Source organism: Grammomys surdaster, unplaced genomic scaffold (assembly GCF_004785775.1).
Source record: "Grammomys surdaster isolate TR1022 unplaced genomic scaffold, NIH_TR_1.0 980, whole genome shotgun sequence".
In the NCBI taxonomy this organism is placed as follows: domain Eukaryota; kingdom Metazoa; phylum Chordata; class Mammalia; order Rodentia; family Muridae; genus Grammomys; species Grammomys surdaster.
In genome coordinates, this window is record NW_021605399.1 from 276,084 (window position 1) to 348,172 (window position 72,089).

Here is a 72,089-nt window from a genome sequence, read left to right on the forward strand (position 1 = left end):
GTCAGTTCTTATGATCATATAAACTAGAATTTTCCCCTTTTTTATGAGAATGGGATGCAGCTTAGCATTCTTTGTGGGGGGGTACATAAATATTATACTTAAATGCAATTTTATGTTAATAATTTAGCATATTTTACTAATGGAATTTAATATTAAAAATCAAATGAGCAGTGTTTTTCAAAAAATCTAGACTTAAATATGTATGCTTACAAATAGGAGAATCAAAGTAGAGAATTTTGTAATTCTCTACTTACTGATATTCTAATATTGCTACAAATTTATCTGAATCTCATGTCATTAGCAGGCACCAAGACATACAATTACATGGCAGATGTCAACTTTACATTTGTTACTGAGTTTATCCTTTTGGGACTGACTGATCGTGATGAACTCAAGGTGTTTCTCTTTATGCTGTTTCTTTTGATCTATGTCATTTCCTTGGTGGGGAATCTGGGAATGTTTATGCTAATCCACATAACTCCCAAACTCCACACACCTATGTACCACTTCCTTCGCTCTCTGTCATTTGTTGATGCCTGTTATTCTTCAGTATTTGCACCCACATTGCTACTGAACTTCTTTGTTGAAAGACAGACAATCTCATTTTCTGCATGCATCCTGCAATATTTTTTGTTTGCATCACTACTTACCACAGAGGGCTTTCTGCTGGCTGCAATGGCTTTTGACCGTTATGTGGCCATTGTAAACCCTCTAACTTACACAGTGGCTATGACAAAATTGATATGTGCTCTGCTAGTGTTGGGATCATGCCTAGGAGGTACTGTCACATCATTAACACATACAATTGGCTTAATGAAGCTGTCCTTCTGTGGGCCTAATGTCATCAGTCATTTCTTCTGTGACCTTCCTCCCCTGCTGAAGCTATCCTGTTCTGACAGCTCCATGAATGAACTACTGCTTTTGGTCTTCTCTGGAGTCATTGCCATGACTACACTTTTGACTGTGGTTCTCTCTTATATATTCATTGTTGCTGCTATTCTGAAGATCCGTTCGGCAGCAGGCAGACAAAAAGCCTTCTCTACCTGTGCATCCCATCTGACAGCTGTTACTTTGTTTTATGGTTCTATCAGTTTCAGTTATATTCAACCAAGCTCTCAGTACTCATTAGAACAAGAGAAGGTGGTGTCCGTATTTTATACCCTGGTGATTCCCATGTTGAATCCACTGATTTACAGTTTAAGGAACAAGGAAGTAAAAGATGCTGTGAAAAGAGTTATAGAGATCAAACATTCCCTCCATTAAACATCTCGATGTGTTTCTAAGAATAGGACACAAGACACTGATTCATGTAATAATACTTTAGATGATCAAATAAAGTTTCAACCTATTGGAACTGTGGGTTTTGTTCAATTTGAGTACCAAGTTTTGTAATGATAAAATATGCATCTAATAACAATGTTTCAGGATTACCAATACTGTCTTATATTTTCAAATTAAGCCTATACTGAGAACTTTAAATAAATTACTGAAACATTAGCAACATTTTATTACCTTATGTGAAGTGAAATTGTATACAAACAAATAGAGACATCTATACATTTATATATATACCAATAAGATCAGAATAATTAATTTCATAAAATGAAAATACCTCACTTTTTTAATCAATATAAACAATTTCTCAAAACAAAAATATCTGGAACTGGCATATTTAGCCAATGGATAAACATGAGTTTCCTTCTTGGGGTGAAGACACCGAATAGAGTAGATTTATTTTAGGCCCATTTTCAGAAATTTCTGCACTGAATCAGAAAAAAAATTACAAATCATTTTTTTTTTTGGTTCAAGCTCAGAAATATTCTATTCAAATGATTTTGGGCGCTATATAATTTTGATATCTCTAACACATAAATCATGATTTTAAAAAATCTAATGAGTTTGTGATAGCTGTTTTTGGTTGTCAGCATGATTACATCTGGAATGAACTACAATCCAGAAATAGAGGGCACATCTGGAATCCAGATCTTGAGGCTGAAAGAAAGGTTTCTGACCTGGATTTTGACATGAAGATCTTGAGGCATAGTGGCCATGAAAATCTTAGGTGCATGCAAGGTACTCCATGCTTTCAGTTGCAGAAGACTAAGACAAGCAAATCTCTGAGTTCAAGGTCAGCTTGGAACAAAGCAGGTTTTAGATCTAGGAGTGTTGGTACACACCTTTAACCAGAGCCACACCTTCTGCTGGAGGCCTTTGTAAGGGCATTGGAAGACGAAGATTCACTCTTCTTCAACTGCTTGCACTTATTTCCAACATATCTGTTGGAACCTACTTTTACAGAAGGTTCCTATAAAATAAAAGACTATTTTAAACAACTAGCCTTGTGGGACTGAGCAACTTCTTGATTCTTGGATTTCCCATTCACAGCTACTCATGTTTGGGTTAGTTGGACTACAGACTATAAGTCAGTACAATAAATTCCCTAACATATAGAGACATTCCATAAGTTCGGTTACTCTAGAGAACCCTAAATCATGGGCTTGTGTGTGGTTGTGGTAAATGCAGCTGTGTATCCAGGGAGGTCAGCAAATGCCACTGGATACCAGAGAATGAGAATTACCTAATAAAGCCTACAAATAAATACTACTAGGAGGAACATAGCCAAGGAGGCACAGATGTCATGCTGGCATATGTGCCGCTGATACTTCCTCCCTGATCCAAGCTAGAATCTGCCAGCACAGCTAGAGACCTCTGATGATAGATCAGTTGATGGAACAAAAAACTGAAAAAAAATGATTGTGTCTTATCTGGCTATTGAGAGCCAGTGAGATGCTGGAAGCAGGGTATAAAAGTTTGGCTAGTTCTTGTAATAAATAAGTCTGCTTTTGCTGCTTGCTCAACGCATGGAAACTATGTTATTGTGTCTGTGTATTTTTACCCCCAGGCCCCAAAGGTCTTGGTTGGGGTTTTACATCACAAATATTTGCTTGAAGCCTTGGCAGAAATAATGAGGGAAATATGAAATATATCTGAAATTATAGGATATCTTGCAGTACATGCTAGAAATAGTCTAATGAACAAATTACTGTTTGTCTTTTTATGATAATGCACAAAATCAAACTTTAAGCTATTATCTCTTCTAAATAAAAAACAGAATCAATAAAAATAAAATTTAAAATATCTGATAAATGAGAATGGAAGAAGCTATAACAATTCAAATTGAAGAGATACAGTGCAGCTCTTAGGATATAGATATACCTGCATCATGTGATACACACACACACTGATAGATGATGTATATCATCTATTATGATTGTGGTACTGATCGCCAATGAGTATCAACCTACCTCTCTGATTTGGTTTTGTGAGAGATGGAACCGTAGTCTCACAAATGTTATATGACAATTAAACCACTGAATTTCATTCCAGGCACATGGAGGACATTATTCAATATGTAAACTATTCTATTGGCTACTACAATACAGTGCACAGAATAAGTTATGTTTCTATACAATTGATAGTTAACCATGCTAAAGTAAAGTTAACATATACCATTTAGTAACATTTTTAGATATATCAAATATGATGAATAATAAGACAGCTATATTAAAGAATGTATTGGGAGGAATGTTAACTGTACATGACTGCTGAGAGTAATTCCAATTACTTTAAACTAAAAAGTAAAGGTTCAGTGTCAATGAATTAAAAAAATGTATTTGTCATCATGTCTACAAAAGAATTACAGAATTGATTCCATGTTATCTTATGCTCTTATAATTGTTTTATTTCTTTTCCATAGGTCTATATAAAGTTTGTGCAAAATCTACACATTTTAACAGTAGATAGCAAGAAAAATAACAAATAACTTCCACTAGGATTAATAATGGATTATTCTCATCACCTTAATGGGTTGGAGGTTTCTATATCGAAAAAAAGCAGACATAGAACAGTTTTCCAGTATTTGATTTGTGCACCAGTAGATTTAGTCAAATTTCTATTAAGATAGTCTAAAAATTAAACGCTTTACTAAACACTGTTCATGCACACAATTCTTCCTGTCATCATTCCTTTAACTCTTAAACTACATATGTGTACTCACACTGCTTTAGGCATTATTAGTAATTCAGAAATAATCAATGAAAATAAAAAGATATACATGAGTTATGTTCTCTGATTTGTATATGGAAAAGAAACATCTATGATTTTTTTGTGAGAAGTTAGTAGCCAGTTCTCCACTGATAATCAAGAACATATAAAAAAATAAATTCTTGAAAACAAACCTTGTATAAAGGAGCATGAAATTGAAAGAAAATTCTATGAGGTTTAAGACTGGAAGTAGGAATTTCTGGAATAGAACCAAGTGGATTTGAGAATGTACAAAATTATTGTATGTTTTTGTAGTGGCAACAATTTTCTAAGGGTGAAAAAATCCACTATTTATAAAAGTATACAGATAAAACCATTAGAAATTAATTGAAACGTATGTTCATCACATTGATTTGGAGACTGAGTCTGATGATGAAGCCCAGGCAGTCCTTGAGCCAATGCTGCTCTTTTTCTTGTTCTGTATCTTTGGTGCTGAGATCATAGGCACATAGGCTCTTGTATTTTAAAAGACCAGATTTCTAATTATAACAAATATATGCCCTAAGCTTCTTTCCTATTAGTTAATGTAAGTCCTGAATAGTATTCTAAAATATTAACTTGAATACTAGCAATATCATTGTCTTCTGAAATATGAGTGCTCTAAATATCCATACTACTAAATGTAAAGTCAGTTTTACTATTGATGAACAAAAATATAGATCATTGCTTTTAACCCTATCTGAATAATCCAAGATTGGCAAAGGTCCTCTCACCATGTTAATATATTTATTTAAGCAAATAATTTCAAAGCACTAACAAAAAGTAGAAGGCCTGCTTTGTGTTTCTTTAATGTAATTACTTTGCTGTTAACTATAACAATGAAATGAAAACTGTTCTGAAGTCTTTGAGAAATTTTCTTAATATACTTCCTCCTAAGAGACGACCTATCAAAGATTTGATAAACATAATTAATTTATTATGTACACTTTAGAAAAAGTTGTATTTTATAATTAATGCACAGAATGTCTTGGATAGTAAAAGTCTTCTACGGCTTATAGCATAAAAGATCATCTTCTGCCTTAAATTTGAATATTACCAAATTTCCTTTACTATAAAAGAACCATTAGTTTAGTTTTACAGGTGTTTTGTTTTCTTTTGTTTCTTTGTTTTTAAGATGCTGCTCTATAGGACAGGTGAGCTTGGAACTAAATAGTAGCTGTACTGTCCAGTTTTGTGTGTCAACTTGACACAAGCTCGAGTTATCACAGAGACAAGGAGCCTTCCTTGAGGAAATGCCCCAATCAGATCCAACTGTAAGACATTTTCTCAATTAATGATCAAGGGTGAGAGAGCCCATTGTGGTTGGTGCCATCCCATGGCTGTTAGTCTTGGGTTCTATGAGAAAGCAAGCTGACCAAGCCAGGGGAGGCAAGTCAGTAAGTAACATCCCTCCATGGCCTCTGCATCAGCTCCTGTTTTCTGAGTTGCTTCAGTTCCAACCCTGCCTTTCCTTGGTGATCAACAGCAACGTGGAAGTGTAAGCTGACTAAACCCTTTCCTCCCCAACTTGCTTCTCAGTCACGATGTTTTATGCAGGAACAGAAACCCTGATTAAGACAATAGCCCAATGTATTTCAGAACCCATAGAGATCTTCCTGTCTCAACTTTCCTACTGCCTCTTTTGATAGTAAAATCATGAAAAATCACCCATGGCTTGTTTTTACTTAAGATAATTAAGACATACGCTTTAGAGGAAATTTGCTGTAGGTTTACAAAATAAGAATACTTCTTATTTAAATATGTATGTCAGAGAAAAGTTTGAAACATTACTATTTACAGTTTCCCTCAAGATATCATTTAAGGTAATGTCTATGACCAGAAAATCTTTACCAGTAGATACAAACTATATGATGAAATGATTAAGAAATTATAGGAGTGCTGTTAATTTTACTTAATCTTATTTTTGTCATCCAATGGTGTTAAGACATAAATGTTTATTGTTATGTTTCATTCTACTGGTATTTATATAGGATCCTCTGGTATTTCTGTTCACAAGTTTGTTTTCTGACTGAAGCCCAATGAATGTGTTACAACTCTAAGCAAAGATTCTTGTTGGTTCTAAGCAAAGGTTTTGTTTGTTTGTTAAGTATTTTTCACAATAATGTATTCTACTTTCTTTGGCTATACCTTTATTCATTACCAAACTCTGGAAATAAAATGCCTCTGGGATATCATTAAGTTCTTGAGAGTGTTTTAGTCCCCAAAGTATCAAAAAGAAACGTTTAGTATTGAGTACATTTCAGTCTTTGAAGCAAAAGTTTACTCCAGGTATGGTTCCATTTGCACCAAGGCAAATATATAACAGAAAAAATAATCTGAATTTGTCTCATGACACTATATCAATGATCTCACTCATGCTTTCATTTCAAGGGCTCTGTGATTTGATTCTCTTATATATGAGGATAGATTTCAATTTCAACCCTGCTACTTGAAAAAATTTAAAAAAATGTTTCTATGTTTATATAAGCAGGAATATCAGAGAGGACAATTCTGTATTTTAGAGAATGTTACTAGTTTCAAATTCCTAAGATATTAATATTCTATTGTTAGTGCCAATTTATCTGAATCTCTTATCAATAGCAGGTACCAAGATACACATTTACATGACAGATGTCAACATCACATTTGTTACTAAGTTTATCTTTTGGGGGCTGACAGATCATTATGGACACAAAATATTTTTATTTATGCTGTTTCTTTTGATCTGTGTCATTTCACTGTTGAGGAATATACAAATGTTCGTTCTGATCTACATAATACCTAAATTCTATACACTCATATATCACTTTCTTTGCTGTTTGTCATTTGTGGAAGCTTGGTATTCTTCAGTATTTGCACCCAAAATGCTACTGAACTTCTTTGTTAAAAGAGAGACCATCTCATATTCTGCATGCACCCTGCAGTATTTTTGTTTGTACCACTTCTTAAAAATCAGGGATTTTGCTTTTTGCAATGACTTCTAACCTGAATGAACCATCATTAACACATTTCTCTATAAACTGGCTATGACTAAAAAGAAATTGTGTTGGGATGGTATTAGGTCCATTTATAGGAGATTTAATCAATTCAGTTACACACATACACACAATTGGCATAATGAAACTGTCCTTCTGTAGACAAAATGTCGTCAGGAACTTCTGTGACCTACCTCTCCTGTTGAAGCTGTCCTGTTCACACCTCCATTAATGAATGGTTGCTGTTGGTCTTCACCACTATCATTGTGATGATTACATTCTTGACTCAATGATCTCTTGCATCTTCAAGTTGCTGCTATCCTGAGGTTCTGCTTAGTATCAGACAGAAACAAAGACTTCTCTACCTGTGTCCACACCCATCATACACCTGTGACTTTGTTTTGTCTCCATCAGCTTTAGTTACATTCAACTAAGCTCTCACTACTCCTTAGAGCAAGAGAAGGTGGTGTCTATATTTTATACCCTTGTGATTCCCTTGTTAAACTCACAGATTTATATAGCTTAAGGAACAAGGAAATAAAAGATACTATGAAAAGGCTTGTAGAGATAAAACACTTCTCTTGTTGATTTATAACAATGAGACATAAAATAGTGATTTAAGTAACAATGTTTACAAAAATCAATAAGGCCAAAAATAACTGTATTTTAGTGTTCCTTCAAGTATAATCCAGTATGCTAAAATATATTCAATAATGTACCATAAATGTATGGTGGTATTCTGTTGTCTCACCTAAGCCCTAAACTCGTAATAATTATACATGAATTGTAATTCATGTAAATACATATATTTCTGATATAAATATACATATGTAATTATATAAATATAACAGTAAGAATACTATAAAAACATAAAAATGAAAAAAATACATTTAAAATAATTTTAGCATATTTACTTTTTTCTTTTTCTCTTTTTAAAGATTAATTTTATTTATATGAGTACACTGTATCTGTCTTCAGACACACCAGAAGAGGGTATCAGATTCCATTACAGATGTTTGTGAACCAGCATGTATGTGGTTGCGAGGAACTGAACTCAGGACCTCTAGAGGAGCAGTCAGTGCCCTTAACTACTGAGCCATGTCTCCAGCCTGCATATTTACTTTTGAAAAATATAATTTTCACAAACCAAAGTGTTAGTATTTTCCTTATCTAGAATATAGTAAAGTATGTGTTTAAAATCTTTCCTTGCTTATTTATAGTCTAATATTTAAAGTAAATATACTGCCTTAAAAGTCAGTATTTCCTCCTTCAAGCCCGAAAGAACCTAACAAAAACCCAGTATCAGACGTGAAAGGCTCTCTTTTTAGTTGTTGGCTGGAGCTTTCTAAAGAATACCCAAAACATACGTTCTATTGTTGTTGCCTGTGGTAATGGCCCAGAAGGAAAAAGTAACTCACTATTGCTAAAAACTCAATAAAGTTAAGAAACAGTGACCAGAGAGCCCTGAAATATAACTGACCTGACTGCCTCCTGAGTAAGGAATGGCTTGATGATATCAAAGTCTCTATGCATGCATTCAAAAGGTACTAACAGTCTCACTCAACTAGGATACCTGTGAACCACATTAAAAACAAGCATGATATGGTATCTTTATGAGTCCAATAATGGCCCACAAAACTTGGCAGTAACCATCATCTCTGTAATTTAACTTAATATCTCTTCATTAAGAGAGATATCATGGATGGTACTGGAAACTTAAACATTCACTAGTGGTAAAATCATGATTATTGGAAGAGAACATATAACCACTACTTTACTAAGCCAACATAATTTTTAACAACAATCTATATAAAAGATAGTTGTAATTTTTAGCCTTCATCAAGGAAACTTCTTTTTGCAACAAAGGTAGACTGCTACAGAAAACCACAGCCAATCAATATGCAAAGCTGTGGACACAAGTCCCAGTGGATACACCTACAAAACACTTGTATACCTAAGGTTAAGGAAACATTGTGCAAGTGTGGACAGAAAGATGGTAAAACCCAGAGGATCAGAAAGTTTGCTGGGATATATTGTTTCCTGGGAATTTCAGATGCTGCACCCATAAAATCTCACCAACATGACATGACTGTCTGAACATGAAGTGAACAAGGGCAATAGTAATAAACATACTAAACTGGGCAGAGAAAATCCCATGAGCCTTCAACTCTAGACAAAGAATTATTACCAACTGAAAAAAGCTGGAGAGTGAGATGTGGTCTAACACTTTGGAGAGCATATTGATGAGCTTTCCAGTGTCAAATAGTCAGTCCTGAAAATATACATACAAATAACATCATATGGACTCAACAGGTGATATCTATATGTGTGTCTTCTACAACAACTAAAATTTCACTTTACAAGCAGATATTTGGATTTGAAGCAGCAGCATGACACTGACACTTTGTAGATGTAGTCTGACTTTTCCTATTTGTATCTATCTATTGATGATGATCCTACTCTCTTATTATAATACATATAACTAACTTCCAATTAGTAGACTCTGATAAAGCTTCAGAAGAGACTAATAAACTTATTTACCATTATATTAACAAACGGCCTATTATCCTTAATCTTAATTTTAGTAGCATTTTGACTGCCTCAAATAAACTTATATTCAGAAAAAACAAACAAATACGATTGTGGCTTTGATCCCACAAGTTCCAAACAATTCCCATTCTCAATTAAACTTTTCCTAGTAGCCATTACATTTTTATTATTTGACTTAGAGATTTCCCTATTACTACCTCTACCACAAACAATTCAAACAACCAGTACCATTACAATAGTATTTACAGCCTTCATTTTAGTTACAATTTTATCTCTTGGATTAGCCTATGAGTGAATACAAAAAGGATTATAATGAACAGAATAATTGGTAATTAGTTTAATTAAAATTAATGATTTTGACTCATTACATTATGATCATATTCATAATTACCAACATGACATCTGCCTTTTTTAATCTCACATTAGCTTTTACTTTATTGCTTCTAGGAACCTTTATATTTCACTCTTTGGAAATATGTATGTATGTATGTACATGTTATATTTTATGCAACAACAACTGGTAGAAAAGTAACAATAAATGTGAAGGAGACCAGGAAGAGGTATTTGTGAAGTTTTTGAAGTGAGAAAAGGAAAGGAGGGATGTTATTTAAGTATTAAAATAATAAAATGTGAAAATTAAATAATATGTATAAGTCCCATCCATGAGTACCCAGAATATTACAAGCAACTAGTAAATAAACACTTTTCTAAGGAAAATACTGCATAACATATTCCTTGGAAACAATAATTACTGTAGCAAAACTGACACTATTATGAAGCTTATGTTAGTATGTTTAAAAAATTGTAGATATTGAACTTATTATTCTAAGTTTACTGTCACTTTTGTATGGAATTGTCCATTTTTTTTCATTATTGTTGCGTTTCTAATGACTTATATAAGTGACTTAATCATGCATATTACTCTTCATTTAATACAATTTAGAATTCCATTTAAAGCTACATTGATTTTTTTTTCTGTTTTTTTAAATCCATTCAACTGTAGTACCTCTGAAGCATTCCAATGTGACAAAAAGAATGATTAGAGAAATATATACAAGCCTGCTTGCTGAGTCCTCTGGAGTAAGCCAAACTGCCCTAAGCAGCCTAGTATCCTCTCTGGACCTCCATTCTCCTACCACCTCTCTGCCCACCTTCATCAGACCTGCAGACCCTGAAATACACTGGTTAGCTTCTCTTTCCCAACCCATCTTGCCTGCTTGCTGAGGCCCCTGTGAGAAGCCAAGTTTCCCTAAGCAGCCTGCTATCCCAGGGAGACCTCCATTCTCTTGTCACCTCTCATCTACTTTCATAAGACTCCTGAACCATACAGTAAAGCTTCTCCTACCCAGCAACTTCACTGCGTTCTGAGTCTTCTGGGCCAAGTCAAGCTGCTCTGAGCAGGCTACTATCCCACAGAGACCTCCATTCTCCAACTACCTTTCTGTCCATCTTCATTGAACCTGTTGCTCCAGAACCATACAGACCTGCCATACCTGCTACAACCATCTAAGTACTGAAGTCTTCTAAATGGCCAATGGCCATTGAAGGAACACAAACAACAAAAGCAAGGGCAATATGACATCTTCAGAGCACAGGTATCAGAGTACAGCATGCCCTGGATATCCTGACACAGCTGAAGCACAAGGAAATGGCCTTGAATCCAATCTTAGAAACATGACAGATGACTTTAAAGAAGAAACAAATAAATGCCTTAAAGATATACAGGGAAAAATAATTAAGCATGTAAAGGAAATAAAACTGTGCAAGACCTGGAAGTAGAAATAGAAGAAATAAAGAATACACGAATTGAGGAAATCCTGGAGATGAAAACCCCAGAGAAGAGAACAGGAACAACAGATACAAACATCACCAAAAGAATACAGGAGGAGATGAAAGAGAGAATCTTAGGTGTAGAAGATATAATAGAATAAATTGATTCATCAGTAAAAGGAACTGACAAACCTAAAACATTCCTGAAATAAAGTATTCAGAAAATCTGGAACACCATGAAAGGAATTAACCTAAAAATAACATGAATTGAAGGCAGGAAAAGGTGCCAGGTCCATGGTCCAGAAAATATTTTCAACAGAAACGTAGAAGAAAAATTTTCCAACCTAAAGAAAGATATGCCTATGAACATACAAGAATTGTATAGAGTACCAATTAAACTGAACCAGAAAATTCTCCCACCACATAATAATCAACACATTGAACTTACATAACAAAGAATATTAAAATCAGCAAGGGAAAAAAGACAGATAACATACAAAGGTAGACCTATCAGAATTATATCTGACTTCTCAACAGAGACTCTAAAAGTTTGAAGGGCTGGACAGATATCTTCCAACCTCTAAAAACCCCACAGATGCCAACATAGACTACAGTGCTCATCAAAACTGTCTATCACCATATATGGAAAAAACAAGATATTGTAATACAAATCTAAATACAAACTATATCTATCCACAAAAGCAGCCCTATAGAAAATATTAGAAGGAAAATTCCAACCCATGTAGGATAACTATATCCAAAAAAACCACAGTAATTAGTTACATACCAGCAAAATAAGGGAAGCACACACAAATGTGCACAAGCATGCATGCACATGTGCACACACACACACAAACACACATACATGCTAACATTACCAACATCAAAATAAGAGAAACTAACAATCGCTAGGCATTAATACCTCTCAACACCAATAAGCTCAATTCCTTAATAAAAAGACATAGGTTAACAGAATGGATGAAAAAACAGGATCCATCATTCTGCTGCATATAGGAAATACACCTCAGCAAAATGATAGCTATTATCTCAAAGTAAAAGCTTGGACAAATGTTTTCCAAGCAAATGGACCCAAGGAGCAAGCTGGAGTTGCCATTCTAATATATAGTAAAACAGACTTTCAACCAAAATTAACCAAAAGAAACTGGGAAGGATACTTCATACTCATCAAAGAAAAAAATCTTCCAAGATGATATCTGAATTCTGAATATCTATGTCCTAAACACAGGGAGAATCACATTTGTAATAAAAACAGTACTTAGATCTACCACATCAAATCTTACACATTGGTAAACACCCACTATCATCAACTGACAGGTCATGTAGACAAAAACTCAACATTGAAACACCAAAACTAACACACATGAATCAAATGGTCTTAACAGACATCTATTACATATTTCAATGAAACACAAAGAGTATGCATTCTTCTTAGCACCTTGTGGATCCTTCTAAAAAATTGTCCATATACTTGTTCACAAAGCAAGCCTCCACAGATAACAATTAACTAGGTTAAATCAAAATGAAGTAATCTATTTGAACAGCCCTACATCTGTCAGAGGGCTAGTTTCCAAAATTTACAAAGAACACAAGAAGTAAGACACCAGCAACTCAAATAACACAATTAAAAAATGGTGTACAGAGCTAAACAGAGACTTCTCAACAGAGGAAACTCAAATGGCTGAGAAGCACTTAGAGAAATTCTCAAAGTCTTTAGTCATCAGAGAAATGCAAATTAAAAGAACTCTGAGGTTCCATCTTACACTCTTCAGAATGACAAAGATTAAACCTCAATAGATATCATATCCTGGTGGGAATACGGAGCAATGAAAATACTCCTTCAATGCTGGTGGAGTGCAAACTTGTACTACAACTTTGGAAATCAGTTTGGAGGTTTCTCAGAAAATTGAGACTAGATGTTTCTAGAGACCCAGCTATACCACTCCTGGGCATACAGGCAAAAGATATCTACTACACAACACTTACCCCACTAACTTCATGGCAGCTTTATTCATATTAGCCAGAAACTGGAAACAACTCAGATGTCCCTAAACCACAGAATGGATTAAAGAATCACTGGTTTATTTACACAACAAAATACTACTCATCTATTAAAAAACATCATGAAATTTGATGGCAAATAGATGTAACTTGAGAATATCACCCTTAGTTAGGTAACACAATCCCCAAAGGACAAGCATGTATGTACTCACTTATAAGTGGATATTAGCCATAAAACACAGGATATCCATGCTACACTCCACAGACCTAAAGAAGCTAAACAAAAAGGAAAGCACAGCAGGATGCTTGAATCTTGCTTAGGAATGGGAATCAAATAGTCATAAGCGGCAGATGGAGGGAGGGAACTGGGTGGGAGAGGGAATGGAGAGGAGGAAAGAGGGTTTTAGGAATACATACATACAGGGAGGGACAAAAGAGATGACACTATGGCTATGAGAATGAATGGAAATCTGCAACTGACTGGGTTGGGGAGGTGGGAGGGACAGCTCCAGGACCAGACAGAGACCTGGGATAAGGGAGGCACCCAAAACTCAATGAATTTAGCTGTGACTCTGGTATATGGTACTTGCAATATGGAACCTGAAGAGGCAACCTCCTAATGCCAGGCAGGTACCTCAATGGAACAATAAGAACAGCAACTCACAAAATTTTGACCCAAAATTTATCCTGTCTAAAAGATAAGTAGGGATGAAAGATGGAGCAGAAACTGAAGGGATAACCAATCAATAACTCTCCTAACTTGAGATCAATCCCATGGGCAAGTACCAATCCCTGACCATATTAGTGATACTCTGTTAATACTTGCAGTTAGAAGTCTAGTGTGGCTGTCTTCTGAGGGACTCTACCTAGCAGCTGACTCAGACAGATGCAGATACTCACAGTTAAATGATGGAGGGAACTTGGAAGAATAAGAGGAAGGATTTGAGGCCCCAGTGGGGGTAGGAACTCCACTGGAAGACCAACAGAGTCAACTAGCCTAGACTCTTGGGGCTTTCAGAGACTGAACCAAAGAACATACACAGACTGAGTCAAGGCCTTCTGATCATATGGAGCAGATGTACAGTTTTGTCTCCATGTAGGTTTAGAACAACTGGAATGATGGCTATCCTTAAAGATGCTGGCCATATATGGGATATGTACTTCTAGCTGAGCTTCCTTGTCTGGGCTCAGTGGGAGCAGATGTACCTAGCCTCAGAGACTCGAATTACCAGGATGGAGGGATGTGCCTAGCCTTGGAAAGACTTGAAGTACTAGGGTGGGGTAATACCCTTGGGCCTCCACTTGCTCAGAGGAAAAGGAGAGTGGGTAGTAGGAAGGATTGTGGGAGAGGGTGACTGAGAGGAGGGCAGTGAGTGGGATATAAAGCGTAAGTTTTTTAAAAAAAGAAATATATACAAGTGACCCAGTTGGCTACATTACTAATATCACAGAGTATGTAGTGTATGAGTATATGAAGATGAACATAACTGCGTATACATTTCAAATTAAACCATCTCCCTGTCTTTTGTGTTATATATATATATATATATATATATATATATATATATATATAATTATTCCAAATACCATTATAGTTGGAGATGTCAATGGAAGTGATATATATTAAAATTATGTATAGCACATGTAAAAGAGGTAAATAAATCATAATGTTAAAACAGAAAATAGTTTTTCTTGTTTAGAAAGAAAATAAATTTTACTTGATTATAGTACTTCATTTTGAAAATACACCAAGGACCTTAACTTCCTTAGGGCTACCTGTAGCATTTTTAATGAATCCCAGTGTTTAGAGTACCATGGGAAATTCCATCCCCCAAAGACAAAAAGCCAAATATAAATTCAACAGTAAGGAAATTTAGACACAGGCCAACTCTGATTCTTCACACCAGGTAGGTGTCCTACTTATATATTGCAATACAGCATTTATAAATACAATTGCCTTCCCAGGTTTTCAAACTGAGCAATGTCCCTAAACAGTAATATAATGTGATGCAAAGTCACGCAAGTCTAGTCATTCTCACCATAGAGTTCAGAAAACTGATTCAGATAAATACCACAGTCAGTGTTCACTTCTGTGGCATACTGTAAGCTTATTCTATATTTCCTTAGACAGCTATGTTTAGTGACATATATCTTTACTGTTTGTAGGTTGAAAAGAGAATTTAGTTAAAGATATCTTTTCAAATCAGGAAGGATTCCTATTAACTACCTTTTCTTAATTTGAATAAAGGAACCATAAACTATAATTTAACTTTATTATATCAGCTAAGTATTAGACTTGGATATTCATTTGTTGAAATATAACTTAGCTTAAGCAAAAGAAAAGGGATGTCACAGTCCAGACAAAATAGCAATTATGTAAATTAAATTATCGATTATGAAATCACTGAAATTGAAGAAAACCAGAAAATATCACAAATTCAGTTTCAATTAAAACTCAATAAAGACAAATGCTGAACACTGTTAAACCAAAAATTATTCTTAAATAAATTTATACAAAATGTGATTGTGAAGTTACTTATCACAAATTTAGTTTGGATTTATTTTCTGTGAGTTTTAGCCTTGTATCAGCAATGAATTTCTGGGCACTCTACGTTACATGTGATAGTTTTCAGGATGCTTCCAGGTAAAATCCACAACTTCTCCTTGTTTCTGTTTCCCCAGAAAGCTACTTGGTTATAAATGATAAAGAGTGTTTTGGTAGAAAATAATCCATCTTTTTAGACTTGTGTTTTCAGTAAGGAACAGAAAGTCAACACTAATTTGTAATATTTTACTAGTTATTTAGTAATTCCAGAGACATCTGAGCCTCTATTTTTATCATTATATACTTTAATATAAAGGTCATTGAAATGTCTTTCTCAAGATGATTTAGGTAAATTGATTGTGAAATGTCATATGGTTGTTCAGCTAAAATAAAGTTTTTTATCAAACTTTTGTGAAATATTCTCTGAATGTATCTTACTAAAACTCTTGTACTCCAGCATATAATATAGTTACACAATTACTTCTTTAAGAATATTTTGTAAACATTAATTTCTCACATACTTTTGCAAAATGTTATAAAACAAGTGACATAATATATTTGAGATTATATTTTAAAACAAAGTTGCCTAATATTCCATCTTTTGTGAATTAATCAAGAAAGGCATAAGAATACACATTCTTGTTTAAAGTGGATTTGTACCAATGATTTCACAGATCAAAGGACAAATGAAAAATCAAAACATTATAAAAAAGTCTGATGTTGACTAATCCCCACTTAAATTGTTAAACACTGCAGCAAATCAGAGCATTTATGGTAAGTGCTATTTACTGAATGAAAGACTAATTTTGTCATGCACTGGAGCAAGGCAATTTAAAGAGATAAACTTCACGAAAATTCCTTTCCATTTCATAGTGCAGATTCCCCAAGTCTCATTTTCTTTTATCATATGATATAAAATAAATCACATGTTTTCTATATGTCTGTTTATATTTGTAAAAATATTTACATGTGCTTACAATAAACTTAATGTGTTTATACTACATTTTTCTCTTTAACTTACCAAGATACAATACAGAACATTTTAGATGATTTTTATATGTAATGTGTTTTTAATTTTATAAATTAACAGGAAAGACATACAATTCCAGTCAAAACATTATCTTAGTTCTTTTTGTATTGCTGTGAGGAGACATCTGTCCAAGAGAACATTGTTTTTATCCTTTTTTATACATTACATCCAGATCGTGTCTCTCTTCCCTCTACTCCTCCCAAATTGGTCAACATCAACAGAACTATTGTTTTCTTGCTTGTTTTATTCTTCCCAGTAAGTGTTCACTACTGAAGGTAAAGTTCTTCTATTCGATTCTGGTAATTTAAAATATTCTGTTACCAAGATCTGCTGACTGAACTCTCTACCAGGAGAAAGATACTTGATTATTACTGTGTCTAACAGATTGTTGCAGTTTCTGCAAGAATTTTCCTTCATATAACACATAATCCTAATTTTAATTCCTTGATGAAAGCCATGGAAAAAAATTTTAAAAGCTAACTTTTCAAACTTGGTTAATTTAAATATAATTCAGATTTTTTAAATTTAATGATAAAAAGTTTACAGATTTAAAAGATGCTGATATAGTGATGTCATGTCTACACACTGTAATGTCTGGACATTTGTTTTTTTCCTCTGGTTCTTTGCAGATCTCTTATAAAGGAGTCACATCAATGGCCGACAGGAATTTGACTGTGATAACTGAGTTTATCCTCCTGGGTCTGACCGAGGACCCGGAACTGAATACTGTACTCTCTGTGCTGTTTCTCTTAATTTATGTCATTACTGTAGCAGGAAATTTGTGGATTATTGTGATAATTTTAGCTACTGCGCAGCTTCATTCCCCCAAGTACTTTTTCCTTAGTCACTTGGCTTTCTTGGATTTCTGTTATTCATCAGTCTTTCTTCCCAAAATGCTAATAAACTACTTGGTAGGACAAAACAGCATCTCATACCATGGCTGCCTTTTACAGTATTCCTTTGTCAACATGCTCCTGACTGCAGAATGCTTCCTCTTGGCTGCAATGGCCTATGATCGGTATCTTGCCATCTGCTGTCCACTTCACTACAGATGGCTTATGACTCCTACGTTTTGCATCTACCTTGTGTCAGCCTCTTACCTGCTGGGGTGTGCCAACTCACTTACCCACTTAAGGAGCCTTCTCAATTTGACTTTCTGTGGGCCCAATGTTATTGACCATTATTTCTGCGACATTCCATTGCTTTTTCAGCTCTCCTGCTCTGATACGCATGACAGCGAGGTTTTATTCGTTGTTCTTTCTGGTGCTACATCCATAACTACTTTTCTGATAGTAGTTAGTTCCTATCTGGGAATTCTTGTCACTGTCCTGAAAATACATTCTGTCAGGGGAAGTTATAAGGCTTTATCCACTTGTGCCTCCCACTTAACTGTAGTAACGCTCTTCTACGGAACAGTGATATCTACTTACCTGGGAACCAGTTCAAGCTTTCCACAGGATACAGAAAAAATCTTATCTGTGTTTTACACACTTTTGCTGCCAGTACTCAATCTTTTGATATACAGTGTGAGAAATAAAGAGGCAAAAGAAGCCATGAGAAGAATGATTAAGAGAAAAATATTTGCTCAGTAAAATGTTTAGATATTTTAGATACATTTAATTAATTCTTTTTAAAATTAATTAATTACATACCAGTTTTTATTCTGCTTCCGGTCCACATCCCATATCTCCTCCCCACCCTCAGTCTCCATCCCTCAACTCCCACCCCACCTGACCTCTAAACTCCCTGGGGCCTCCAGTCTCTGAGGCTTAGGTAAATCATCTCTGATTAAATACTGAGCCAGCAGCCTTCTGCTGTATATTTGTTGCAGGCCTCATATCAGCTGGTGTATGCTGTTTTTTGGTGGTCCAGTGCTTGAGAGATCTTGGGGGTCCAGATTTATTGAGACTACTGGTCCTCCTACAGGTTTGCCCTTCTCCTCAGCTTCTTTCAGCCTTTCCCTAATTAAACTACAGAAGTTAGCAGTTTTTTTTTCATTGGTTGGGTGCAAATATCTGCATCTGACTCTTTCAGCTACTTGTTGGGTCTTCTGGAGGGCAGTCATGATAGGTCCATTTTTGTCGGTACTCCATAGCCTCAGTGATAAACAGTTTCAGGCCTTGGGAACTCCCCTTGAGTAGGATCCTACTTTGGGTCTGTTGCTGGACATTCTTTTCCTCAGGCTCTTCTCCATTTCCATCCCTGTAGTTCTTTCAAACAGGAACAATTATGGGTCAACTTATAGAGTAAGAAGTGGTTATGTACCTACAGTGTTTCAAGTAGGGATAATTAAAATATTTTGAAAGATGTTTATTTCAAATATACATTAATGTTGGAATTTTGATTTTAATGTTATTAACAGCATTAATTATTCATAATTTTCATCCTCCCATATATATGTGACATATACACCCTAATGTATGTATATTATATATAATATAAAGTTGGTACATATAATAGATAATATTATACGATTATCAATTCCCAATACAACAAGACCCATTGTTTTCCTAGCTAGATCCCTCAGTTTGAAAGTTGTTTTGGGGGCAGATTCATGTAGCTCCAACAATTCCATTAATGTTACTGATGGGACATAGTGAGGGCTTAAATATGCCAAAAGAATATTGGTGGAATAGAAAGCAAAGTTTATTCATATCCATTGGGAATACATAAAAGATCTACTTGTTCAACAATTACAGACAGAATTACATACATCTGTATGTGTAGCTTAATAGTAAAAGGGGAGACACGATCAACTTGTACAAAAAGCAAGTGACATTTAGTGAAAAATTAAAAGTAGATAGGAAGCATATACAGTGTTTGATTCATGCTACAGCAAGAGAGTTTTCTGTCTTATTGTCTAACAATAAAACCCCACATGGGAAGAATCACGGTACTTTCTCTCCTTCCTGGTGAAGATGCCAAAGAGAATATATTATTGCCATCTCTGTTTTCACAGACTTTTGCCCTAGGTAAAGATAAGGGCACTCTGACAGAAGTTTTTTTGTGTTTTGATTTTGTTTTGTTTTGTGGTTGTTATTTGCCTTGAAGAATCTCATAAGTTCTTTCTTAAATAATTTCATGTCACTGATATTTACTAATTATTTTTGTAATCCTCAAATTATGATTCTGAAAAATATAATATCCCTTATAATAGATTGTTTCCACTTTCTGTCACTGGCTATTTTAAAATAGGATTGCCATAGTTCTTCGAGAACAGAAGGGAAAAGGAGAAGATAAATCATATACATTTTCATGATTAAAAAGGAGAACTGAATACAGAAAAAAAATACTGTATCTTCATTCTTATTTCATTATTGCTCCCAAGCCTAAACAAACTTATGGATGATACAACTCAGGTCAAAGAACCTGAGCATGGACCACAAGTCAGTCATGACTCAATTCTGAGAGACAGATACCAAAAACACAGTATTTTATGCTCATAGATAAGCCTTCAACCAATCTACATTAGTAAACAGCACTTATTACATTTCCCCTACCATCTAGAACTACAGAAATTGGAATATTTAGTCAACAATCGTAGTTTTTTTTTCTTATTTGTATGTTACATCTTTCAGTTGAACAGAATTACTGCAACACCAATACAACTGTAATTGATTAATTATTCCAGAGTATACTGAAACTCATCAAATACCAGAACTTATAAACTTCCTAAAATTGATTTAGTCTTCTAAAATGCCATTTTATTTAAAAATCAAAATGATACTCAGAACCATGTGTTGCTTATATTCATATGTGATTTTTTTAGCCTGTTGCAGAGTGCATACAATTCTTATCTCCTCATTGCTGCTTTGTCTAGAGAAGACATGTGTGTGCTTCACACACTAAACATGCTATCTGACATATTTGTAATATTAGTAATATGATTGCAAGCTTATAAAAGTTGTGTTCATGTGTCAATAATAATAAATAGCTCAAATAGTATATACATATAAATAAACATCAACCTTCAATTATGCCTATGAATTTTCATTTTCATAAACTGAAAAGTGTAGATTCTTTTGCAATATAACTTTACTTTATTGTTTCCACATACACGGTTTATTTCAGAATAATGACATAGAAAATTTTTGCATCACATCTCACCAAAATTTATGATTGTATGTTTGCACTGTAATAAACAAATTTTCAAAATCAAATTATAACAGTTCTCAGTTTATGCAATTAGCCTTCTAAATTACAGCTCATTACCACACATCTTGAGTTGACTCATACAGTTCATTTTAAATATTGAGTAGATAGGACTTTTCACCTTCATAATGATATTGAAAGTTTGTACATGTTTATATAGCTGTCCTGGTTAGTTTTCTGTTAACTCAACACAGCTAGAGACATCAGAGAGGGGCCTTAATTGAGAAAATGCCTCTATAAGACTGTGGTATGCACAAGATTGTGGGGTATTTTCTTAAGCAGAGATTGATTGGAAAAGCCCCAGCACATTATTGACTTGGAAATCCCTAGGCTGGTGTTCTAGGTTCTGTAGAAAGAGAATGAACATTCAATGGTGAGCAGGACAATAAGCAGCATCACTCTTGGCTTCTGCAGCAGCTCCTAACTCCAGGTTTTTCCCCATTTGTGTTCCGGTCATGACTTCCTTTGATGATGAATGTTGATACGGAAATGTAAGCGCAGTAAGCCCATTCTTTCCAGTATTGGATTGATCATAGTATTTTATTACCACAATAGTAGCCCAAACTAAGATAATACTCTATTTTTAAATATATTATTTTTGTCGATTTAGTTACTCATAGTGAACAAGAGGACATATAACAGAATAAAGTATTTTGAGAAGGAAATTATATTCTGTTTCAGAAGTACATTAGCTGAATTTTATAACAGATACCCATGCAAGGAAAGGTCAGTACAACTAGTTATCCATATATCTACTCCACGTCAACCAACCAGAGATTGAAGTCAAGTAAAATGAAGTAAAAACAATAAGAAATATACAAATATATTACAGGATAACAACAATTAATACACAATTAGATTAATTAAATTACATGAAATATTAAGGGCAACATGAAGTTTAGGGGGCATATACTACATACGTTTAATAAACCCACTTTATGTGAGGTTCCAAATACCATGTATTTTAGAATCTATGAAGTATCTTAGGATCCATCCCCTGTGAATAATAGACATTTTAGAGAAAATACTATGTTTTCATTAAGTTTAATTAGAAATTTCAAATTCTAGACCATTTTTAAGTTTATGTTTTAAACATATGGTGAAGTAATATTTTGTTCCTCAATATAACTAATACATCCAGAAATGCCTGAGTAGGGAAACATTGACATATTCACTGGACCTTTGGTTCTGTTACCCTGTCATTTTCCTCTAGAATGCCAAAGTACCTCTGTTCAATGCCTGTAGAAATCTCCAACCCTACCAGATTATGGTGGCACATAATTTTAATCTCAGCACTAGGGTGGCATAAGGAGGCAGGTCTCTGTTAGTTGAAGGTCAGCCTGGTCTACAAAATGAGTTCCAAGACAGCCAGAGCTATTATGTAGAGAAAACCAAAAAGCAATAATTGAAAACCACCCACCCCAAAAAACAATAGTTTCCACAGCTATTTCCTATTATTATGTATAAGTATTATGAAATAGTTCCATAAAAATTGTGTCATGAGCAGTCAGTATAAGTTCATCTCTGTCTCTGTACACTCACTAGTGAATCTCTCTTCCAGTTACTCTTCACATGAACTTCTTGTTTATTATTTATCTCCCTCCTTTCTGTTGAAATCTGCCTGCTCTGAAAGCCGTTAATCACTAAAAGACTTCTGCCTTTGTCCTTTAGGCTGCCTGACCCTTGATATTGTGCATCTATAGTTTTACCTCAGAGTCAAAGTCCTAAAATACATGCTGTACATTGCATCATCTTTAATAAAGATTTCTCTAATTACACTTTTCTTAAAATTTCTACCTTCTGTTATTGTTACTCTTCTATATTCAGTTATTGTGGATTGCAATGTATTTGATCACTTGATATTTTTTTCTCTCTTCTATAGTTGTTCTTAATGACAAACTTCAAAGATTTTACTTCTCTAATAACATTCTCTTTAATGTTCCGGAAAATATTGGAGTGCTTGTAGTATATCTTCAATCATATAAATTTCTGTTTTTTTTTAACAGTTTCATGCAAGTATATACAATTCATTGTAATATTATTCAATATTTCATTACCTTCTTTTGTTCTTTTACCACCATTATTTACTCTACGCTCAAAAAGTCTCTTATCTGTTCTCTAATACTCCCAAATTTCTCATCTTATTATTTTATGCAGGTTTTGAGCAGATGGTCTCTGCTACTGTGTGTGCATGTTTGTAGTATCATGTCATACCAGAACAGAGTAATGGATAGTACTCTTCATCATCTCCCCCTCTTGTAGTTTTCCATCCTAACTTATCTTCTGTCTCTTCAACCTTGGAGTAGATGCAAAATTTTGTTTTCAATTCTGTCACCAGCTTTAGATACTTACTCTTGTGTGAAAATGACTGGAGCTTGTTCAGTTCTATTATCCATGCACATATAAGAAAATCTCTATCATATCAAAGGAATTTAATACTTCTGTATTGATTATAGAATAGTTTTGAATCTTCTTTTAAATTATTTCTCTCAGAGAGGAATATTAGTTTCTTTTAATTTTTTATCCTAATATAATTACACTATTTTCCTTTTTTTTCCTTACTAAAACAGTCTCCCATATACTATTCGTTGCTCTTTTCAAATTCTTATTTGTTAAATTTTTGTCATATGTGTGTATGTATCCTAATGTATATGAGTACAGACTCCCAAATCATTCTTGGCTACTCCTATTACTCTTGGTTGCCCTCCAAAACTGAAAGGCCTGTTTGTATTGCTGAAGGCTCTATGTGCTTCAGAAGCAGAACTGAAGAATCTTGAGCTCATAGTGACTCTGAACTCTGTGATATTTGGGGCTGTATTTTGTAGAGGTGGTAAATGCAGTAATAGTTTTAAGGAAACTACTTGGAGCAATGTGGTTTAAGATAAAAAACTCCCCTACTTATTTATACTAACATAAATTAGAAAACCATAGCTTAGAGTCTTAGAATATTACTTTTGTTTATTTAGCTTAGAAGTAAATAAGTTTTAAATCTTTACAATGCATCATCTTATAGTTGACAGAAATTGCAATTTTTCCCTGATTAATGTAAATATTTCACTAGGGAAAACACATAAGCACAAAGCTAATATATACCAACGGACATTACCCCAGACTCATTTTTTATTAAAAAAATATTATCCAGAATAGCTTAATTTTTACATAATTTCATATTTTATTTCATAAAAGTCTTAAAATTAACAAAAATTTATGAATTTGTAAATACAAGTAAGATAATTTAAAGATAAAATACAAAGTCAATAATTGAAATATTGTAGTATTGCTTAATCCTGTCTTTCAAAGGCCACAGGCAGACCAGTAATGCCAAAATCTCATGGACTGAAAATGTCTCCATTGGAGATATTCCCTTGCAATTTAGGTACAGACCTTAGAGTATAATTAAACACAAACCCCAAGAGATCAAATGTGGCAACTTGCAAGCTGCTTTATTATGTGAGTTTAAGAGTTTGGAGAGGTCTCTGTATCAGAGTCTGCACAGCACAGATTGTTGGAGAAAATCCTTTGTTGTGGAGCCTTTTTATAAATATTCTGGCAATGAATCATTTTGAACAGGATTGAGGAAAAATAGGAGTTATAATTTGCAGAAAGAAATAAAAATACTGTCTTAGTTAATTTACCTTTTATTTCTAATTCATTACGGAAAGGCAAATTATCAAATATTGTCACAGGCACTAACAGTTATCAATATCATGATATGTACACTGGTCCACAGTAGAGGAAAATAACTGCTAAATAACACCATCAACAGCAAGACTGGTAACCATGGATCAAGTTCACTGTGTCAATGAGCCATGGAACTTAAATCTTCAAAAGAGGTAAAAGTAATTTATATAGAAGTAAATATATGGTTGGAGAAAGAGAAATAGACTTTCTATACAAGTCATGTAAGCATCATAATCTTTTCATAACTCATAAACAAGTGTCTCTAGATATGTCTATAAAAATTTTATCTATGCTTTTCACACTAGAAAGCTTTTTCCTCTTAAAATATGCATGTTCCAGTTGGTTCCTAAGAAAGTTAATTTATTACTTTATAGAATTGTTAATTGACTATATCAAAATAAAGCCAACTGTCAAGCATAACACTTGGATATTCTGAATAACTTCATAGAAGTTGAATGGTAGATAACTTAGCAGCCTCCTTTAATCAGGCTACATGAGTAGATATGGTACAGACTCTGAAATTAACTTTTGCTAAGAAGAAGAAATGTTAGGTCATGCTAATTTAACTGGCATGTAGGTTGCATAACAGTTGGGTGACAAGCTTATGTAGAGGCTTCCTGTTAACAACATCCTAAAGGTCAGTTTTGGAGACATTGAGGATAGAGTAAATTCTATTTGCCTCTCTTGTGTTTCAGGCATTTATAATATGAACATAGACTCTGAGATTATTCACTAGGCAAGGGAATCTATAGCCCTGTATTCTGAGACATGAGGAGTAACTCATTTTTAGATTAAAAAGGCTACACTTTTTGTGGGGAAGCAGGCCGATCTTACCATAACTTGTTGACCTGTACTGAAAGAAGTGATCAAGTCTATGGAGCCAGAGATGGTCAGGTCTCTGCAGCCGGAGGAAGAAGCAGCAGATTTCTGGCAGGTCTTATTTCTCAAGCTTCCTTGTCCTGCAACTGATTTTGGTGAAATGGTGCTCCATTTAAGGGAATGACTTAAGTCTGAGGCTCCTGCTATGTAAGTGTATTGTAAATTTAACATATTCTAATCAAGTTTTCCAAGTGATTTTTATATACTCTATTTAGATATTACTTTATATCAAATAGCTCTTAAGTTAACTTTGTTTTGCTTTACTTTAGGCTTAATTTTGACAACATATACAGAGTACTGTATGATGTTAGATTATAATTGCTCTATCCCTCAAGCTTTTTTCTGAAAAAATTACATCTATACTGATAATAATTACCTTGCATATCTTAATTACCTTTAACATGTTACAACAAGTTGGTATCTTTTGTTAAGGTTATGGCTTTGCAGTTTTATCACTGTTAAGTTTGATTCTTATAGAAAGTACATGAATTAAATATTCTTTAGTATCAAAATAAACTTTATACCATAAACACAGTGGACAGAGACTGGGAACCTAATTTTCTTGTCCTTTTATACTATACTTTTATAAAATATCAGGTTTTTTATATGACTCAATTTTATCAAATAGCTAAGTTATATCCTAAGCCCTCACACTATTCAGGAGAAATGAGTTAAATGAAGTAGCTTCTTTTTAACCTGGGATCACCTGTGGTGCTTTGATAATATAATTTAGTCTTTGACCAGATAGAGAACTTCAGGAACAGCACATATCCTCTTACCTTGAAGCTTACATAGAGTACACAAACTTTGGAGGTGATACTTTGGATATATTTTAAGAAATTCCAAAGCCAGTGTTTGTTATTAATTAATAACAAACTAACTTAATTTGGTTATTTTGCTTTTCAAATTTTTCTAAACAACATATCTATTTTTAAATAGAATGATATTAAGTAATGTGCTCACAGCTGTCAATATGTGATGACCTAGAGATCCTTCCATTGACAAAAGTACTAGAAGAGTCGGCTGCCGGGCAGTGGTGGTGCACACCTTTAATCCCAGCACTTGGGAGGCAGAGGCAGGCAGATTTCTGAGTTCGAGGCCAGCCTGGTCTACAGAGTGAGTCCCAGGACAGCCAGGACTACACACAGAAACCCTGTCTTGAAAAAACCAAAAAAAAAGAAAAAAAAAGGAAAGAAAAAGAAGAGTCGGCTGTACCCTTTGTTAATTCAGTCCACAATGAAACAATTGATATGTAAATTATCATAGATCTAGCATGCCTGACTTCTTTCATCTTTCATCTGTTGACTGAGTTTATGGAATGCGAATATAGATATTTTTAAAAGGTCTATTAATGGTGTAAATTTTAGAAACTCTTTCTCGTTGTTTAGTTTAAACTTTGTAAAATGAATTATTTACTTTTGACATGGTAGTCAGTGGCTGGGGTAATAATTTAGAGAGTCATAGAGTATTCCAGAAAATTTCCTGTTGAGAAGAAAGCAAGGCAGGCTCTGAGAGTAATTTTAAATTAAAAATAATTTCTTTTAGGAGAATATAGCTTAGAACTAAATTTTCTCTTTATACAGTGTGACAATATAAAATATACTTCTGTATATAAATATAATGACTTGATGTTAACAAAATGTGTATTAATAACATTGTTTCTAACAAAAAGTTAGTTCAGTGACAAACAAGTGAATACTCATTGATCAGCTTCTTTATAATAAATAAATAAATAAATAAATATTTGGACATTTAGGGGAATGAGGCACATCAAATGGTCATTTAGAATAAACATGATTCAAGTTTCGTTGGCATGATGTATTAAATATAAAAACAAATTTGCTTTATGTGCATGCTACTTTCATTTTTTCTTATGTGTTTGTCAGTGCGTTGATAAAGTAACTTCTCCCATTTGAATGTAGTCCCCTTCTAACTCTTTGATTTAAATATTTGTTTTCAGCATTTTCTTCATAGCATTGGGAACTAGGTTTGAACAATGAACTTACTTCCTGATGTTGTATGCTGTAATTGGATATACTCATGTCCTCTACCTTCATAGATGAAAGAAATGGAACTATGTTTTAAATTAAACTGTGCAGCAGGTCTTAAATCATCACTGGACAGAAAGTACAAGTGACAGAAAATAGAGAAGCATGATGAAATGTTTTTGTAAATACCACTTTAGCTAGATGTTTATAGTTTTCTAATATGAAAACTAACCGAAATGTACTGATTCTGAGACCATACTGGATGTTTTCATTTTGTCTACAACTTAAGATTGCAATATGACATTATACTTAAATGCATGACTTATATTTTCTTTCTTCAAGGCTTTATATATCCTATGGCAACAATACAATTGAGTCCAGTAAATAAATTGATGGGAGTAAAATTTTGTCCCAATGATAGAGTTGGGTAGAATATAGAGAAACTTAGCAGAAGTATCTTATAACTATTACAGGCATGATGTCTTGATGTTTTAAAGCATTAAAAATTCTACATAATCATTCATTTCATTATACAATAGCATCTGTCATTTTCTTTAAAATAAGTCAGATGCTGTAGATGTGGCTCAGAGGTTAAGTGCACCTAATGCTTCTTCAGAGGACCAGAGTTTGCTGAACTTCACCCACATCAGGCAGGCCCACACAACATGAAACTTCACCATCCAACAACCCCGTCTGGTATTTCCAGGGATCTTCAATCAGGTACACACACATACAGACACAAATAAAATATTGTTAAATGAAAATTAATAAAAACTATATAACATTATCTTTCAACATTTACTACCTAACCATTTTGCTCTCAGTGCTGGAGGACAGTCACTGATTGTTGGATCTTTTGTCTTTAGTGTTTCTTTACTTTCTCAATGTTTATTCAAGTTTAAGTCAGTGGTTATTTACATCAGTAACGATGACAGAGAATAATTTCACAAAAGTGACAGTCTTCATGCTCAGTGGATTTTCAGATCACCCAGAATTACAAGTCAGTCTGTTCTTAATATTTCTTTTCATCTATTTATTCACTGTGTGGGGCAACATTGGATTAATCATGTTAATTAGAATTGACTCTCAGCTTCACACACCTATGTACTTTTTCCTCAGCAATTTATCATTCATTGATATATTTTATTCCTCCACTGTAACGCCCAAGGCACTAGTCGATTTCCAGTCGACACAGAAATCAATATCCTTTGTAGGCTGCTTTGTTCAGATGTATTTCTTTGTTGGTTTGGTGTGTTTTCTTCTGGGATCAATGGCTTATGATCGCTTTGTAGCAATCTGCAACCCCTTACTATATTCTGTGATTATGTCCCAGAAAGTGTGCATGTGGTTGGCAGTAATACCATACATTATAGGCTTCACAAATTCTCTGATATCCATCTGTGTGATAAGCAGTTTGCCTCTCTGTGATCCCTACATCAATCATTTCTTTTGTGATACCACGGCTCTTTTAGCCCTATCCTGTGTAGATGCCTTCAACACGGAATTGGTGATCTTTGTTCTAGCTGGTTTCACACTTCTCAGTTCCCTTCTCATTATCATTTTCACTTATGTGACCATCATCTCAGCCATCCTTAGGATACAGTCAACAGCTGGCAGGTGGAAGGCTTTTTCTACATGTGCCTCTCACCTCACAGGTGTCACTGTCTTCTATGGCTCCTTGATTTTCACCTATTTGCAACCTGATAACACATCATCCCTCACTCAAGCACAGGTAGCATCTGTGTTCTACACCATTGTTATTCCCATGCTGAACCCACTGATCTACAGTCTGAGAAACAAAGATGTGAAAAATGTTCTTCTGAGAGTCATCCAAAGAAAACATTTTATGTAACAATCGTGTCCACTGCAATTTAAAAAGACCTAGATAATTTAAAATAGTTGCTTTAATGGTTAGGAAGTAGAGTAACTTTAAAAACCATAATGCAAAACGTATTGATAATGTAGTATCTTATAACTTGAAATGTGCATCATTATTTGTTCATGGGATATACTAAATTCATTAAGAGGTTATTTAAGTTCATAAATTGTTCACCTAATAAAAATATATAAGGCGATTGAAATACATCTGTGCACATTTCGATGAACATATCATGACACTAAGTCATAAGCATTCTTTTGTACAGATTATTTTCTATGTGATTGTTTTGGATAATTGTATATATGTACAACACCCATGTGTGCCTGGTGCACATGGAGACGAGAAAAGGACATCCCATCTTCTGACACTGGAGTCACAAATGGTTGTTCGCTACCACTTCAGTGCTAGATCCAACTTGGGTCATGCAGGAGCAGACTATTGACCAACTTAACCATAACAAGTTCCGGTTTTGTACTACTTACATGTAATACATGGGTTGTGGGTTAGATTTGCAGACTTATGCTCAGATCACTTATAAAATTTCTACTTTTGTGTGATACACAATCAGTAAATTTTACCTATAGTTATTTTTAAATTTATTTAGTGTTACAAACATCATAATTATAAAGTTCTACATTGTTTAAGTGTGTTAAAATTTTGTTTCTGTATTGTTAAAGTATTTTATTCACTGTTTGAATTTGGCATAACTGTGTAGAAATGTGTTACTTCTACTATTTTTTCTTTGTGAATGTTTAGGATGAGGAAATGAGCGCTCAAAGATGTATAGACTCTGTTTATGACCTCACCTAATTAAATTCACCTGGTTTGGAGTCATCATGTCTTTACATTTTAAATAAATATCTCATAAAGAGAATCAATCTTCATTCTTTTTGGTTTGTTTGTTTTATTCATTATTTTATTTATTTACATTTCAAATGTTATCTCCCTTCCCGGTTGCCCAGCCACAAACACCCTATCCCATCCCTCCTCCCCCCTACTTCTATGAGGAGCCCCAACCCACCCACTCACTCCTGTCTCACCTCTTTAGCATTCTTCACAGGGCAAAGGACCCCCCCTTCCACTGATGCCAGAAAAGACACTCCTCTGCAAAACATACAGCTGGAGCCATGAGTCCCTCCAAGTGTACTCTTTGGTTAGTGGTTTAGTCCTTGGGAGCTTTGAGAGGTCTGATATTGTCCTTCTTCCTATGGGATTACAGACCCATTCAGTTCGATCAATACTCCCCTAAACTCCTCCATTGGGTTTCATGTGCTCAGCCCAATGGTTGACTGCAAGCATCTGCATCTGTATTTGGTCAGACTCTGGCAGAGCTTTTCAGGATACAGCTACATCAAGCTCTGTCAGCAAGCACTTCTTGGTATCTGCAATAGTGTGTGTGTTGGTGTCTGTGTATGGGATGGATTCCCAGTTGGGGCAGTCTCTGGATGGCCTTTCCTTCAGTTTCTGCTCCACACTTTGTCCCTGTATTTCCTTTAGACAGGAGCCATTTTGAGTTAAAAATTTGGAGATGAGTAGGTGGCCCCATCTTCCAACCTTGCCTAACTTCTGGATATGGTCTCTACAGGTTCTCCCTCATCTTTGTTAGGTATTTCAGCTAATGTCATCCCTGATGGGTCCTGGGAGGCTTTTGCTTTCCTGGCAACTGGGACTTTCCCCATCCCCCACTTCTCCACACCTCTGTTCAACTTCCTGACACCTTCCCCATTCCAGAGTTCTGAGCTCAATTCCCAGAAATCACATCGTGGCTCACAGTTATCTATAATGGGATGTGATGCCCTCTTCTAGCATGCAGGTGTACATGTGGCAAAGATGGTATTCGATTTTCATTCTTATGAAAGAAGATGCAGGTATTCTTGTGTGAAATCTTGCCTTATTCCTTATGCCTTATTGCCTTATTAGTATTAATAAAATTTCACATCTAATTATCTTGCTTCTTGTGTTTGATATATTACCTGTACGTATCTAGCAGTGAGGATAACAGTGCTTTTATTCCTGTTCATGAGAGTGATAGATTCTATTTGCCAAAATAATATGTAAACATCTATATATGATACTTTAAGATATTTACCTTCTTTATCCACTTTCTACCCATTTGTCTTGCATTTTTCTTTTACCTCTCTACCCAGTAGTTTTTCTGTTTCTACTCTTTAGTAATTTCTTTTTCATTACTACTCCAGATTTTATGTTCATTTTCATACTAGATGAGTAAGGACACAATCTTTATATTGTATGTTCCACCAGTAGAATGTTGTATATATTCCAGTTGTTGAAAAGTAAAAAAAAAGGCACTGGATTAAAATGCATTGCATCACCCTTTAAAATACTGTGACTGTTCCACTCAGTGTTCTAGATGTAGAGTAGCTTCATGATATCTTTTCAGTTTCCTTGGAGTTTGCATTCTTTTTCACCATCTTTAAAGTATATTTTTATATTAAAAGAGTAATAAGTTTTAAATCTACCTTAATTCAAGAAAATATTTCAGACGTTGCAGAAGAAACAGATATCAATGAAATGAAAAGATATTGAGAGAAAATTCTTCTGAATATATGCATGTATATGTATATATATTAACCTTTGTACTTTACAGATCTATACAATAACTTAACATATTTGCAAAAGTTTAAATGTAACTTGAAGACATATTGAACTAATAAATTTATAAGATCTTTCTAGTGATCCTAAGTTAATTACTCTCTAATATATAAATAAATTTATATTTCACAGTAGAGATTATCTATATAGATAAATTCTTCATACTACTCAAAACTCATTACATTTGCTAACTTTCTTTTACAACATTAAATATAGATTAAGGATATAATATTGACTACAGTTAATAAAATTAGAGAAATATATGTGCTCAAGTAAGTGTTATTTACACACAAAGAGAAGAGATTTGAGGAAAAATAAAATACTGTTAGCAAAATATCAAGAATGAGTTTCAATTCGTTTTATTTACTTTTTGAAATCTGTTACACTTTAACCTTTTCTTTGGTTAGCATATCTTGCTCTATGAGATAAATGCTTTCAAATGTTGACACTAATGAAATTATTTTTCATCTTAATGATATGAGACATTTTAAGTATTTTAAACCTAAATATTTCTCTGAACATTACTTTTTACCCTAAAAAAATTACCTGATGTGATCACTATGCAATATAATATACTAACTAGGTCAATTTAAAAGCAAATAGTTACTTCTTATTATGAAGCATCAGTAACAAAGACCTAGTGCATGTGTGGTTCAGGATAGAGATTCTGAGAAAACAAGTCATTGCTCATTTGCCCTTGAACATTTTACCTTGAACATGTGCCAAGCATACTCCCCTGGAATTCGTTCCCTAAAGATGAGATCATCAGTGTTGGTTATATTAAATACCTGCTTCAGCAGGATGAGAGGCAATGTATTACACTATGAGAATTTTTAAATATTTGAGATATTGGAGATAAAATTTCTTATTAAAATTTTCATTTAGTCTAAAAACAAACAAAATTTTGTGGTTGACTGCTTTCATTGAGAATTAAAATAAAATGAATGTACAAAAATCTAAAAATAACCACTCCAAGGAAAACAATGTTATAGAACCATACAAGTTATTTAAAAGCTTTCATACTTTATACACTAGAAAAATTTAATGTTAGAACATTAATAAACTATAGTTCTGAAAGAACTCTCCTCATAATCCTTGCCTCACAGTAAGTATCCTCAACTTTATTTGGATTGTTTTAAACCATTTTGCTCATGTCTTAACATGAACAGTGTTAATATTTGCAGAAGTAGAAATGAAATGTTGCAAAAGTCAGGGTCTACATTCAATGTAACTCTTTTGAAGTCCTTTTAAGGTGTAGTTTGGTCAATTATTATAATATATATAATTCTAATTTACCACAATAAAGTGATTAATGATTTAAATTATCTTAAGATTAAAGAGGAACTAAATAGTATATTGCAGATATTTTATAATATTTTTGATTAATTATATATCTTGACTTTGATTTTTTTAAAACACTATAAATTCTGGGATTGAGAATATGGGAGGAATCATAGTGCTTTAATTGTTCTTCCTTCAGATAAGTTTTCTTAACTTTAATTAGCTTCTTTTATTTTTTATTAAATACATAGTTCACTGCAACTACTGTAGTATTATGTACTCATAAATATTAAAGGTGTTCAAGAAGCCAAGAAATGTGAACAAAAACTTTCTTAATCTAATACTTAAATATAAGTGACTTTATATTTGCATTCAAAAATGCTTAAATCAAACCCTTAGCTTTAGCTCCATATAAGTGCTTATTAAGGTTTTAAATAAAATGGTAAAGACATAGAGGTTAAGGGAACTGACTCTTTTAGAGGATAGGTGTTCAATTCAGAGTACATATCTGGCAGCTAACAAGTGACTATTACTAAATGCCCAGAAATCTGACTCCCACTTCTATCTAGCTTAAATGCACTCTTCAAGTACATGATGCACAGACATACATGCAATTAAAACATTCATACACATAAAGCAAAAACAAATACTTCAGCTAATTTACTACATTGACAAAAAAATAATATGGCCTATGTTAAATGACTATAGACTGACATAGACTTTTGGAATTGATTTTATTTAAAACTTTAGGTTTCTGAGCTTTATAATATGAAAATTAAAATGATTAAAATTAAAATTAAAATTAAAATTAATATGATTATGACGATGATGATGATGATAATAATAATAGCATCTATGAGTTATAAATTCAGTAGATAGACATTATATGCTACAATATTTTCAATTTCTTCCCAACATTAAAACTACTTGTAATTGAAAGGGAACCAAACAAGGATAAGGAAGTGAAATGTCATATTTTTAATGATGCCATGCCTGAAATGAATATTAAATCTTAATTTTGAAACATTATAAAATATAATTACTATTAATTACAAAAAATGCAAATATTTTCTCTCACATTGTAAAGTGTAAGACTATAGTGCAAATGTTCTACACCCTCATCTGAACACACACATTGTAAATTCTTTGTGTACACAAAGGCCCTGATACTCTCTAGGAATTTTAAGTAGCTGTGCCCTCTTTGCCTTCCTTCATTTCCTTGGCAGGGATCATTTTAAGCTAGACAGTATTGAAAGACTTTGAGGTTAGATCTTTACCAATGGGGAAAAAGATCAGAAGCCCTCTGCCTGAGTGCACTTTCTGCTTTGAGATAGTTTGTTTTTCCAAGCACAGGTTCTTGGTTAAGAGAAAAGTTCTGGCATGTTCAGAAATCTTATTTGAAGTAAAGTCTCTTTCTTTGTGACCCTGAATGATTTTTTTTAAGATTCAAAAATATTAATTCATATATGCAACAATATCTGACAATTTATCTTTTATTTTCTATAAATTATGCATTTCTTGGGAATACAAATCTAAATTCATGCTCCTTTGAGCAAAACTCTACAGAAAAGACCAGATAGTTGAACACAGTTCTGAAGAGTTATTTGACCTTTTCAGACTCTTTATTTAAAATGTATGCTTGCCAATAGTACCTAAGGACAAATATTTGATAATAATTAAGTTGTTATTAAAGGAAATCATTTAGAATACCACCACTGTAATTAAAAACATGAATTATGTCACCTCTTCCAGTGTCTTAGCCAAATATGAGTTTTTACCTCAATCTATCCTCAATATTTTTTCATTCGTATACTAAAAATTATATCAATATTGAGCCAACCAAAACAACAAACATACCAGCATGTACATTTAAAGAAAACTTTTTTTAAAAAGTTAATCAAGATGTGTATTGCATTTGATTTCTTTTCAGTTTTAGGGTTGTTCACTATGACCACTTGGAATTATACAAAAGAGTCTGACTTCATCCTTATGGGACTGACAGATTCCAAAGAGATACAGCTAGTCCTTGCTGTTCTGTTTCTCCTGATATACCTGGTCACTGTGTTGGGGAACACAAGCATGATGCTGATCATTCGTATAGAAGCTCAGCTTCACACCCCAATGTATTTTTTTCTAACACATCTGTCATTCCTTGACCTCAGTTACTCAACTGTCATCACACCTAAAACCTTCGAGAACCTCTTTACCTCCATCAAAAATATTTCTTTCATAGGTTGTTTCACCCAACTGTACTTTTTTGTTTTGTTTGGTGGTGCTGAATGTTTTCTTCTCTCATCCATGGCATATGACCGCTACGTAGCTATATGCAATCCTCTGCACTATCCAGTTGTTATGTCCAAAAGACGATATCATGCCCTCCTCACTGGTTCCTACCTGATGGGAGCTATAGATTCTTCTATCAATATGCTTTGTCTAAGCAAGATGGATTTCTGTGACTCTCATGTCATCAATCACTTTTTCTGTGACACACCTGCAATTTTAGCTCTGTCTTGTAATGATACATATGTCATTGAAATGATAATAATCATTGTCTCTGGTTCAACTCTAATGGTGTCCCTTCTTACCATATCAATGTCTTATGCATCCATTCTCTCTACCATCTTGAAAATCAGTTCTACTTCAGGAAAGCTAAAAGCCTTTTCCACTTGTGCCTCTCATCTACTGGCAGTCACCATATTTTATAGTACTATGATCTTCACTTATTTAAAACCAAAGAGATCCTATTCTTTAGGAAAGGATCAAGTGGCTTCTGTCTTCTACACAATTGTGATCCCCATGCTGAATCCACTCATTTATAGTCTCAGAAACAAAGAAGTAAAAAATGCTGTCAGCAGAATTATGAAGAAAAGGGAGGACTCCAGATAATAAAGATAGGAGTGGTACTCAGCACTTGGACTTTTCTCTTTTTATTTTCCAGTTAGTTCTTTCCTTGTTCTCTATCAAAAATGTATGGTATGCATAATTTAAATCTGTGTGGAGCTGTTCTTTGTATAATATAACTTGATCTTAGATATTACTGAGGAAACATTTTAGAAATCTACATAATAATGTGAAATAATATTATATGTATTAAATCAGTGGTCTAAATATTTTGATTTAAGGACAAATGTATGGAAAACTAGAAACAATGATCTTCAGTCTTAAAATTATATTGTATACATGTTGTAACTTTAGAGAATTATAAAGCAATAATGTTTGCATAATGAGAATAAGGGCATTCAATTTTTAATATCTAGAAGGAATCCATTGAATGGTTTTGTGGTCTTGTTTTTGAAACAGAGATTATGAGTTTTGGACTCTAGATTTAGTATGCTTTAGTTTTAGGGTATTAGGATCTTAATGGTTAAGGCTATTTCCTCTGGGATCGAAGGCTCAGCAATTAGGAACACACATTTCTATGGTAAAGGACTCAAGTATCCAGAACCAACATCAGGTAGCTCACAACCTAATTTCTTTTAACTCCAGCTCGAGAGAAGCCAAGACCCTATTAGGGGCTCCTGATCTCATATGGACTTAGCTACACACATACACACGCACACACACACACACACATAAATTAAGTTTTAAAGAGACTATTTCCTCAGTTCTGCAGCATACAAAAAAATAACCTTAAATTCATCTGATTAGGTGATAGATGTTGGGATGTAAGATATAATCATGAAACATAGCATAGTCATACAAGGTTTATAATCCTGCAATATTTTCAATGTGTATTGCATTTGTTAAGGAATTTCTTTTTGTATCTTACAAATTTATTTTAAATATGATAATAGAAAATGCATAAAAAACAAAAAACCCACATTTTCAGCTTACATTTTGTCAAAAATAAATTGTAAGAAATTGTATATTAATGTTGGAACCAAAGTGGAATATATTATACACTATTAAAGTAAAATTGTTTTATAATTTTTGGCAATTTTGTGTATGTTTTACTATGTCATCCATATTAATATACACCATTTTTTAAAAAAATGTTTTATTTACTCTAAGCTGTTATACAGCTTTCTTATTTATTTGATTATTGCTTATCTTCAATCTTTTTTTTTACAGGTAAGTTTCTATCCCCCTCTAGGTCTGCTATCCCACAGTTCCTCATCCCATTCCTTCTCTCCTTTCTCCCAGAGTAGGTACCCACCTCCTACCCACCTCTCTTCACCCCAACTCACCCTACCCTACCCTACCCCTCCAGGAGTCCCCAATCACTGGGGTCTCAAGTCTCTCAAGGGTTAGATGTGTCTTCTATCATTGAGGTCAGACCAGGCAGTCTTCTGCTGTATATGTGTCTGGGGCCTGAGAGCAGTGGTATGCTGCCTGGTTGGTGGCTCAGTGTCTGAGAGATCTTAGTGATTCAGGTTAGTTGAGACTGCTGATCTTCCTATGGGGTCACCTCTCTGTATCAGCTTCTTCTAGCCTTTCCCTAATTCAAATACAGGGATCCCACACTTCAGTCCATTATTTGAGTGTAATTTGGATCTCTTGGAGGACAGCAACAGCTTTCTTTTTTCATTGAAAGATTTAGTGTTTGAGATTTACTTTGTCAATGAATCACACACACACACACACACACACACACACCACAGACTTACACAAAATAAAACCTTATTGTAACAAAACTCCAGTATTTGTATTTGCAAAATATTTGAGAAATGTGTTTTTCTGTGACTTATGAAGAAGCCATAGTGAACTGCCTTTATTTGCATTTCAAGTGTAATCCCTTTTCCTTGTTTCTTCCTCCCGCAAAACTCCCAATCCCATCCCCTTGCCCTGTTTTTATGAGGGTGTTCCCCCAGACACCCACTCACTCCTGCCACCCCGCCCTGGAATTCCCCTACACTGGGGCATCAAGCCTTCATAAGACCAAGAACGTCTCCTCCCATTGATGCCTGGCAAGGCCATCCTCTTCTACATATGTGGCTGAACCCATAGGTCCCTCCATGTATACTCTTTGTTAGGTGGTTTAGTTTCTCAGAGCTCTGGGGGTGGTCTGGTTGGTTGATATTGTTCTTTCTGTGGGGTTGCAAAACCCTTCAGCTCTTTCAATTCTTTCTCTAACTCTTCCATTGGTGACCTTGTGCTCAGTCCAATGATTGGCTGTGGACATCTACCTCTGCATTTGTCAGGACCTAGCAAAGCCTCTCAGGAGACAGCTATATCAGGCTCCTGTCAACGTGCACTTCTCAGCATCCACAATAGAGTCTGGGTATGGTGACTGTGATGGCAGTCTCTAAATGGCCTTTTCTTCAGTCTCTGCTCCACATTTTGTTTCCAACCGTCCTCCCATGAGTATTTTGTTCCCCCTTCTAAGAGGGACTGAAGCACCAATACTCAGGTCTTCTTTGTTCTTGAACTTCATGTGGTCTGTGAATTGTATCTTGGGGTATACTGAGCTTTTGGACTAATATCCTCTTATCAATGAGTGCATACCATGTGTGTTCTTTTGTGATTGGGTTACCTAACTCAGAATGATATTTTCTAATTCCATCCATTTGCCTAAGAATTTTATGATGTAATTGTATTTAAAAGCTGAATAGTACTCCATTGTGTAAATGTACCACACTCAGGATAGCAAAGGCTATTTTCAACAATAAAAGAACTTCTGGGGAAATCACTATCCCTGACTTCAAGCTGTATTACAGAGCTTTAGTGAAAGAGATAGTCAGGTAGATCAATGGAATAGAATTGAAGACCCAGAAATGAACCCATACTCTTATGGTCACTTGATCTTTGACAAAAGAGCTAAAACCATCCAGTGTGTGTGTGTGTGGGGGGGGAAGACAGCATTTTCAACAAATGGTGCTGGATCAACTGGCAGTCAGCATGTAGAAGACTGCAAATCAATCCATTCTTATCTCCTTGTACAAATCTGAAGTCCAAGTGGATCAAGGATCTCCACATAAAACCAGATACACTGAAACTAATATAAAAGAAAGTGGGGAAGAGCCTTGAACACATGGGCACAGGGGAAAATTTCCTGAACAGAACACCAATGGCTTATGCTCTAAGATCAAGAATTGATAAATGGGACCTCATAAAATTGTAAAGCTTCTGGAAGGCAAAGGACACTGTCAATATGACAAAGTAGCAACCAACAGATTGAGAAAAGGTTGTTTCCAATCCTACATCCCATAGAGGGCTAATATTCAATATATACAAAGAACTCAAGAAGCTAGACTCCAGAGAATCAAATAACTCTATTAAAAATGGGGTACAAAGCTAAACAAAGAATTCTCAACTGAGGAATATTTAATGGCTGAGAAGCACCTAAAGAAATTTTCAACATCCTTAGACATTAGGGAAATACAAATCAAAACAACCCTGAGATTCTACCTCACATCAGTAAGAATGGCTAAGATCAAAAACTCAGATGATAGCAGATGCTGGCGAGGATGTGGAGAAAGAGAGACACTCTTCCATTGTTGGTGGGATTGTAAGCTGGTACAACCACTTTGGAAATCAGTCCAGCTGTTCCTCAGAAAATTAGGCACAGTATTACTTGAGGACCCAGCTATAAACTCCTAGGAATATATACAAAAGACACTCCAACATATAACAAGGACAAACGCTCTACTTTGTTCACAGCAGCCTATTTATAATAGCAAGAAGCTGGAACAATCCACATGTCCTCCCTCATTCTTTATTTACTTCTCTTGACTCTTCCTAAGAAGCCCACTTTTTCCCATTTCTCCATTAAAACATTTGCATTCAACTACTACTACTGTTTACCCACCTTCTGTATTTACCTTCCTGTTTTTCTAAATTTAAAGTTATTAAATTATTAACTTCTAAATTAAAGAGTCACATTTTTACTGCAATGGTGAAAATCAATTTGTAAAATAAAATATACATTTACAGCTTGTTTTCAATTGGGTTGACAATGTTCACACAGAAATTCTAAACTACATAATAAAAGATTCAATAGCAGATACGATAAGCCCTTTTTGGTCAAGGTTTTCAAAGGGACTCTCAAGCACACAACCTATTGCTATTATCCTTGGTTTCTCCTCAGAAGTCTAAACTAAGTCCTTCTTGCAGAAAGCACCACGAACTTCTGAAACAAGACCCATAGTTCTCTAAGATTGAAGTGAATTGAATGCCTCATGTCTGAAGATTTGCTTTCATGGTACTGAAAATTGTCACATAGTCTTAAAAAGGTGAGCAGCAACTAAGATTTCTACCCAGCTAGGATGCCTATGAGCCATATTAATGACCTAAGAGAAATCTAAGGATATAGAAATGGCATACAACGTTTGGTGATAATGCACAGTTTTCTAATTGGATTTAAGACCCACTCAAAAAGTGGGAAATCATGCCTGGTACTTGACACCTTCCTAAGTACTCAGTACCAGTGATTACTGGAGAAGAATCTAGAACCACTATTTTAGTGAGGCAAAATAATCCCTAACAACAATCTATAAACCTTTGCTCTTATATCCATAGGTAAGTACAATCTTCAAACCTCATCAAGAAAACATCTCTTTGCATCAGACAAAGACCAGCACAGCAAACTACAACAAATGAACATACAGAATTGTGAAAGTCCAGCCCTAATGAATACCTTCAAAGCCTTCCGAAACCCAAGGCTCAGGGAACACTGTAGATGAAGAGGCAGAAAATAGTAAGAGACAGAAGATCAAAGAGGTTGTTGTGAGAGTGGGTCTCATAGTTAGATTGTTTACCCCAATAGTGACACTAACAAAACTCACTAAACATGAACAAACAAGGAAGGTGCCAATTGACATACTATAAAAAGAGGAAGAAAATATTTTAGTGGGAGAATAACACCTATTTTCTATCCAATACCAAATGATCATTCCCTAAAATATACATGTAAGTAATATTAAATAAACTGACCAGTTTATTTTAATGAATATATATGTAAATACATATGCATTTATTCATGTAATGAAAATAAATTTTAAAAAGGTCATAAATTTGAAAAAGTGGGGAGAGCCATATGAAAGGGTTTACAGAGACAAAAGGAAATTGAGAAATATTATTATAATATCAAAATTTTGTATGCAGTTAAAATACACTAAACTAAAACTATCTCAAAGGAAATATGTTCTTCAGTCTTTAGTGTCATTCTTTATGCTTCAAGTAAAGATTTAAGCATTATGTTAGAATATTCTTAAACTCTAATGATTACACATCCAAACATTAGCAAAGTGTGATTGAAAATAGGAACTGCATGTAGAATCTACCCTATATTTCCTCTTTTACTGTATTAGAAAGTGGACCTACATTTCCTTTTGGAAAACAATTGATGAAGCATCCTATTTCATTTTTTTAGAACAGAATTTTATATGCAGATTTCTACTGACTAGCACAACTATACCATTAAATTGTAAATTTTATTTTCTTTCACAAACTCATTGAAACTTTCATTATATAAATAGTAAAAGAGAAAAACTTTCCAAGTGTCTCCTGGTAGTAAACAACATTGACTGTAATCCTTTTAAATGCTAACTCATCCTGCTTTCCCCTGAAGACTGTCCTTGTATTGTTATGAATATTTCTATTTTTTCTTATTTCTGCATTTTTCTACTTGAAGACAACTGCAATTCTTTGACATGATTGCTTGTTTTTAAGGTTCTTCCTCACTATTCCATTTAAAATTGTATTTTCTTTCCTCATTTTTATATTTAATTTGCATTCTATGGCATTCATTACCATCCTAAATTCTTGACATTTCTCTGCCTATTGTTTGTGTTTTTCTCTGACCACTTGATTTGTCATAGCCACAGATAGCAGGGCCTCAATGTACTCAAGATGATGAGAGGTGAAGCTGGAGTAAAAAGAGTTTACATATCTTATTCAAGGTCACTATATCAGTTATAGAAGTATGTCTTCTTCACATTCAAGAATGTCCATTGTTTGAGTCTATAGCATTATCACTGTCTACCATTATTCAAATAATATCATTTTTATACAAAATATGCTACTATAATAAGTCTCCTCATTCTCATGTTAAAAATGTTAAAGTGATCGTTTTCTTGATTCAATTCTGAGCAAATTTGTCATTACAATATAATATAAAACCGTTATCATAACAATTGTTACTGATTCTGCTACTGATTTTGTACACTACTATTTATCCTTATCAGAAAAGCATTTTTCTACAGACTCAAACTTTATTTGGTTAAATATGTTGCCAATTTCCATATAAACACAGTAAAATGATCTTTTTGAGAACAAGCTTCATCTCATAAAATGAATTTAAAATATATATCATTAATACTTCTTAATGTAAACTAATTTTAGAATAGAAATAAATACAGAAAAGTGAATATGACATATGTATTCTTGAATTAAGGTGAATATTTTATCCATCTTATTGGGCATTTATTGGATATGAGTACGCTTTATGGAATTATAACAAATGCAAAATATTTCTTATATACCTAGTGGAAGATAGGTTTGGGAACTAAGTAAGGACTTTGAGCATTAAAAGAATTATTATTTCATTACATCAGGCCAGCTGTAGAGATAAACAAATGGGCACTTATAAAAGCCAATTTAAGATGGTACATTTAATCTACACTCTCATTTGCATAGCTAATATATGGAAATTTCTCAATAATATCACTAAATAATCTTTGCATTAGTTTTGGAGTTTCTCTTCCATATCTATAATTTCACAGTTGAAAGGAAAGACTTTAATAGAAACAAACCCAAGATTTAAAGTCAATAATACCAAATAATGTACAAAGGAAGAGTTAGATATATATATAGGAAAATGTGGTGTTTCATCAAAATTTTACAAGAAAAGGAATTATGTGCATATTGTGTTTTCAAAACACAATCCATAAGAGAAATAACAAGCTAAATATCACTAGTGTAAATAATTCCTGACGTATCCAACAAAAATGGAATAATTTAAAGAATAAGATCATATATATATCAATAATTGACTGATATATTTCTTTTAAATATAATGTAGATATGTAAATCATATGTTCACATTCCTACATACCATAGTCAAGATCAATTAATATTTTGGGAAATGTTGATACATAATGTACATGATATTTATGTATGATGTACATATGAGGTAACCTGAATTTTAGGCTTACTCAAATCAATTTTAAAACATGTTTCATTCATGAACCTATTTTCTCTTAAGTAACTTTCTCATTGCCTCTTTTACATCTTTGTTTCTCAAACTGTAGATGATAGGATTCAGCATGGGTATCACAATGGTATAGAAGGTTGACATTACCATGTCATTTTCAAGTGTGTAGTTAGAACTTGGTCTCACATACATGAAAAGGATTGTCCCATGAAAAATGGACACTCCTGTTAGGTGAGCTCCACATGTCGAAAATATTTTCCTCCTCCCTTCAGTTGAATTAATCTTCAGAATGGCCAGCAGGATAAATCCATAAGAGATTAGGACAATGTGGATGGTGATTAGTTCAATAGAGCCTGCACAGTAGAAGAGCAGAAGCTGATTTAAGTGCGTGTCAGAACAAGAAATTGCAAGCAATGGAGGAATATCACAAAAGACATGCCTAATTTCATTGGATTCACAGAAAGAAAGGCTAAAAGTAGCCACTGTGTGTATAGTAGCATGTACAATTCCACCAGTATATGAAGCAATAATGAGTGGAACATAGACCCTTGGTGACATTCTTACTGAATACAGAAGTGGGCTGTAGATTGCTAAGTAACGGTCATAAGCCATTGCTGCCAAAAGGAAGCATTCTGTGGTTCCAAATGTCACAAAGAGAAGCATCTGTGTTGCACATCCAACAAATGAAATAGATTTATTCTTTGATAGGAAATTGACCAACATTTTGGGAGTCAGTACTGTAGAAAAGCAGGCATCCAATGATGACAAGACAGTCAGAAAATAGTACATGGGGTTGTGGAGCCGTAAATCCTCAATGACCAATACAACCAAACCCAGATTTCCAATCAGAGTTACAATGTATATTGCAAGAAATAAGATAAATAAAAGTATATTTATGTCAACATCATCTGTGAATCCCAGTAGTATAAAGACAGTGATTTCACTCACATTGTGCACCTGGGTAGTTTCTTCATTCATATCTGACGGAGTCATTGGTATTTCTTGTTTTACTTACAGATTCTAAAGGCAACAGTCTGTGGACTTAAAATCAATGAATTACATCCTAGTTATATTTTGAAAAGTCATTGTATTTGTGAGATTGTCCGTAACTTGAGTCTGAGTAGATGCATTAATTGTTTAAATAAATTGAAGAAAGATTATTCTTTAGTTGTTGAATAAATTTCTTAGGATAAAATAGCCAATGAAGTTATGTTAACTCCAGTTCTCTCCACAATTCAAACATAACTGTTCTCAATTAACTAGATGTGAGGTACTGTTTGTTCATATTTTCATAAGTAATTTGTGCCATGCTTTTTAATGAAAGTATCTTCATATAGTTTTCACTTTCCCTTCCCACAACCATGGAACTCTCAGTAATGGACAGAGTTACATTTCTGCAGACGTTGAATACTCTTTGAAATCTGTAAAAGAAAAAAGGTTTTTCTTTGCTATGGTTTATTTCTGTTCTTGTTGTCTATTATTACCTTATTTTAAATGCAACCATCATCAATTGTTAATTTGTAGACTCTTGAATTTTCACTTTCTTGTATTTTTCCGACTTTCAAGTTAATACTAGTATTCAATTTTTTGGTTAATATGCTAATTATTAATGAAAGTCATTAAAAGAATTTGGGTGAATATTAATTCACAGCAACATTACAAAAACTTATATGGCTTTAATGAAGCATCTGAAAATATTGTGAATAATCTGTTACTCAATAAATACCAAGACAATTACTTACACATAGTGATTTGTTCCTTAAGTAAGACAAACACAATATATGGCACAAACTTTTTACAACCAAAATTTCAATAATCATTATTCTATGAAAGAGTATTTCTGTTGTTGAAATGAAAATAGTAGATGCCATGTTTTTCCAACAAGATTTCCAAATGAAGAATGATAATATATGTCAATATTGTGATCAGTCAGTATTCAAGAGGCCCAAATGCAGTTACTCATACAACTAGACTGGCAGAAAGAAGATATTATAAAGAGATGTTTGTGTTTCTCAATCTATTATCAGTCTACTGAAAAGATGAACCTTAGAGAAATGTGAATGTCCCATGAGGCTGTTGATGGGAGAAGGAAACTTTACCAACCAGAGGGAAAAAATGTGTCACCATTGTCACAATTTCCCACAATTCTAATAACTTTCCAGTCCATTGTATAGTATAATCTTGGAGCCCTGGCAATGATGCAACCACACTCTACTGGGACCACTTACATTTGAATGCTCTCTGGTTCTCTTTTTAACTTATGTCAGTACACTGAAGATGGACAAAAGGGTGTCACCGAGGTTGCAGGATCATTTTGCTCTTTTTCCCAACGTGGTCACATTGAAAGCATCATTTTTTACTCTTTACTATTAATTGGACCATTTAGAATTGGTGCCTGAACTTTTCTTCTTCACTTACACACTGTGATAACAAATTTGATAATACTAGTTCTGAAAAAGAAAAACAGCCAAGAATGTTTGTGAAGTGTACAGCACTGAGAGACTGATTTTTGTTTGTTAGTTTTTTCAGCAGGACTTGTACCAACTGACATTTATCATAGGGAAATATCTGGTCTTTCATGGGCTCAACTAATTGATTTTCATTCAATACTGAACATAGTATATTTTGTCACATGACGCTTCAATTGGAAAAGGAGACAGTTAAAAAGGACATTGAAAATTATGCTTGTTTCTAAAGAAGGTTCCTCCTCTAGTGGGAGATTTTCCTAATACACAGAATCAATAGATTTGTAATGGTGGAATTATAAATGAAGAAATAAAACATTGTTTCTCCTAAACTTCTAGGATTCTTAACTTCAAAATGTAAGCTAATTTCCACTGTCATGGTAAATTAACATAATTCATGTGTTATACACAGGCATATAGAGCAATATAGTAATTTATGTTTATATATAATTTTATTTATAATATATATATATATATATATATATATATATATATAATGTAGGTGTGTGTGTGTATTTATTTTATTTTTACTGTATCTCTGTGAGTATGCACCACATTTGGCAAATAACTAGAGTGGCCAAAATTGTATATCTTGGAGCTGGAGTTATATGTAGTTCTGAGATAACTGATGTTGGTGCTATAAATTGAATTTGAATCTTCTCAGTAAGCTATCATAAAGATGGAGTCATCTCTCTAGCCCATGAATGACTGAATCAAAAATTTATTTATATGATTACAGATAAATATGCATGTATATTAAAAATGATAAAGACTGTACTTATTAAAAATTATACTTGCTAACACTATGTCTTTAAAAATTACAAAATATATAATATTTTTTGGAAAACCCAGAATGCAATATGAATTAGTTGAATCAATTCCAAGGAAATAGAAACTATGCATGTAATTTTTAAGTGTACTTCAGTTGATCAGTGTCTAAATGGGTGGGGATCTTTATAAAATATTCTTAGACATGTTGCTTGAGATTCAGAGCAATATTTTCTAATATAGTAACAGTCTTTATTTTTTTCACCTCTCAGAGAACTAATTATTTTGGAAAGTGTTTCACTGTAGATCTGTGCAATTTGCTGTGAGACACAGGAGGGAGGCATGAATGATATTAACTGGAGAATTCAGACACTTTCTCCAAGGATCTCCAAACACAAACGTAAAAGATTCCATTAAATATTTTAGGAAGCTAGAACTAATTGTATGTGTGCATGTGCCTGCTCGTGTGCGTGTGCATGGGCTTGTGAGTGTGTTTAAACTATTTGACATGTAGTAGGATGATGAAGATATTAGAGTTCTTTTTTCCCTTTTTTTTTTTTTTACAAAATGTAATAAATTACAAAACACAAACACTGAACATAAATAAAAGCTGTATTCCTAAGGCAGAGACAACAAGGGGAAAGTCATGATGACAACTATTATACAATTAGCTGTTGCTAGGTAATAGACATGTAAAGTTTATTTTCTAATGTATATTTTAAATGTATATAAAAAGGTACTAAAGGAATGATTCATTATGGTTTAATTGATGAGAAAAGTTTTACTGTTCTAGCATAAGAACCTGATGTGGTCAAACAGTTCATAACAAAGTTTGGATTCATGTTCAGTTTTTCTGTAAACCCACTTAGACATATCATAACATGGGACTATTATTTCTCTAGAAACAACATAAAAATTTCCAACTTTTCAAATTATTTCACAAATCAATCTTTGATTAGATTAACTTCCATGTAGGACAATAAATCTATACTATTTAAAACCTCAATAAAGAAAATTATAGTAAATACTTAAATGGTAAGTAATCAAAGACTGGTTTGTAGTTTTTCTCAATGCAGCCTTCTATCAATATTTCAATAATAGTACACAGGCATTTCAATTTTAATTGAAAAGTTATATCTTCTAAATATTTCATATGCAGTAGGAAGCTTTTTTCTTACCTTTAGAAAAAAAGTTTCAGTCAAGGGAGGCAAGGTCTAAATATTACATATTCCCTCCCTCCTTATACTAGGCTCTTGAGCACCCCAGGAGTCCTCAAGGACTCCCCAAAGTAGAACACACTGAAACTCATTAGGGAAAGAACAGTACCAATGTGCCATTGTTTCCCCCACAGGAAGCAAGTAAATAAATTACAAAAACATAATTTCATTATAAAATAATACAAATGGCTGTAAGAATAAAAATTAGACATTGCAACCAATTAACCCTAATTGAAAAAGCATATATTTGTGCCTAAAAAACAAAGTTAGTAATTAAAAACATTATTCTAGCTCTAATTCTGTGTCACAGTCCTAATTGATCAAAAAATTCAGCTTCCTATCTTAAAATATATATTACTACTTTTCTTATAAACATATATAAGATACTATATGAACATAGTTTATTAGAGTCTATATAATCTTTTGATAAAAATTACTAACTAAATGTATAATAACATACTTTCAATTCATATGAGAAATAAATTTAAATGTATATAAAAATATACTGATTAGATAATATACAAGTGTACATAATTAAGCTATATTCCTCTGAAAAAGAAACATTATGGTGAGAATTATGAAAATATATTAATAACTCTAAAATTATTTGACTAGAACATCATAATATTATATTAGAGTATTGGTAGCTCAAGGGTACCTTTTAAGGCTTAAGAGACCTATTTATATTTTGGATGTTCCAAATGTTAATCTCTCCATCTATGGATCTCAATGTACAACGGGTATTTTTAAAAATATTATTAGGAATTTTGGGCTACTTCTTTCTTGATAACTCCTGGAAATAAAGAATCAAGGAAGTCTAAAGGCAATATTATTAAAGCTTCATAGAGACTCAATATTAACAGACAAGTTATCAATTCTGGGAGCTATCTGAAGGAAGGTGACAAAGAAGAGAGACAGACACATTTGTAAGCAATGCATAATGGGTGGTAAAGGATAGAATCAGAGAAAGGGTGAAAAAGTCAAAACTAACAGAAAAGGGATATCAAGCTTTAAAACCAACAAGAAATAAAATGACAAAAAAGTGTGGGGTGGTTAGACTTTTCTTATTAACTCAGAAAGTAGCAAGCCAGATTTATCAGTTATATGATAGTTGCTCTAAAAGCAGCTACACAGAGGGAAATGTTTCTAGAAATACAAACACAGCATCCATTTATGAGAATATTTGTTTTCCTCACCCCCTTAGCATAGTGCTTTGTAAATCAGACATCCTGATCATGTCTCTTGGCCAGATGATTGACAGGGCAAGTTGGATTAAGTCTTAGAGTGTACAATAACAGACACTATTCTAACCTTTGGACCAGCTCAAAATTTCATGTCTCCACCTATGGCGATAACTACTTTCTATTCTTTTACCAGGAGGAAATAGCATTTCCTTAAAGTATCTCAATGTAGAGCTCATAACCGTTCTGAAAGCCATGCAAAACTCCTGTAACAAAATAAATTTTATATGAATCACCTAAAAGCAAGACATCGACAGAGGAAAATTATTATTAGCAAAAGACATATCAATTAAAGACTGATTTCCCATACATAGAGTTAACATTTAAAACTCACCAGTAGCAAAACAAGCTTCATAAGTGAAATACGAATGGAACCACCTAACCTGGAACATTAAGAGAGAAGGTGTACATACAATCAATCAAGAGTCACATGAAGCTAGACACGAGACTCCATCATTAACTCAGCAACTGAGAAAATAAAAACATGAGAACAAAGAGTTCAGGGCCATAATGCCCTTATAGAGAGGAACACTGTAACAAGCAAAGTAACACACACACACACACAAATAGAAATGTATAAAAATATTTTTCAGACCTCATTGATCAGTCAATGGAAATTAAAATAACAGAAACACCCCAGCATAATTGATTGAACAAGGCCAGGCTACCTGCAATGTGTTGATGTTGTAAAACAGTAAAACTTTTATGTTAGCTTGTGAAAATTCAAAATTATGTAAAGATTTGAAAAAGATAAGTTTCTTGCCAAGTTGACCACAGTTTTACTTGTTCTTCCATAATAGCACTACTTAACATTTACAAAATTTGTGCACTAGTTGTTTCTATTGTAAAACACCATGACCAAAAGCAACTTGAAGAAGACAGGGTTTATTTGGTTTAAATATCCTGAAAGAGGGCTGGAACCTGGTGGGAGGAGCTGATGCTGAGGCCAAAGAGCAGTGCTGCTTGTTTGCTTGCTCCTCACAATTTACTTAGCCTGCTTTCTTATAGAAACCAGTACCATGAGCACAAGCACAGTTGTGGCACTAATCACAGTGGACTCGGTCCAACCAGATCTAGGACTAAAATAAGATGCTTTACACTTCTTTTAGACAGAAATAATTCTGAGTCCAAAATTTTGAAAGTAGATGGGTGGTCCTATCCCTCCACTGGTGGCCCTATCTATTGGCAGTGGTCTCTTCAGGTGCCATCTCCCCAAAGTTGAGCATTTTGGCTAAGATCATCCCCATTGAGTCCTGGAAGCATCTCATTTCCCAGGTCTCTGAGACTTTTTAGAGGTTCATCCTTCCCCCTGTAGCTGCATGTAAAGTGGAACAGAGACTGAAGGAAAAGCCATCCAGTGACTGGCCCAACTTAGAATCCAACCCACAGGCAGGCACCAAACCCTGACACTATTATTGATGCCTTGTGCTGACAGGAGCCTAGTATGCCTGTCCTCTGAGAGGTTCTACCCTTAGCTAATTGAGAAAGATGCATATACTTACAACCAACCATTGGACTTAGGTTGGGGAACCCTATAGAAGTATTCGAGGAAGGATTGAAGGAGCTGAAGGGAATTGCAACCCTAAAGGAATAACTATAGTATCAACTAACCCGGACCACTCAGAACTCCCAGAGACTAAGCCACCAACCAAAGAGAATCAGTAGTCTGGTCCATGGCCACTGGAACATACAAAGCAGAGGACTACCTTGTCTGGCTTCTGTGAGAGTGGATGATCCTAATTCTATAGAAATATGATGCCCCAGGGAAGGGGGATGTTTGAGGAGTGTGTGAGGTGGGAGTGGGCAGGTAGGTAGGTGAGGGAGTCCCCATTTAAGACATAAGAGGGAATTGGGTGAAAATCAGAACTCTGGAAGAGAGGACTGGGAAGGGGACAACATTTGGACTGTAAGTAAATAAAATAGTTTAATAAAAATTAAATATCAGGGGAAAATGCTGACCTTAGGGAAATAAAGAAAACAAACCAACAAAAATTATATAAACTTTCATCATATCTAAAAAAAAAAGCCTTACTAGATTGTCTTCTTACAGCCTGATCTTCTGGAGGCATCTTCTCAGTTTAGGTTTTCTCCTCTCAGATGATTTTAGCATGTGTCGAGTAAACATAAACAAAGCACAACACCACAAATGAAACAAAACAAAATAAAAAACACAAAAATAAAACTAGCCAACACAGTTTATATCCAATAAATCATGGACACAGTTACTGCAGTATCTTTATTTACATTTACGTTTAATGGGGACCTGGCTTAGTGGCTAAACACTTGCTAAGGTACATACAGTACGCTCTCATGGGAGCACATACATGTATGTGTATGAGGAAGCGTAGTATAGGTACGTCTGCAAGCATGCACAGTGCTTCAGATGAGTAGACTAAATGTTAGGATCGCAATCCTTTACATACTAAACTTTAAAAAGTCTTAACGGGTATTAAATTGTTTTTGTCTACTCAATATTTCTAGCATTATTATTTGTTTGCTTTTGTTTGACAAGACAGGGTTCATCTGTGTAGACTTTGGTTTTCATAGAACTTTCTCTAAAAACCAGGCTGGCCTTGAACTCAACAGAGATCTGCCTGCCTCTGTCTCTTAAGTGCTGTGACTAAAAGATTGTGTTATCACAGTCTAGGAACTAGCAGTTTTATTATCCTTTTATTTGGAAGAAATAATTCCCTGATACTCTCAAATTTTAGTTTTTTTGTTTTTTCATTTTAAAATAGCAGTTTACATTGGGCAGAACGTATAGGCTATGAATGACTCTAGTCATCTCTGCTGGCCTTTGCAAGGAATATTGTGATAACATGTTAATATAGTTCACCATAATAACTGACCTATGGCAATATAAACAGCATAGTCCATGACAACTCACCAGGAAACAAATTATGACTCACTATCAAAGCTATATTGTAAAATTGTAGTCTTACATTGTTTAAGATTTCTTTTTCTTTTTTTGTTTTGTTTTTTGTTTTGTTTGTTTGTTTGTTTTTGAGACAGGTTTCTCTGTGTATGTTTAAGATTTCTTATTTCATACTAAAAAATATATTTTCTTAATTCACCATTTTTAACAACTGTTTTCTTTTTTGATCTATAATTTATCTGCATGTATTATATTGTTTTCCAACCACTTCTCTTTTTCTATTGCTAAATTATCACATTGCTTACTTAAGTAGAGTATAATTAGAACTATTTCTTCCCAGGAGAATTTCCTGTAGGTTTCATGGCAAAGTCAGCAAATATAAACAATCTCAGAGAACCATATTTGTCCTGTAATTAAACCTGAATTTGATCTTCCACAGGTATGATACATTTTTAGGCCTAGACGTAGAATATTTTAGTAAACCTATGATTCAATATAAAATATGCTATTGTGTACTTAACAGTTTTATTATTAAATATCAAGGATAAATGTGAATTAGCTTTTATTGAAATGGTGACTATGATGTATTTACTAAAATCTTGTTTATGCAGAACTCTGCCTAATTGAATGTGAATACATGTGGAAAATCAACAAGAAATTTTTAAATATATAATTTATGCTTATAGTGATAAATAGGATATGGACTTTATTTTTATGATGAAACAAGATGTCATGTTGAATCATAATCAGTGAGGAACTTTCCACAAGAAGAGAAAACAGATTCACCTGAGATATTTTTAGGAGACAGCATTTCATATAATGCAAAAACTAGAAGGTTTTTCCAGTTAGATACACAATTTTGAAGTCACTCCTATTATTACTGATTCCGTGCTGTTTTAGTTTTTTTTTTCTCCACAATAGGTGGTGTTGTAAATGTTCCATGTAGAACAACAATTTTGGTCTTAGTTCAGACAATGTATAATTGTCAAAAGATCATGTAATACAGTGAGACATGAGCTCGAAGCTCAGGCCTTGCATTATGTGCAAAATCAATATAGAAGCCCATTCCTATCCAAAGTGCTTAGATGTTCTTCTAATTTCTCCTCCCCTTTGCAAACTGTGTAAGTTAACATCAGACATAAAATCTTGACATTCTGGACAGATCTGCTCAAACAAACTGTAGCAACACTAATCAAAATAATAGTAAGAAAAATATTTGGAGACTTCCCTCTTAATTCAAATTATGTTTAGTGGGATTTCATGTTTATTTAGCAAGCTTATTCTGTCTTATTATTTTCTTTGTGAATTATTGTCATTTTCTATTTTCTACCATGACATTTTACTATACAAAAATGTGTGTATTAGTAACACACAGCATATATCTTCCTTTGGGATCATCTCATGGTATGAACTGGTAAAAAAAAATTGATCTTAAATTATAACAGTTATCATTAGAGTTCTTGGAGAAAATAAAATGTTGGGTGATAGGAGGCTGAATTTCATTGACATGCACTGTATGTTTATACAGTGGGATAGCCCAGAAACCAGTATAAGAAGATTCGCATGTGAAATGAAGATCTTAATGTCATAGGACTCTTCAAAATATTTTGTTTCTGAAAGGATGAAAACCAATAATATATAGCAAATATAACTATAATACATTATATATTTTTCATTATTGCCATATTATGAATATTCAAAACTGTTATATATTTTTTAGATTGTGGGAGAACAAAGATGAAAAGAGAATATAGGAACATAATCAAGGGTTAGAGGTGTCTTCGTGGATAAAGGTGTTTTCCATGACCCATGTCAAACTGGATTCAACCCTAGGATCCAGGTGTTGTACAGCCTACCCACTGACTTCTCTCTACATGTACCACAACATATACACACAAAAATAAATGTAATTAGGATGATATAATAATATTATTACAGACCCAACTAAATTATATTATGAAAGGTTAAGTTCTGAATCTATAATACAAATATTTCCCATGTGGATAAATATGAAAAGACAGGTTGCCTTCAATAACAGCTAAATTGTAGATCACTTACTTAGTATATACAAAGCTATCCAATATGATAAGGGTAGAAAACTTAGAAGAACATGTGATAAAAATGTTCTGGTAATCTGTATATCAAATTGTTCTGATATACTACAAACCTGCGACCCAATATTTTAAAATAAAAATTATGAAAAAATATTAACTAGGTATTAATCCTGCAGTACAAACTTAAATTTTAAAAGAAACCATATTATATATATTTATCTTCAAATATTTAACTATTCTGCCTGGATATATTCAGTCTTATTTTAATGAGGAAAACTCTTTGGGGGGGGGTGAAATTCTAATAGCACACAGGTTTTTAAATGATAAAGTTGTATGATGCTTAAGACGTTTCAGATTCAAAATAAATTTTCATATCTGGAACTGGAAATGTCATGTCCTGTTTCTGAGGTATGATTTCTTTTGGCTCAATATTCTACATGAAAATCATAATCACCTTAAAATTGTATCCACTTTATCTTACTCAAAAATAACTTGTCTCTTATTCTGTTCTCACAAAGAATAATACATAAAAGTACAAGTGATCTTTTCTATTTGCATTATTTCAAATTTAATTTATACTTGCCACAGAAATTCATAATGTATGAAATTGAAGCATATTTGAACCTTCTTTTTTTTATCAATTCTCTTTTTAACATTAGGTATTCTTGTCTCCAAGTCACTACTTACATTGAATTTGTAATTTAACTTCCTATGTATGTACATATTAAAAATTTCTATTGTAGTTGGTTCAATCTTTTAAATGAACAGAATGAGTAATAGAAGGAAAACTGGGGGGGCAAGGAAAAAAGTGCAAAATAAGGAAGGAAAGACAAAGGGAGTAGAGGAGGAGAAGAGGAAAGGAGGGAGAAAGAGGGGAAAGAAGGGAGGGAGAGACTGGAAATAAGTAGTTTGTTTTTATCACAATTACTTTGATATTTCAAAAAATGCAACCATAATATTTTTCAGTATATAGACAGTTCTTTCAGGCAACCTGGAATTCTGTGTCCCAGAGCTTGTTGATACGTGACTTCATTCTTTTCTCACTAATTAACGTCAAGACCTCTTCTGAGATAGATGACACTAATAGTTTGAGACAAGTCTTTGGTAAGTGTAACTAATTTATTATCACTGGTAACAGAAAACGTGCCAAGAATTTAAGACGTTTGATATATCATCATGACCCATTTTTCTCCTTTAATTATTTATGTTTTGTTACTGCATTCATTTATATAAAATACATGTTTGTTTGTTTTTTTGTATTTTTAGGGGAATGAGTCATGAATGTGGCAAAGCATGCATGTGAAGATCAGAGGAAAACTTGAAGTGTTTGGTTCTTTCCTTGCAGCATATGAATTTTCAGGAATTAAACCCAGGTTTTCAATTTTGCTTTAAGGACTTTATTCTGTCAACCATCTCACCAGCTACCAAGTTTATTAACATATTAAATAATATCTAAGAGAGATAACATTATTTTAAAATACTATGTGCAATATTATTATGTACAATTCTTTTTTTCTGTATCATCTTATTTCAGTATGTTGTGTAACTAAAATAGATTTCTACAACAATGTTCTTAACATGTCTTTCCTCTATGTTTATGCTTATATTGTAAAACCAACTTCACATTCTATAGGAGAGAAGATTATAGCAAATCACTTTACCAAATAGCTGAAAGACTTACATTGGGATCCTGTGCACTTTTACTGATAGAAATTTTGATTATCTGGAATATCAGAGAAACTTTGCAGTTTGTTTCCTTGTTTATGTTTACAGTCTCATGTGCTTCAAACTATTCTCATAATTGTAAGGATGACTTTCAGATTCTGACAGTCTACCACCTCCCCAGCATATACTGCTACTCTTTATTCTCAACTTAGATTTTAATTGAACTTAAAATGAAAATAAGTAATTGAATGCAGGGATGAACTGACTGTTAAGAGCTGATGGCTTTAAGCACAACATGAGTTCACTGGAACATTAACCCACACCTTCCATTGGATTCTATATTTGCACTTGGGCATTTATACCATCAGTTGATAAATGAAATGGGACAAGTCCTTCTTTGACTCCAAGAATCTTTGCTACTTTCTTGGTACTATTAATAGTTACCTTCTGAATGACTTTAAAATGGTTGTCTGAGATTTCAGCATGGAGAATGTCACTGATGCTCCTCTTTTCATTCTGAGGGGCCTCACAGACAATGCTGAACTTCAGATAATTCTTTTTTTCCTATTTCTAATGATTTATCTTTTTACACTCTTGGGAAACATGGGACTGATTGCAGTAGTCATTGGGGATCCTCAGCTTCACAACCCAATGTACTATTTTCTAGGTGTTTTGTCATTCATAGATGCTTGCTTTTCTACCATAATCACCCCCAAAATGTTAGTAGATTTTATGTCAAAGAGGAAAGTCATTTCATTCCTTGGATGTGCAGTACAGATGTTTCTTGCTGTTAGCTGTGGAACCACAGAATGTTTTCTCTTGGCTGCAATGGCTTATGACCGCTATGTAGCTATTTATAACCCACTTCTATATACAGTGAGCATGTCACCCAGAGTCTACATGTCCCTCATCATTGCCTCCAATGTTGGTGGTATTCTGCATGCATCTATCCATACAGCAGTCACTGCTAGCCTATCTTTTTGTGATTCCAATGAAATTAAGCATTTTTTCTGTGATATTCCTCCTCTACTGGCTATTTCTTGCTCTGACACTAAACTAAATGAGCTTCTACTCTTCATTTTTGTGAGCTCCATTGAGGTAATCACTATCTTGATCATCATCATCTCTTACAGTTTTATCCTGTTTGCCATCTTGAAGATGCATTCTTCTGAGGGGAGGCAAAAAGTGTTCTCTACATGTGGCTCTCACTTCACTGGTGTGTCCATATATTATGGAACAATCTTCTTCATGTATATGAGACCAAGTTCCAGCTATGCATTGGAGCATGACATGATCGTGTCCACATTTTATGCCATTGTGATTCCCATGCTGAATCCCATCATCTACAGTCTCAGGAACAGAGATGTAAAAGAGGCAATGAAAAGACTTGTAGGAAAAGTGTTTATGTCCATAAAATAAAACTTTTACTTTAACTCCTCAATAAAACGAAGATTTAGTTTTAGTGTCTTCTTATCTCTGATTATGATTGAAATTTCTTATTAAAGTTTGAGGTTTTTTTTTATTCTATTCCTTGACTATTTGTATCTACTGTATTGCTAGTTCCTCAACCTAAAACTGACCTGAATATGTACATGTAATTTGAATGGTAAAAAATGCAAAGCAGGAGGGGGGATGGGATAAGGAGTTCTAGGGAGGGGAAATGGGGAAAGGGAATGACATCTAAAATGTAAATAAATAAAATATCCAATAATAAAGCAAAAATATTTTAAAGATCAAAATCAAGTCTAACTGGATCAAACACCTCAAAATAAAACCATACACATTGAACTGGATAGAAAAGGAAGGGGGAACAGCCATATGCCTGTTGGCATAGGAGACAACATTCTGAATACATGAATATCAACAGAGCAGGCACTAAGGTCAACAAATAATAAGTGTAACCTCATGAAACTGAAAAGCTTCTGTAAGGCAAAGGGCACCATGAATTGGAAGAAGAAGCATCCTACAGTATGAGAAAAGGTTTTGACTAACTCTACATCTGATAGAGTACTAATGTCTAAAATATATGTAGAACTGAAGAAAGTAGATATAAAAAATAAACCGATTTAAAAATAGAGTACATAGATAAACAGAGAATTCTCAATAGAGAAAATTCAAATGGCTGAGAAACACTTAAAGAAATGTTCAGTATCTTTAGTCATTAGAGAAACACAAATTCAAACTACTTTAAGATTCCATTTTACACCTTTCAGAATGAGAATGATCAATAATACAAGTGACAGTTTATGCTGGTGAAGATGTAGAACAAGGGGAACATTACTTCACTGCTGATGGGAATGCAAACTATTATAGCCACTGCAGATATCAATATGTCCATTCCTCAGAAAATTTGGAATCACTTTAATCAAGACACAGTTATAGTACTCTGGAGAAATACCAAAAACAAAACAATGAGAGAAAAAAAAATCTTTGGGGCATACCCATCCTACCACAAGGACTTTTGCCCATCTATGTTCATTACAACTCTATTAATAATAGCCAAACACTGGAAATAACCTATATGTCCCTCCATGAAAGAATGGATGAAGAAAATGTGGTAAATGTATACACTAGAGTATTAGCATGCTGTTTAAAAATATGTCATGAAACTTTCAGGCAAGTGGATAGAAATAGAAAAGTCATCCTGAGTGAGGTAACCCAGATCTCAAAAGAGAAATATGGTATGCATTTATACATGTGAATATTAGCTGTTAAACAAATAATATTTAAGTTACAATGTGTAAACACAGAGAGTTTAAGTAGAACGAAGTCAGAAAGGAGGGCATATGGGGTGGGGGTGGGCTACATGGAGATCCCTGTAATGGGAAAATAGAATCAATTTTATAGGAGTACTGGGGGAGGTGAGGAGAGGAGTGGCAGGGAAAGATTTAGGGTGGGAGTTTGGGCAGAGATTGATGGCATGTGGCGGTACTTGGAGGCTGTGTGGACAACTATTGCAGTTGAGATTTTTTGGCAAGGGGTCTCCATGAAGAAATCTAATTGACCCAGGCTGATGGTAGGACAGAGAGTTGCCCCCTGAATACTGAAGGCTTGGTCCTATTACAGAGTACAACAACATCTACTTGGCTCACTCAAAGTTCAGAGGTCAAGCTAACACCTACATGAAACCTTCACCTTTTTTTTCTAGTCTCTTTGGTATTTTGCATGCTATGGAATGGGAAACCTGGACACAAACCCAGTCACATGACTTTCAACCTACAATCTGTCCTGCCTGGAAGATGTGCTGGGTCAATCTTGGCACAGAACTTGTGTGCTTGGCCAACCCATGTCTGACTTAACTTGAGGTCCTCCCCAAGAAAAAATCCATATTGTACTCTTCCTGGATGGCCAGGACCTGAAGACAGGATAGCTCAGACACCTAAAGTATAATAAAACATGACTAGGAAAACAATGATATGATTCCTAATAATATTCTCCAATACTTATAGATTGATTTCTTGTCATTCACTATTAGAGAGGCTTCTCATCAGCAAGTGGGATTAGGTCCAGAAGCCCACAGCCATATATTATGTGGAGAGAGAGTCTAAATTGGAGGTCTCTTTTGGGTCACCCCTCAGAGGCTGGGGGATCTCATGAAGAGTAACAGGAAACATTATAGGAATCAGAGGGAATAAATAACTCTAGTGGAACATGGCCCACTGACTCTTCTAAGCTGGGCACACATGGACTCACATAGGGTAAAGCAGAAAGGATCAGGGCTACATGGGTCTGCACCAGGTACTCTGCATGTTACTGTTGTTAGCTTGGTGTTTTTGTGAGACTACTAACAATAGAAGGAGGTGTGTCTTTGGTTCTTTCGTCTGCTCTTAGGACACTTTCCTTCCTATTGATTTGTCTTGTACAGCCTATGTACCAGGCTATTTGCCTTGTTATATTGTATTTTGTTTTGTTTTATTTGCTTTTTATTTCTTGGAGACCTCTTCTTTTCTAAGTGTGCATGGGGCAGGGTCGGGGGGAGGGATTAGATCTGGGAGGGAGGGGAGGTGAGCTCAGAGGAGTGCTAGAAGGGGAAACTGGTTGAGATGTCTTGTATGAGAGAAGAATCTGTTTTCAATAAAAATAAGGATTGATCATAATTATCACTCTACCTATTTCATTTTTACAAGGAAAAAAAATTGTCCACTATTTTATCTTATTCAGTTCATGCACTCATACATATCCATGCACACATATCCATGCAAAACTGATATTAATTGCATTTATTTTCTCTGTTTAAAGTAATATAAAATGCAAAATAAAAATGACTTAATCTGCTAAAAAAAAAATATGTGGAACTAAGGGCTTTGTAAAATGCTCCCAGAAGAGAGGTCATGGTACATAAAATTCAAATGGTAAAATATTGGTTATACAATTATGAAAATGTCCAAGTGATACTAAAGTCTTTGCTTGTACACAGAATAATACAATTGAGAAAACTAACTTTATGTTATCATATTAATCAATAGAAATATTTCCTCCAGTCTTTTGCAGTCTAGACATCCCAAATTATGTGTTGTGAGCTAATTTCTTAGGAGGAGTTTCTCCATGGTTTGCAGTATCAAAGTATTCTCACTGTCACCACATATTCTCCTTTTATCTAATTACTTCTGTGAGTAATGATTCTGAATATACTCACACTCATAGGAAAACCAGAGTGATTACACAAATACGAATGTTATGTGTATAATTTGTACTCATTCAAGTGTACACTGAGATCAACACACTTATTGAAACTTTAAAGATCTTTTTCCTCTTTTTTTATTGGATATTTTATTTATATTTCAGATGTTTTCCCCTTTCCCCATTTCCCCTCACACAGAAACCACTTATCCCATCCCTGTCCTCCTGCTTCTATGAGGATATGCCTCCACCCACCCACCTACTTCCACCTCCCTGCTCTCAAATTGCCCCAGACTGGGGCATCCAGCCTTCACGGGACCAAGAATCTCCTCTCCAACCTATGCCCAACAAGGCTATCCTTCCCTACATATATGTATACTCATAAAATTCAAATTGTATAAAACACATAGTTGTTACACATATATGTTACATCATCATATTTTATACTGCCATACTAATCAAATATCATCAACCTAGAATAAAGTAGATAAGAACTAATCTTAGTGTTTTTCTCTTAATTAGTTTTGTTTAATTTTACTTGAAAGTCATTTCCTGCTTCAGTCTATCTGTGAATTTGAATTGAGTTAAATATAGATCAAGATTCTGACACCTCAGATTAGGTGTTCAAACCCCTGAGTTTTATTATCACTGTGCTAATTTTGGAACATGCATATCTTCATGAGTTACTTCATCATCTATTGCATTGGCATGAGTACCATTGCTGACCTATACTGTGGCACAAGCCTCTGTTATCATCACTTAGGAAGCTGAGTCAAGAGAATTGGTTAGTCTGAGGTCAATTTAGTCCACATGATAAGACAAGACTTATGAAAGTAAATAAGATAAAATTCTTCAATTATGCCCAAAAAGTATATTTACAAATGTTTGTACTTAAATCTCACAATACAAATATACATAGACACACACAAAGGCAGAGAGAGAGAGGAGAGAGCGAGAGCGAGAGAGGGAGAGAGCGAGAGAGCGAGAGAGCGAGAGAGCGAGAGAGCGAGAGAGCGAGAGAGAGAGAGAGAGAGAGAGAGAGAGAGAGAGAGAGAGAGAGAGAGAGAGAGAAACATAAGAAGCAGCTGTCTGAAAACTACAATTCCTTCTCAGGATGAGACTTGTTCCACCTTTAGGAGATTCTACAAAGAGTTAGGTGCCATTCACTACACAGCCTTAGGTTCTATTTTATTTTGACATATGACAACCTATGTTTTATTGTACATGCTACCTTCCCTTGGAGTCAAAGCCAAAGAGGGAGTCATTTCTCTTTATTCGGGGATATTATTTTCATTATAAATCAAAAAAAAAAAACTCACAAGAATCTTTCACTTTGATTATACTTGTAATCATTTCTTTTCCAGCAAAAGATAAATATTTAACTATTTTAAAATCAAATTTCCTTATTTTCATTATTATTAAAGAGTACATTTGGTTCTATTATGAATATATAAAATTGACTTTTTTCATCTATTTGTAGGATTTTATATTTAAAACAGACTCCATCTTTATATTTTCATAGTATATTTTTAAATAAAAACAGTTAATATTCACAGGAAGATGAAGCAAATTGTGTAGCTGTCATATTTTGCTAAAAAAGATAAAGTCCCACAGGAAAACAGTGCCTCAGTAAACCTTATGATATTACAACATGTTTATCAGGTTGAGAATGTACAGTGCATTTAGTGAAGAGTAATGCACACCTGATTCAAAATACACAAAACTAAGTCTTTTGTAAAGTGTCCCCACAAGTCAAACCCTTATACATAAAATTCTAATGGTAAAATATTGGGTGTATATTAAAATAATTATGAAAATATGCAAGCAATAACAAAATCTGCTCTTCTACACAAAATAATGTGATTGAGAAAACTGATATTTTTGTTTAAAAAAAAACCTTAAGTGGCAATTGCCTCTACAGTCTAATGTCAAGTTTATTACAGTCTATATTTTATTGAATGCATTTTACTCAGAAAAGAGTCACATTTTACATTTTAAAATATCTCTTATGAAAAATTTTTCTGCCTCATCCTTGATACTATTACTGATAAATGTATAAAATGTTTATGTTTGTATGAATAATGTTTTCTTTTCCAGAGTACCAAGAAATTATCTGATATGAGAATTGTACTACTTATAATTATAGTCCATAAATATATATCTTCTTTTAGTTTTTAATTGTTTATTTAAAATGTATTTTAATTGTAGTCATGTTAAATCACATTGAACATATTCATTGTTTTCATCAGGCTTCTTGGGGACATCCAAAGTGTTACTGAATTAGTCCTTGAACTTTAATTTTTGAAAGTATGCCAAATAATCTTTCTGGAAAATTGATCCCCAAGGAAGACCACATATTGGTGACATTCATTGTCCTTAGGTGCTGGCAGAGATAAAAGTTCTTTAATTCCTCACTTTATGTATATAGTAGCTACGTAACATGCTTTTGAATCATATCTGCATAAGAAATTTTACAATTTGTTGATATTCAAGCATAATTTCCAGGGTGACTTAACTCTGAATTAAAAAAAAATGAGTGGACAAATATACAAAGGTATTGATCACATACCACATATATGCTGCAGTACAGAAACATTTGAGTCTTTAGTCATATTTCACATATTATTCATCATAAAATTAAAAATTACCATAATTTTGGATAAGTGATATTGAAAGATTCATTCATTGACTTTTATTGGTATTGTGTTCCATTCATGAACTCTGGCTCACAGTAAGTAATCATTAAAATTTTGGATCTTTTTCAATGATATAAGGGCTTTATTTTATAAATAAGTAAGTACTTAGTTTTTGTGCCTTAATTAAGTAAATGTCAAGATTTGTACAACCACACAACATTGATTGAGAGTCCATGAGTGATAAGTATAATTTTAGAATATATTTGAGGTATCATTGACATAAAGAGAATGCACACAATCTCCATTATTGTTTATATGACATCTAGTACCCTATTAAAATCTATCAAAACTAAAATCTACCTGTAGTTACTTTATACTAACATCAAAAAATTAATGAAGAAGAAATAAACTCTAACATAGTTTTCTCTTCTCTATACATAATAGGTAAGAAATTAGGGTTAGAAGAGTAGTCGTATATAGGACAATATCATATTAATGTTTCTTTGAGCAAAACTATAGGGAAAACATCCATTTGAACTCATTTCTGACAAGTTATTTGACTTTTCTAGATTCTTATTTTAAAATAGATGCATGCCTGTAGTGACTCTAGACAAATATTTGATACTAATTAAGTTGCTATTAAAGGAAATTATATATACAATGCTAATATGGTAATTACAAACTTGAATTATGCTACCCCTTATCGTACCCTAGCCAAATATGAGTTTTTTATTTCTACCTTCAATATTTATTCATCCTCATACTGTAAAAGAAATATCAATATTGTACTAACAAAATTAACAAACATACCAGCATGTACATTTAAAGAAATCTCCTTTTTAAAGTTAATCGAGTTGAGTATCACCTTTGATATTTTTCCAGTTTCAGGGAATTCAGTATGAACACTTGGAATTACACAAAAGAATCTGACTTTATCCTCATGGGACTGACAGATTCCAAAGAGATACAGCTAGTCCTTGCTGTACTATTTCTCCTGATATACCTCGTCACTGTGCTGGGGAACATAGGCATGATACTGATCATTCGTCTAGATACTCAGCTTCACACGCCAATGTACTTCTTCCTAAGCCATTTGTCGTTCCTTGACCTCAGTTACTCAACTGTCATCACACCTAAAACTTTACAGAATCTGCTGACTTCCACCCAAATCATTTCCTTTGTTGGCTGTTTCACTCAGATGTATGTTTTTGTCCTTTTGGCTGCTGCTGAATGTTTCCTTCTTGCTTCAATGGCCTATGATAGATATGTGGCTATCTGCAACCCTTTACACTACCCAGTTATCATGTCCAAAAGATTCTGCAGTACCCTTCTCACTGGTTCCTATGTGATTGGAACTATGGACTCCACTGTTAATATATTTTGTATGAACACCTTATATTTTTGCAGACCCAAGGTAATCCATCACTTTTTTTGTGACACATCCCCAATTTTAGTACTGTCTTGCAATGATACATATAACATTCAAACCATTATATTCATCTTTGCTGGTTCCACTCTAGTGGCTTCTCTTATCACAATATCTGCATCCTATGTGTCTATTCTCTCTACTATTTTGAAGATCAATTCCACTTCAGGAAAGCACAAAGCCTTCTCCACTTGTGCCTCTCATCTTCTAGGAGTCACTGTCTTTTATGGTACTATGATTTTTACTTATTTGAAACCAAGTAATTCCGACTCCTTGGGAAAGGATCAAGTGGCTTCTGTTTTCTATACTATTGTGATCCCCATGCTGAACCCACTTATATATAGTCTCAGAAACAAAGAAGTGAAAAACGCTGTCCATAGAGTTATCAAAAGCAGGAAGGCTCAAGGCTTAAATTCAGAGTGGCACTAAGTGATTAAGCTATTGTTTTCTTTCACACACACACACACACACACACACACACACACACATATATAATAAGATTTTCATATACATATATATGTATATGGAAATCATTTCATATATGTATATGAAAATCATTCCTTTATTGGCTATTTCACTCAGATGTCTGTTTTTGTCCTTTAGGCTGCTGCTAAATGTTTTTTTTCTTGCTTCAATGGCCTATAGGATATATATATCCTTTGGTTTGTCTCTCTAAATGCACCAGTCAACATGATTTCTATCTCTGTGGAACTTCTCTTATACATACACAACCTTGGCCATTCATAGGAATATTGTTTCTAAAAGTTCTTATATTTGGAAATAAGGAAACACATTAGTGATGGTTTAGATAAGTATATGTTACTTATAGCATGAAAATATAACTTTGAAAAAATATCAATATCTTCAGAATCATTATTTATTTTATAGTATGTGAATTAATGAGCTAGCTATGAAATGATTAATGATTTTCTGACTCTTTAAGCCTCATTTTCCTAGATTCATAATATAAATAGTAATACTAGGAGCATGTGATGGAACAATGAATTAAATGTATTAAAGTATAATCATAGTAAACATAATGCTATTAATTATAATTAAGATTTAATTTTTAATAATTTATACTCATGTCTTTTCTTTAAGAATACCTACTGTGTTTTGCAAATATATGGAGTTATCACAGGAAAATACTAGAAAAGCTATAACCTGCTATTCTCAAATATTGATTTTGTAATGTACATTATATTAGGAAATTTTCATGTGCTATTTGTGATCATTGAAGTTGACATTGTAAGTGGTGTTACCTTATCTCATTTCAGAGTTATGGCTGTTTATCAAACTATCTGCCAAAGTTTCAAAAGAGAGTCTTATTCTCATAACACTGTATTTAGGATGTGAGAGAATAGGAAATAGTCACAATGTGCCCTTGGGAACCAACAGAAGTTTAACCATTTCCAAAAGTTGTTATTGCTGTTTATACTATGAAATAAAAGTGCTCGCCACTGGAAAATGAAACTGGGAACATATGATGACTGTCTTAGTTTTCTTAATCTAGTACTAAATAAACTCACTAATTTCAAACAAAAACTTATGTCTATCATAGAACATTCTCTGGAATGTACAGCAAATTTTAGAATAAGCTATTAAAGTGAATTATGTTAAAAGTGTTATCTGCTATTTTTTTTTTTTACAATTTGAAAATAATTAATATTTTTAAGGAATAGAAACACTGCAATAATTTTAGAGAACCATGTGCAAACTGTTCAAAATTAATGATGGTAGATGTAAGAGACATAGAAACAAAATCATGTTGTTCCATTTATATTCCTTTGACACATTCTTCACTCATTAAAAAACCTCATATTGCCATTGCATTCTGTAAGATTAATGTTTTCTAAGTGTATGAAGAAAATTAAGCTTCTAATCTTATATTGTTACTATATACATAAATGTATCTTTTATGCAAGAACACACTATACATTTGAAAAACATTTAATTCTGAGACATATCCAATACCTTAGGGTTTTTAGATGGTTTAAAATTAAATTCTCATTTAGAAAGTTGACATGCTTTTTACTTTTAGATTTTATAAAAGAAATATATGAAATCAAATAAGTGACAAATAGATGTTTTGTTATGCATCTTAATTTTTGTTATAGTAAAATTGCATTTATTTTTAAAATTTTACATATATGTTCTGTACATACAGTTTAAATTGGATTTCTTCATTTTCAACATACAGTCCACTTTCCAATTGTTTAATATTTCTGTTTCCAAACTTGTTTGTTTGTTTTACAAGTATATACATGTATATGCATATGCATATGCATACATATATGCATATGCATATGTTTATATATATGTATGTGTGTGTGTTTTAGTCAACCCCCATTACCCACTTTTATTTCTTTTTCTCTTTCTGTTTCTTTTCTCTGTGTCTCTGTCTCTGTGTCTCTTTCTCTGTCTCTATCTCTCTCTCTCTTCCCCCTTTCTCAATTACTGTGTTATTCTAATTTTTTTTCTTGGACATACTTTGGTTAGTTAGGGTTGCTTATGGAAACATAAGTGACAGATAATTTTTTGGACCTTGGACAAGTCAGCAAAGGCTATATGAGTGAAAAGAGAATGACAACCTTCTCCTGGCAATCATTTACTGATCATAATCAGGAGAAGTAGGGCTTTAGAGTCACCTGCCACAATAATAGCAGAAATGTGAAGGTCTGAGGAAGCTCCTACATATATCTCTCTCTGCTTTCTCTATATAGTCACAATGGTCAGGACCTGACTGTGTTTCAGTGCTTCACAGAATTTTCCCTCATCTTCTTACTCTTCCTTCTCATCACTTTTCTGCAAGGTTTCCTGGTTTTGGAGTGAGTGACATGTTTTTCATTTATGTATGAATCTGTAACAGTCACTTATTTTAGGTGGATTTACAATATATAAGCCTCTGATTTGTAGTTTCCTACTCCAAAAATGAGCTTCTTATTCAAGCCTCAAAGCAGTTCTAGTCTATGGATATAAGCATACACATTTAGAAGGCAGTGTGATAATGTGTCCAGTCACCATTACGATGTAAGCATGTTTCTCTATTGGACCTGAGATCTTCCACACCATACTCTTTTGTCCAGAAGACCTCAAATGTAATATAACGACTGTTTGTTACTCCCAAAATATCCATCTCACTGTAGTGGGCATATTTTGTCTGACAGTTGGGTATTGTAGAATACAAGGTCTGCAACTGGGTGATATTACTCATGATATTTCTTTACACAACAGCATGAATGTTCCCTTCAAGCTCTGTGTACTAATGAGCAGCAAGGAATAAGCTTGTTCTATGAATTCAGCTTAAATTTCCTTTATCCTGTAGCTAAAATTGGTACTAAGCTCAGCAATATTTTTTACGATCCAATTCAGCCTGGCAGGCAATCCAAAGCTATGATAACAAACTATATTATTCTCTGTGGTGAGTTAGCTAAGTTACATTTCTAAATTCCTGTAACAATTAGTATTAATATTATTTATTTTATGTACTTTTTGTTGTTGTTTTCCAATAATTTATTATCTCATTTTATATCCCAATAGCACCCGCTCCTCCAACTACGCCCATATATAGCTTGTCCCTTCATCTCCTCTTCGTTTCTCTGTTAAGGGTGGAGTCCCTCTTCTAGGTATAAGCACACCCAAGCATATCAAGTCACTGAAGGACTAGGCATATTCTTTCCCACTCAGGCCAGACTAGGGAGCCCAGTTAGGGGAACAGAATCCACGGGAAGATAATATTGTCAGGGACAGCCCCCACTCCAGTTGTTTGGGGACACACATGAAGACAAAGCTGCACCTCTGCTACATATGTGCATGGACCCTAGATCTAGTCCATGTATGTTTTTTGGTTGGTGGTTCAGTCTCTGAGAGTTCCCAAGTTTCCATGTTAGTTGACTCTGTTAGACTTCTTGTGGATTCTCTCTCTGCTACATGCCCTCAATCTTTCCTCTGACTGTTTCACATGACTCCCCAGTCTAAAGTTTGGATGTGGGTCTCTGCATTTGTTTCGGTCAGGTGCTGGGCACAGTTGCTCAGAGGATAGTTATGATTACTCATCTCTGCAAGAGTAACAGAGTTCTATTAATCACGTCAGAGATTGGGTCTTGCCCGTGGCACGGGTTTCAAAGTGGGCCAGTAATTGTTTGGCTGTGTCCTCAGTATCTGGTCTGACTTTTTCCCTGTACTTGTACACAGTATCAATTATGGCATCTTGTTGATTGAGCCTTTCTAAATATATAAATCCTTTAGATAATCATTAAGTTTTAAGAGTCTCATTTCTACAGGGTACTGCAAGGATGGCAGATATTGTCTGGGGTTCAGCCGAGCTTTGTGGATGCAGCGTAGGTCTAGTTGTGGCAAACCTGGCCTCTGGCTGCTTTTACCTGTGGTGTGCTTGACTTCTGGCCATTTCTAGTGTAGAACATGGCATCCAGAGCTAACCAGAGCCATCCTCCACTCTGGTGTCTCATGGGTGCCAGGGCCTACACATCTAGCTAGCCTGAGCCCCTGTCAGAGCTGAGGAGCAGCAGGAACATGGTAACAGCCCGGGAACAAGCAGAACAGGGCACCATTTTCTAAATATAAACCCCTACAGATCTCCATTTTATATGACGTACCTAAAGGCCTGGAGGGATTAGTCAATCAGATTTCCTTTGCAGAGATTCCTCTCTGAAAGAGCTATTTAATCTCATGCCCACCCTGAGAAGTGGGGTATGGTTTTACATATCCTGTTTCTGCTATGACAATAAATTCCTTAAAATCATGAACAGTATCTTTTTCATCAGGATCTGCTATGAATAGCCATGGATAAGGCCTTTACCTATAGAGCTACCGTCTAATATCCCTTAGAAGACCTCTCTGCACTCCCAGCTAAGACCACCACCAAATTCAAGCCTGCTGCTGCCTATCAAGACAAGAACTCTTCCCAAGGGACCAGTTGGAGCTCTCCTTCCCCCATCCCAGATCCCAGGCTAGATCTAGCCTGCAGGACCACCTCACCTATTGATCCATCCTGTTTGCAAACACTAAACCCGACACTGTTGCCATTGCCAAGAGACACTTGCTAATAAAAATCTGGTGTGGCTTCTCCTTGGGAGGTTCAGCCAGCAACTGACCAATGCAGATGTGGATGCTTGTAACCAACCACCTAACTGACCTCAGGAACCCTAGTAGGGTAAGTGCTGGAAGGACTGGAGGAGCTGAGAGGGATCGCAAACCCATAAGAAGAACAACATCCGCTGTGGGATGGGGGAGCTTGTGAAGGGGTAACTGGGAAGTGGAATATCATTTGAGATATAAATGAATGGAATGATTAATAAAAAATTAATAAATTTAATTAAAAAGGAAGTAACATATGAATATCTATAGCATATTCATTCTATCAGTTAGTAAACACTTTATCTAAATTTTGCCATATCTAAACAATTATCTAAATTTTATCATATTTATTGTTATGAAACAACCTTTAACAGATATAAAAATATAAAAGAATTCATTGTTTCTTAACAGACCATAAAAAAGAAAAGCCTAAATTAGCCAAAGAAACTAAAGAAAATATACAATAGTGTGGTGATTGAGAAAACACTTTTAATTTATGACTGCACAATTGAGTAAAGAGGCATGTGTACAAAAATTCTTAGAATAAATGAAAATAAAAATATAACTTCGCAGAATCGTTAGAATACAATATATACAGCTCCAAGAACAAATGTTATAGCTATGAGTGTTTACTTTTATAAAAATTGATTTGTCTTACTCTCAATCTTCCTTAAAAAAGTCTTCCATAGTGCAGTAACTTATTAAAGTAGAGACTCATAGCAGGTAAACTGCTGAGAATAAGTGAGTTTTCATAACTCAGACATAAATGGAACTTCTATGTTATATTCACCAATGTTCAGGGAATGTTGTGAATGAGGATGGAACATGTAAGGGCCAGAGAATGGGAAGAAATTCTATGAAAATTTGGAAAGGATATGGCTATTGCACTCATAAACTCACTCTAATGGTGACTATCTTCACAAGGCTGGACCTATCATATCTCATCATGGAGGCTGAGAAGTGTCCATGAGATCCTCACTGAAGATCTACAGAAAATTGATATTTGATTGAGATTGGGAAATCATATTCCTCAGTAGTAGTCGTCATCCAGAAATTGCCTTTGCTCAAGTAAATAAGCCCTGACCTTGCTCCTTGATGTAATTCTAATTGAATATTCTAGATCAAAACAAAATAAATCAGATAAACATGTAAACAGGAGGGCATGCTAAGAACAAATGCTTCTTAGAGAGTGAGAGCAGAGAGCATAATAAAGTATAATACAATCAAAGTACATTGTATGTATGTAATAAAGTTGTTAAAGAATAATTTTAAAAGAAGTCTATATAACAATGTATAAATAATAAAAGAATAATTACCATATTGTTCAGCAATACCATCCCAAATGTACAATTGTGAGAATCACAGGCCCTGACCATAAGAAATAGCTAAACACTTATCCTTTAACATGTACATTATAGTGAAGCCTTGCATCATGCTGGTTCTCAACAACAGATAAGTTGGAAGAGAAAGTCTGGCATAGATGCACAGTATGGTATTCTACTGATATTAGACAGATCCAGACCTTTTGTTTATTACTGATACAAAGTGAATGTTAATGAAGACCATCAAGTCAAGTAAAATAAGCCAAATTCAGAAAGTGAAGTATCATTTTTACACATGTATATGAAATTGATAGAAAAACATACACAAGGAGACTTTTGGGTAAGAATATGGTAGCCAACAGAAGGGATATTGGTTATAAGCACAAAATCTGTAAGAAGAAAAAGCTAAGATGATCACATTATATATAAACCGTCACATTGTAATGCAAACCATTGTTTACATAATATGCACTAATGCACTTAATTCAAAAAGTAAGTAAAATATGAAAAATAAAGCTTATCCTCTGATGAATTAAATATAAAGGAAATGTCAAGAGTAAAACTAATTCAAGGAAGAAGAAAGTGGTAGACATGGGGCTTAGTAAATGGCATTATTATGTAACCTGAAACTGTATAAGCTCTGACCACATTGACATGATATTGGCCTTGCTCTCATGACCTGGACTGCATTCAATTACCACTGTCATAAATGTTAATAACATTGTCTAAGTAAAATATTTCCAATGTGTTCTGGCAATAAGAATGTGTACTAAGATGAGATTCAATTGGAAAGCCAACATTAACTTCTCAATTATTTGAAATAATCAAGGTCACCTATTTGTCAAATAGTTAGTTGCTGGTTTCTACAAAGTACTTTCTCAATAATAGCTAAGATTCACTTGGCAAATAAAATGGACACACAAAGTCCTTTGATGATACAATACATACAAAATAGTGACTTTAGACATAACAGTAAATAATCTCCTGAAATTCTAGGGTATGTGTATTTCCTTATGAAAGACTCCATGGCATATGGAGGAGTAATTAATTTAATCACAAATTTGGATTTAAAAACGTTTAGATGACTTGCTGTCTCCATCCCTCCACAATGGGCCATGTCTATCTATTGGAAGACATGCAAATAAACTCTTCAAGTTTTATCTTC

General features: G+C 34.0%; 7 protein-coding genes and 1 pseudogene across 7 annotated transcripts; 7 read left to right on the plus strand and 1 right to left on the minus strand.

The window, feature by feature from the left end:
- Positions 1–324: 324 nt before the first annotated feature.
- On the plus strand, positions 325–1,263 carry LOC114634565 (olfactory receptor 1052-like). The gene has a single exon (XM_028783146.1). It carries the CDS (start codon positions 325–327, stop codon positions 1,261–1,263), a length of 939 nt encoding a protein of 312 aa, XP_028638979.1.
- Positions 1,264–6,707: 5,444 nt separating this feature from the next.
- LOC114634548 lies at positions 6,708–7,646 on the plus strand (annotated as a pseudogene).
- Positions 7,647–17,625: 9,979 nt separating this feature from the next.
- LOC114634545 (olfactory receptor 1052-like) lies at positions 17,626–18,564 on the plus strand. Its single transcript, XM_028783130.1, has one exon. It carries the CDS (start codon positions 17,626–17,628, stop codon positions 18,562–18,564), a length of 939 nt encoding a protein of 312 aa, XP_028638963.1.
- A 10,036-nt stretch (positions 18,565–28,600) lies between these two features.
- Positions 28,601–29,524, plus strand: LOC114634572 (olfactory receptor 8I2-like). The gene has a single exon (XM_028783151.1). The coding sequence runs from the start codon at positions 28,601–28,603 to the stop codon at positions 29,522–29,524; it is 924 nt and encodes a 307-aa protein (XP_028638984.1).
- A 5,868-nt stretch (positions 29,525–35,392) lies between these two features.
- Positions 35,393–36,331, plus strand: LOC114634570 (olfactory receptor 8H1-like). Its single transcript, XM_028783149.1, has one exon. It carries the CDS (start codon positions 35,393–35,395, stop codon positions 36,329–36,331), a length of 939 nt encoding a protein of 312 aa, XP_028638982.1.
- A 7,243-nt stretch (positions 36,332–43,574) lies between these two features.
- On the minus strand, positions 43,575–44,531 carry LOC114634568 (olfactory receptor 1102). The gene has a single exon (XM_028783148.1). It carries the CDS (start codon positions 44,529–44,531, stop codon positions 43,575–43,577), a length of 957 nt encoding a protein of 318 aa, XP_028638981.1.
- An 11,745-nt stretch (positions 44,532–56,276) lies between these two features.
- Positions 56,277–57,242, plus strand: LOC114634566 (olfactory receptor 141-like). Its single transcript, XM_028783147.1, has one exon. The coding sequence runs from the start codon at positions 56,307–56,309 to the stop codon at positions 57,240–57,242; it is 936 nt and encodes a 311-aa protein (XP_028638980.1). The 5' UTR covers positions 56,277–56,306.
- Positions 57,243–63,977: 6,735 nt separating this feature from the next.
- On the plus strand, positions 63,978–64,936 carry LOC114634561 (olfactory receptor 8H1-like). Its single transcript, XM_028783143.1, has one exon. The coding sequence runs from the start codon at positions 63,978–63,980 to the stop codon at positions 64,932–64,934; it is 957 nt and encodes a 318-aa protein (XP_028638976.1). The 3' UTR covers positions 64,935–64,936.
- The last annotated feature ends 7,153 nt before the right edge of the window (positions 64,937–72,089 follow it).

Excerpts from the sequence above, each read along its gene's own strand:
- LOC114634572 (XM_028783151.1), top strand. The coding sequence starts at position 28,601 with ATGACAGAGAATAATTTCACAAAAGTGACAGTCTTCATGCTCAGTGGA.
- LOC114634561 (XM_028783143.1), top strand. The coding sequence starts at position 63,978 with ATGAACACTTGGAATTACACAAAAGAATCTGACTTTATCCTCATGGGA.
- LOC114634570 (XM_028783149.1), top strand. The coding sequence starts at position 35,393 with ATGACCACTTGGAATTATACAAAAGAGTCTGACTTCATCCTTATGGGA.
- LOC114634568 (XM_028783148.1), bottom strand. The coding sequence starts at position 44,531 with ATGACTCCGTCAGATATGAATGAAGAAACTACCCAGGTGCACAATGTG.
- LOC114634565 (XM_028783146.1), top strand. The coding sequence starts at position 325 with ATGGCAGATGTCAACTTTACATTTGTTACTGAGTTTATCCTTTTGGGA.
- LOC114634566 (XM_028783147.1), top strand. The coding sequence starts at position 56,307 with ATGGAGAATGTCACTGATGCTCCTCTTTTCATTCTGAGGGGCCTCACA.
- LOC114634545 (XM_028783130.1), top strand. The coding sequence starts at position 17,626 with ATGGCCGACAGGAATTTGACTGTGATAACTGAGTTTATCCTCCTGGGT.